At 40.2% G+C, this 72,089-nt stretch overlaps 1 long non-coding RNA gene, 2 other non-coding genes and 2 pseudogenes across 3 annotated transcripts; 3 read left to right on the forward strand and 2 right to left on the reverse strand.

The window, feature by feature from the left end:
• Positions 1–13,855: 13,855 nt before the first annotated feature.
• Trnav-uac (transfer RNA valine (anticodon UAC)) lies at positions 13,856–13,928 on the reverse strand. The gene has a single exon. It is a non-coding gene; the product is annotated as a tRNA-Val (tRNA).
• A 1,835-nt stretch (positions 13,929–15,763) lies between these two features.
• On the forward strand, positions 15,764–16,582 carry LOC134222954 (uncharacterized; annotated as a pseudogene).
• Positions 16,580–17,214, reverse strand: LOC134223832 (uncharacterized). The gene is made up of 3 exons (XR_009982739.1): positions 17,083–17,214; positions 16,905–16,981; positions 16,580–16,712 (listed from the first exon to the last, which is right to left on the reverse strand). It is a non-coding gene; the product is annotated as an uncharacterized LOC134223832 (long non-coding RNA).
• A 1,979-nt stretch (positions 17,215–19,193) lies between these two features.
• LOC134222955 (uncharacterized) lies at positions 19,194–20,012 on the forward strand (annotated as a pseudogene).
• Positions 20,013–36,787: 16,775 nt separating this feature from the next.
• Positions 36,788–36,860, forward strand: Trnav-aac (transfer RNA valine (anticodon AAC)). The gene has a single exon. It is a non-coding gene; the product is annotated as a tRNA-Val (tRNA).
• The last annotated feature ends 35,229 nt before the right edge of the window (positions 36,861–72,089 follow it).

The raw sequence follows: 72,089 nt of genomic DNA on the forward strand, positions 1-72,089 counted from the left end.
ACACTTATCCTCAACCGATTTGCTCGCAACAAGTTGCATTCGACGCAGAATCCTGTCCCATTATTTCCTATTTGAAATTGGCCCGATCGGACTGTGGGATCAAAAGTTATGGCCAAAACACAAAATCATACGAAAAAATCGTGTAAAAAATGTCACTCATTTTCCGGCCACTTATCCTCAACCGATTTGCTCGCAACAAGTTGCATTCGACGCAGAATCCTGTCCCATTGTTTCCTATTTGAAATTGGCCAGATCGGACTATGGGATCGAGAGTTATGGCCAAAATACAAATTCATTTGAAAAAATCGCGTAAAAAATGTCACTCATTTTTCGGGCACTTATCCTCAACCGATTTGCTCGCAACAAGTTGCATTCGACGCAGAATCCTGTCCCATTGTTTTCTATTTGAAATTGGCCAGATCGGACTATGGGATCGAAAGTTATGGCCAAAATACAAAATCATACGAAAAAATCGCGTAAAAAATGTCACTCATTTTTCGGGCACTTATCCTCAACCGATTTGCTCGCAACAAGTTGCATTCGACGCAAAATCCTGTCCCATTGTTTCCTATTTGAAATTGGCCAAATCGGACTGTGGGATCAAAAGTTATGGCCAAAACACAAAATCATACGAAAAAATCGTGTAAAAAATGTCACTCATTTTCCGGGCACTTATCCTCAACCGATTTGCTCGCAACAAGTTGCATTCGACGCAGAATCCTGTCCCATTGTGTCCTATTTGAAATTGGCCAGATCGGACTATGGGATCGAAAGTTATGGCCAAAATACAAATTCATTTGAAAAAATCGCGTAAAAAATGTCACTCATTTTTCGGGCACTTATCCTCAACCGATTTGCTCGCAACAAGTTGCATTCGACGCAGAATCCTGTCCCATTGTTTCCTATTTGAAATTGGCCAGATCTGACTATGGGATCGAAAGTTATGGCCAAAATACAAAATCATACGAAAAAATCGCGTAAAAAATGTCACTCATTTTTCGGGCACTTATCCTCAACCGATTTGCTCGCAACAAGTTGCATTCGACGCAGAATCCTGTCCCATTGTTTCCTATTTGAAATTGGCCAGATCGGACTATGGGATCAAAAGTTATGGCCAAAACTCAAAATCATACGAAAAAATCGTGTAAAAAATGTCACTCATTTTTCGGGCACTTATCCTCAACCGATTTGCTCGTAACAAGTTGCATTCGACGCAGAATCCTGTCCCATTGTTTCCTATTTGAAATTGGCCAGATCGGACTATGGGATCGAGAGTTATGGCCAAAATACAAATTCATTTGAAAAAATCGCGTAAAAAATGTCACTCATTTTTCGGACACTTATCCTCAACCGATTTGCTCGCAACAAGTTGCATTCGACGCAGAATCCTGTCCCATTATTTCCTATTTGAAATTGGCCAGATCGGACTATGGGATCAAAAGTTATGGCCAAAACTCAAAATCATACGAAAAAATCGTGTAAAAAATGTCACTCATTTTTCGGGCACTTATCCTCAACCGATTTGCTCGCAACAAGTTGCATTCGACGCAGAATCCTGTCCCATTGTTTCCTATTTGAAATTGGCTAGATCGGACTATGGGATCGAAAGTTATGGCCAAAATACAAAATCATACGAAAAAATCGCGTGAAAAATGTCACTCATTTTTCGGGCACTTATCCTCAACCGATTTGCTCGCAACAAGTTGCATTCGACGCAGAATCCTGTCTCATTGTTTCCTATTTGAAATTGGCCAGATCGGACTATGGGATCAAGAGTTATGGCCAAAATACAAAATCATACGAAAAAATCGTGTAATAAATGTCACTCATTTTTTGGGCACTTATCCTCAACCAATTTGCCCGGAACAAGTTGCATTCGACGCAGAATCCTGTCCCATTGTTTCCTATTTGAAATTGGCCAGATCGGACTATGGGATCGAAAGTTATGGCCAAAATACAAAATCATACGAAAAATCGCGTAAAAAATGTCACTCATTTTTCGGGCACTTATCCTCAACCGATTTGCTCGCAACAAGGTGCATTCGACGCAAAATCCTGTCCCATTGTTTCCTATTTGAAATTGGCCAAATCGGACTGTGGGATCAAAAGTTATGGCCAAAACACAAAATCATACGAAAAAATCGTGTAAAAAATGTCACTCATTTTCCGGGCACTTATCCTCAACCGATTTGCTCGCAACAAGTTGCATTCGACGCAGAATCCTGTCTCATTGTGTCCTATTTGAAATTGGCCAGATCGGACTATGGGATCGAGAGTTATGGCCAAAATACAAATTCATTTGAAAAAATCGCGTAAAAAATGTCACTCATTTTTCGGGCACTTATCCTCAACCGATTTGCTCGCAACAAGTTGCATTCGACGCAGAATCCTGTCCCATTGTTTCCTATCTGAAATTGGCCAGATCGGACTATGGGATCGAAAGTTATGGCCAAAATACAAAATCATACGAAAAAATCGCGTAAAAAATGTCACTCATTTTTCGGGCACTTATCCTCAACCGATTTGCTCGCAACAAGTTGCATTCGACGCAGAATCCTGTCCCATTGTTTCCTATTTGAAATTGGCCAGATCGGACTATGGGATCGAATGTTATGGCCAAAATACAACTTCATACAAAAAAATCGCGTAAAAAATGTCACTCATTTTCGGACACTTATCCTCAACCGATTTGCTCGCAACAAGTTGCATTCGACGCAGAATCCTGTCCCATTATTTACTATTTGAAATTGGCCAGATCGGACTATGCCCTAGCAGCACACATGTGCCAGATAGGTTACTGCAACTTATAAGTGACCAGATTCAGTCACAGTAAAGTTGCTGCAACCATTTCCGTATGACTTGTGCTGCTAGGGTGGGATCGAGAGTTATGGCCAAAATACAAATTCATACGAAAATATTGCGTAAGAAATGTCACTCATTTTTCGGGCACTTATTCTCAACCGATTTGCTCGCAACAAATTGCATTCGACGCAGAATCCTGTCCCATTGTTTCCTATTTGAAATTGGCCAGATCGGACTATGGGATCAAAAGTTATGGCCAAAACTCAAAATCATACGAAAAAATCGTGTAAAAAATGTCACTCATTTTTCGGGCACTTATCCTCAACCGATTTGCTCGCAACAAGTTGCATTCGACGCAGAATCCTGTCCCATTGTTTCCTATTTGAAATTGGCCAGATCGGACTATGGGATCAAAAGTTATGGCCAAAACACAAAATCATACGAAAAAATCGTGTAAAAAATGTCACTCATTTTTCGGGCACTTATCCTCAACCGATTTGCTCGCAACAAGTTGCATTCGACGCAGAATCCTGTCCCATTGTTTCCTATTTGAAATTGGCCAGATCGGACTATGGGATCGAGAGTTATGGCCAAAATACAAATTCATTTGAAAAAATCGCGTAAAAAATGTCACTCATTTTTCGGACACTTATCCTCAACCGATTTGCTCGCAACAAGTTGCATTCGACGCAGAATCCTGTCCCATTATTTACTATTTGAAATTGGCCAGATCGGACTATGGGATCAAAAGTTATGGCCAAAACTCAAAATCATACGAAAAAATCGTGTAAAAAATGTCACTCATTTTTCGGGCACTTATCCTCAACCGATTTGCTCGCAACAAGTTGCATTCGACGCAGAATCCTGTCCCATTGTTTCCTATTTGAAATTGGCTAGATCGGACTATGGGATCGAAAGTTATGGCCAAAATACAAAATCATACGAAAAAATCGCGTAAAAAATGTCACTCATTTTTCGGGCACTTATCCTCAACCGATTTGCTCGCAACAAGTTGCATTCGACGCAGAATCCTGTCTCATTGTTTCCTATTTGAAATTGGCCAGATCGGACTATGGGATCAAAAGTTATGGCCAAAGCTCAAAATCATACGAAAAAATCGTGTAAAAAATGTCACTCATTTTTCGGGCACTTATCCTCAACCGATTTGCTCGCAACAAGTTGCATTCGACGCAGAATCCTGTCCCATTGTTTCCTATTTGAAATTGGCCAGATCGGACTATGGGATCGAAAGTTATGGCCAAAATACAAAATCATACGAAAAAATCGCGTAAAAAATGTCACTCATTTTTCGGGCACTTATCCTCAACCGATTTGCTCGCAACAAGGTGCATTCGACGCAAAATCCTGTCCCATTGTTTCCTATTTGAAATTGGCCAAATCGGACTGTGGGATCAAAAGTTATGGCCAAAACACAAAATCATACGAAAAAATCGTGTAAAAAATGTCACTCATTTTCCGGGCACTTATCCTCAACCGATTTGCTCGCAACAAGTTGCATTCGACGCAGAATCCTGTCCCATTGTTTCCTATCTGAAATTGGCCAGATCGGACTATGGGATCGAATGTTATGGCCAAAATACAACTTCATACAAAAAAATCGCGTAAAAAATGTCACTCATTTTCGGACACTTATCCTCAACCGATTTGCTCGCAACAAGTTGCATTCGACGCAGAATCCTGTCCCATTATTTACTATTTGAAATTGGCCAGATCGGACTATGCCCTAGCAGCACACATGTGCCAGATAGGTTACTGCAACTTATAAGTGACCAGATTCAGTCACAGTAAAGTTGCTGCAACCATTTCCGTATGACTTGTGCTGCTAGGGTGGGATCGAGAGTTATGGCCAAAATACAAATTCATACGAAAATATTGCGTAAGAAATGTCACTCATTTTTCGGGCACTTATTCTCAACCGATTTGCTCGCAACAAATTGCATTCGACGCAGAATCCTGTCCCATTGTTTCCTATTGGCTAGAACGGACTATGGGATCGGAAGTTATGGCCGAAACACCATTTTAGCCTTTTTATACGAAAAGGCTGTATGTTCGCTCCAAAAACCAAACTTTTACAGAAGGCCTGGAGACCCATAGTGTTATATACCAATCGATTCAGCTCGACGAACTGAGATGATGTCTCTGTCTCTCCCACTTCATACGGGAGTTTGGCAGAAATACGGTCATGAGATTTATATCATAACAAATATTGCCCTCCGCTCGCGTGATGGGAATGACATTTTCGTTTTCTTTTTGTGTAGTCGGAGCTTCAGTTCAACTAACATCCAAAAGTGATATCCTTAAAATATATGACTGGGTGAAATAAAACAGGGTTCGTCAAAAAGATTGGAAAAGGAACCAAAAATGTCGAAATTCTTATTAGCATATTGTAGATCATGCTGAAAACCGAACCTAGGTCCCGCGAAATCGCATTTTCTCGCATTTCCGGATGTTGCAACTGCATCGCGAGTAGTGCGCAACTGTGCCATAGTCGGGCACCACTCGCGATGCAGTTGCGACATCCGGAAATGGGACAAAATATGATTTTCGGTTTTCAACTGGATCTACAATATCTTTGCCATAAATAATCTGATTTTCATAGAACGGACAAAGAAATTTGTCTTTTTTACTCCTAGCCACTCATCTTTTTTCAAGCACACACATTTTACGAAGGTCGAGAAAGGCACCATCACCGCTAGGTGGATTAATCTGGGTTTTTGTGTGGAAAAATCGCTATTATTTTTCAGGCACTTTTCCTCAACCGATTTGCTCGCATTAAATTGCATTCGACGCAGAATGTCTCATTGTTTCCTATTGAAAATTGGACAGATCGGACTATGGGCTTAGAAGTTATGGCCAAATTACTATTTATTGTGAAAAAGAGTTTAAAAAAGTCTAGCTCACTTTTTTAGCACTTAAACTTCATCTATTCAGTTCAATCAAAGTTAATTGCCTATTTCCGGGGATTAAACCACCCGACTTGGACGTTAATTTACAATGTTATGGAAACTCATATGTGAATATGTACGTTATGTGGAAGATATTGATTTGAAAAATGTATTGGAGGTAACCACTTTCCCTTCGATGGGACTCGAACCCATGACCCTACAGTACGCTAGACTGGTGCTTTAACCAACTAAGCTACGAAGGACCTCCGTCGGCCTTCGCAACCTAGCGGCTACTGAACGAGCTCGAGATTCCCAAATTGGACGCATAGTCAAATCACTCGCAATCCATTTCTCAAGCCAATACTTCCACATGTGTATTGTACACGTCCACATTAGAGGAGCGTGAGTATTTAGAATGTCTGGCGGCTATACACATTCTTCATCAGCAACGGTACTGATCAAGTGAGGTTGTGTAAGCAAATCAATATCTTCCACATAACGTACATATTCACATATGAGTTTCCATAACATTGTAAATTAACGTCCAAGTCGGGTGGTTTAATCCCCGGAAATAGGCAATTAACTTTGATTGAACTGAACCTGAGTTGCGTGCTCTTGCCTACGCAATGCGGTCGGGTCTGAGCTTGACGACCGACTGGCAAATGCTTACACAACCTCACTTGATCAGTACCGTTGCTGATGAAGAATGTGTATAGCCGCCAGACATTCTAAATACTCACGCTCCTCTAATGTGGACGTGTACAATACACATGTGGAAGTATTGGCTTGAGAAATGGATTGCGAGTGATTTGACTATGCGTCCAATTTGGGAATCTCGAGCTCGTTCAGTAGCCGCTAGGTTGCGAAGGCCGACGGAGGTCCTTCGTAGCTTAGTTGGTTAAAGCACCAGTCTAGCGTACTGTAGGGTCATGGGTTCGAGTCCCATCGAAGGGAAAGTGGTTACCTCCAATACATTTTTCAAATCAATATCTTCCACATAACGTACATATTCACATATGAGTTTCCATAACTTCATCTATTCCCCAAGCAACACAAGTTGAACAAATCTGGTTTCAGTAACCATATTGTGAATGAATCCGGTCATATATAAGTTACTGTGATTGATGTGCAATATGTGTGCTTCTCAGGTCGCTCGCAACAGAGTGCATTCGACGCAGAATCTTGTCCCATTGTTTCCTATAGAAACTTGCAGAGGCGCCTCGTCTATACGTTCTACCTGTTCATGGAACTGGTAACCATTTTTAGTTCAGAAGTAGGAAATTAATTTCTTGGCAATTAGTTATTAGGACATATAATTTACTCAGTAAAATTATTTAAACAAAGTTTCACGTAATATTTCCAATGGCGGTTTAACATCTAACGAAACAAAATATTGCGTAGGCAGATCAAGTCAACGCCACATGCTTGGCGTGCAGTCAAATTGCAGCTAAATATGTGTTTCTCCGACACACGACACCAGATCACATAGAAAGCTTTTCCCAGTTGTACGATTTATAATGAAGAACCATCAGCAGCGCTGCCAGAAGTCAAATTTAATGTTTTGCGCCATGACAAATGGTTTGAAATGATTTCCTCCTTGGTATATTGCGCTGTTCACACTAAATCGAACAGCACAGTTTGAAAGTGTGACGGTGTCGATTACAATGGATTTTGACATCGATAAATGGGAGACGAAAGCAAACGGTGTGAGAACCACGTGCTTTTGTTTTAAACATTTTCTTCTGACATTTTCCCATTTTGCAACTTTTTCCATTTTCTCCTTCTAAATGATGGCCAAGGTTGCCAGTTGTACAGTTTTCATAATTATTTCCTTCAGAAAGTAATATGATTTAGAAGGATTTGCGAAAAAGAATTCGGCAACTGTGTACACGCAATAAAAAAGTGTGATTATCGAAGTGCATCGATAATCCATGTTTCAAGGCAAACTGCAATACTCACTCGTTCTCCGCGCCCAGAGAGAGAGAACCAGCGTGAGCGTTGCCAGCTTTCTCCGTTTTTTCACATCATCCTCTTTCGCATGCGAAGCAAGCACGTTTAGATGCAAGATCTGCTATGCTGCGCAGGAGTCCAACCCGTTCGACGCGCTGCGAGAACAATCAACGACGCGACGTACTTTCGGTTAGACTCGGTCGAAGTGTCGGACTGTGCTTTGCCGAAAGGCGCGCGCATGCTTTCGTTCTCATATCATATCATACTCCGTTGATTGGGAACAGTTTGTTTTTCTTTTTTCTCCTGATGAATATGCATCAAAAACAATATTAAATTAATGTTTGATTTTTCAAAAGAGACATCAAATAATGCTTTTTTACGAATACTCAGAATCAATCAATATAGAGAAAACTAAATTAACTAAATTTGAAAAATTAAATAACTGGAAAACAACATATGTAAGAATTTAAATATTAGCGGCGATAAGTCCCGTGTACCCCGAGTGGCGGAAAAGCCGATTTGAAAGATCTCTTAAATTTCGGACGACTTGCGAGAGTTTAAAATTTTAAGTGCATCCTAACTTAAAAGATTTTTGGAACAAAAGAGATTAATAAGTTGTTTATTGTTTTGTAAATCCTTTCTACATGATTTTTTCTCTTCTCTAATATTTGGTTGAGTTGTACAAAAAAAGATTGTAATATTAGATTAAACGCACAACTTTCATTCGAAACCACTCAGCTTGATACATTTTTTTAGCAGGGTGGTAGAACAGGTGTACCAAAAGTCCACCAGACGCCCCTGGAAACTTGGCTGGATCGTACAATTGGGTCAGAAGTTATGGCGAAAGTACTATTTTTAAAACTACAAAATAAAATGCCATTTTTGCACTTATGCTCATTCGTTTTGTTTGAAACAAGTTGCGTTTGGCGAGAAATTTTGTTATGTCTATAAACAAATATGAAAAATAAGACCAAACCACATATTGGTCACTTGTCATAAGACGAGTTTGTACAATCCTAATGGTGGAATTGAATGGGATTGTACAATCTCGTCTTATGGCAAGTGAAGACATTCCACTAAAAAGCTCAAAATAATTTTCTTAACACATATTGGCGTTATTTTAAATTTTTCCAAACCTTTTGAACGAACGAGAAAGGCACCATCACCGCTAGGTGGATAAATCTGGGTTTTTAATTTCATTTTGCAAATCTCGCCAAATAACTTTCAACGCGGGATCGCGAGTTCTTTGGTATTGCCTTCGCCTCACATTTTTAAGACGGATCAGTAGCTGAAGATCGTCGTCAATAATAATGGAGTTGAATTTAGTTTCACATTTAGGAATTGCAATGCCTCTGGCTTCGACAATTAAATTTGTCAAAGATACGAGAGCATTATCAATATCACTTTTGGTATCGAGAGGAATATCAACATCAAAATTCCTATCGATATACGTTTTATATAAATCCCAATCAGCTCTATGATAATTAAAAGTGGAGCTGATTGGATTATAAATGGCTTCTTGTGAGATTTCAAATGTCACAGGAAGATGATCAGAGTCAAAGTCAGCATGAGTTACCAATTGGCCACACAGCTGACTTGAATCCGTTAAAACTAAATCAATTGTAGAAGGATTTCGACTGGAAGAAAAACAAGTTGGTCTATTGGGATATTGAATAGTATAATATCCCGCAGAACAATCTTCAAATAAAATTTTACCATTGGAATTGCTTTGAGCATTATTCCATGAACGGTGTTTGGCATTGAAGTCACCAATTACGAAGAATTTTGATTTGTTGCGAGTCAGAATTTGAAGATCAGCTTTCAACAAATTCTTTTGCTGCCCATTGCATTGAAAAGGCAAGTAGGCTGCAATGAAGGAAAAATGTCCAAAATTTGTTTCAACAGAAACTCCCAAGGTTTCAAAAACTTTGGTTTCAAACGAAGAAAATAATTTATGTTTGATACGTCTATTAATGACAATGGCGACCCCACCACAGGCGCTGTCAAGACGATCATTTCTGTAGATAAAATAGTTTGGATCTCTTTTAATGGAGAGTCCTGGTTTTAAATACGTTTCAGTTATAATGGCAATATGCACATTATGAACTGAAAGGAAGTTGAATAATTCATCTTCCTTACCCTTTAGAGAGCGGGCATTCCAATTTAGAACTTTCACACAATTATTTGGATCCATTGAAACGGAGTCCGATAACAATTTTTTGTGTGTATTTTATACCAACCTGAACAGCTTCAGGAATGGTATTTGCTTTGAACATTGCATCAATCATGTGATGCAATTGTTCAGTAAAAAAATCAAAATCGGAAGCAGTCATGTTACCTGAATCGGCAACATGACCGTTATTTTCCGTTGGGACATGGGTATAAACCTCATTTTGAGAAGAGAAGTTTTGTCTACCAGCAGCGATGTTTGCATACGTAGGTACATTGGAAAAATTGGAATTTACCGAAGTGCTTGCTACCCGTTGACGAGCGGCAAAATTTGTTTGTGAATTGTGGTGGATATGAATTGCTCGACCGGTAACCGGTTTCGAAATTTGAGCGTTTGAAAAATTTCTACCCGTCGAATCTGGGATCCGATTGGAATTTCCCGTCATCAATTTTGCACGGGAATTCAAAACTTTTTGCGTGAAGGGCATTCCCAGAAATTGGATTTATGATTGCCCCCACAATTTGCGCATTTAAATTTATTGGAATCTTCTCTCACAGGACATGCTTCCTTGGCGTTAGAGGTTCCACCACAAATCATGCATTTAGCATCCATGTGACAATGTTTGGTTCCATGACCCCACTTTTGGCACTTACGGCACTGGGTGGGGTTTTGGAAATTTCCCCCAGGCCTGCGGAAATGTTCCCATGTAACACGGACATGAGACATAATACAGGCCTTTTCCAAACTTTTCATATTATTTAGTTCACTTTTGTTAAAATGAACTAAATAAAATTCTTGAGAAATGCCCCTCTGGGAAGTACCAGAATGGGATTTCTTTTTCATCTTAATTACTTGGACTGGTGAAAATCCAAGTAATTGAGAAATTTCAATTTTAATCTCATCCAGTGATTTGTCATCACTTTCAAGACGACTTTGAACAATCGCTCAGTTTTGTCGTCGTATGTGAAGAATTTATGGCGCTTCTCAGTTAAATACTGAAGAAGACGTTTGCGATCGTCAAAGGATCCCGGCAAAACGCGGCAGTCACCCTTCCTAGCAATCTGAAATGAAACCTTGATCCCCTGAAGGTTACTCAAAATCTCATTCCTAAAGCCAGAAAACTCGGCAACAGATACCACAATCGGCGGAATCCTTTGCTTCTTCGCATGGATCAAATCACCTGTGCTAGAGGTAGATTCGATTTGCTCAGTTTCGTCATGAATCAATTCGAACTGATTGCTCAGTTCGATAGAAGAAAAATTATTTCCAATATCAGAGTTAGGACGACTATCTGAAGTCTCCATATTCCTTCTATTTTTTCCGCGCTTTGGCAGGACAGTCTTGAAACCTTGTTTCTTAGAAGGAAGTGGAGAATTCAAAGACTCCCCTTCCTCTTGTTTTTATTAATGCTCATTGCTGAGCGTGGAGACGTGACCTTCTAAGAGTTTTTTTTTTTCAGATTACCACCACTTGTCGGAATTTTACTTCCGCAAACGGGTCCAACGTAAAACGAAGGCACGGGCCTTGCAAAGATCGTAACGGGATCAGTGGGTACAAATAGCGCTAAGAAGCACCGTTGAAATTAAAATAGCTTCGGGTAGTATTAAAAACTTCCTTCCGCAAAGAGAGAAAGAACCGCACAGCACGAAAGCACGATGCGGTCTGATGCCAGAAAAGCTATTGTTTTTGTTTAGATAAGCTGATCGAGGGAGTGCCAAACCATGTTAAGCCTGTACCAAAACAATTTCATCATAGCCGTCGGAGCTAGCAATGGTGATGGCAAATGCTTTCAGATTGTTTTAATTTTATTTGTCTTTATAATGCATGGGAAGGGCATCATCAACATTAAATTTTGGATTTTTCATTTTCACAAATCAAACAATGTCGAGAAACACCGATAGTACATGGCAAAAAGTATCACTGTGGGGTCAAGTTGATTATCGTAGGGAGTTGGATCAATCTAGACCCGTTGAACCTCATTGAATTTCACCCCGGTAAGAAGACGGTTTATTTCAACAATTACTCCGTATAGATTATGAAAGAAACAACAACACTTCCCTCAAGTGTAAACCCCTGATCCGAAGAAACGATGGACAACAAAATTTTCTCTCCAACATAAGAACCAGGTCAACACCCAACGCGTAGCAATAACAACCCATCGGAGAGCGAATGCCAGAGTCCACTTTTCCGCCTGTCCGTCCACCTGTCATGGTCGGAAGTCTCGGATCGCACACTAAACTACATTACCTTCCATTCCGTATACGTCGATTGGGTAAGAAAGGAGATAACATGTTGTTTGTTTTAAATTCTTCAACCCATCTCGCTTTCGGTTCGCCGAATGACGTCAATGCTTTCGGATTGATTGAAATGCTTTCCGCTTTTCTTCGCCTAAAATCTCCTCTCGAAGTTCTGTTTACCTTACGCGAGTTGCAACCGAAACATTCCGGACCGGGGCGGGACCACCTCCTTCGATATTTCGAAATACTCTTTCGTCCGTTTCCCAGCGCATTTTCAGCGTTCTTTCGTCGATAATCCTCTGATCGAACCGTTTCCTCCACTCTTTAACGGCTTTGTTTGGAGAAGTTTTCGTTTTATGATTGTTTTTAATGGTCACCACCGTGCACAAACACGCGAGCGAAACGTTTGGCGATATTGGAAAGGGGTCGTTTCGGTCGGGGTGGGAAATGTTTTCCTCTTGATGGTGGGTCGTCGAGTGCTGAACGAGCTGAAGGCGGACGGCTATTGAAGTGGATGTGGGATTTGATTTTCCATTTGTGTTTTTTTTTATTCCTTCGAGTGGGGTGGCTGGCAAGTGAAGATTTTATTGCTTACATCACACCCGATCGACGAAAGGCGAAAATGAACATACAAATATGCGCGAGTTTTATGACTTTATTATGAGGTTGAGAAAAATAACCGAATTATGCTTTATAGGGGTTTGATTGGATCCTCTTGTCGAATGAAGTTTTATTCTCCAGTAAAGATATATTAAAACATAGTTATGATTTTCATTCAAAGCTGTCATTCATGCGTAAGTGAAATTAATTTACACCGTTTGGGTAGGTCGGATTTTATATCAATGAAATATTTCCAATTTAGGTGAGAATTGGCTACCAGTGCCATATTGCCACAAAGAGAAACTCACAATAACCGGTTCTGTAGAGTTCAAGGATGTGCACTGAAAACAAAAATTTAAGCCATCATTTCATTGCATTAAGCGGATTGTATCACACCTTGCACGCAAACCAATCAAGGAGTGCTATATTTGTTCAGTCAGCTAATTGCATTAAGTCGGTTTATTTAGCTTTGCTCAATACATCTTACGACGATACCTCCAGGAACAAGTATATGATTCGTGTACAGCAATGTAACTTTGACTCACACAATCTTCCCGATTCAGTTCAGCTTGATGACAGAAAAGGACACAATAAACATGGTGCTAATGCTATACTAACATCACCCATTGCTATTCCTTTTTCTCTTCATCAGGGTGATTTTTTAATACTAATTTTTAGTTCAAATCACCATTGCTATCCCTGTTAAACATCTAGTCCTTGTTAAACATCTACTTTTGATTATTTGATAAGTATCACATTGACATAACATTATATCGTAGGTCATGATTGTGTTAGGTCACCGTAGTGGAGGGTTCAACACTCGTCTCAGGATAGTTTTTTTGTAAGCAAGTTCAGGTTGACAAGTATACAGCGATTTATTTCTTGGTAGGAGTATAAAATAAATTCAATCTAGACACAAACACATAACCAGTTTCTATTTTCTCGTTCCCGGGGATCTAATGCAATAGTTTGCGGTTTTAATTTTTTGCAATCTCTGCATATGGCCAAAAATATGGCAAAAGCTATGCTTGGAATTAATGCAATATTGCATTAAAATCTTGCACTCTCTGGTTGGGTGTGAGAATAGCGCATTGATTTACACCAAGCATAGAGTATATATTATCTCTTCTATAAAATAACATTAATTTATTACCTGCCTGATTGTAGAGCTATTGTCTTAAAAAAGTTAATGTTTCCGCCCGGGATCGAACCGGGGGCCTTCCGCGTGTAAAGCGGATGTGATAACCACTACACCACGGAAACTCTTAATGTTAGTGACAACATACCTTGAACTGAAAGCTTTACAGTGCTTATTTAGTAACAATCTTTTGTTTTCATCAATTTTCGATGAGGTTACGTGATTCAGATAGTACCTAATAATGCCAAATCAGCAAATGTAACACGGACTGTTTGTTTCAGGAACTGCATACAGACCAGAGCGTTAACGAATAAAGCTTGCAATGAATGATTAAAATTAAATTTGTGATGATTGGTGAATAAAGATTATGATTAATAATAAATCTATTTTTGACAAAGGTTAATGAATTATTGGCAGTGGCTGATTTTCTACTCGCCGCTTCCACATCCAGGCGCTATCGTATATGCGCAAATAGCCAGCATAAGTAACCCGCCAGAAATTTGTATGGCGAAAGACATCTAACGCGAGTTTTCTCAAAATTAGGAACTTTTCATGAAAAACTATTTGGTACCGGTTATGTAGGAAGGTGTCCGCTACTACGCCTACCAAATATTTTTTCGATGAAGGTGCTTAATTTTGAGAAATCGAACCTTAGATGCTTTTCGCCATACTGATTTCAGAAAGATAACTCCTAGTGTGCCGCTGTAATTACGCTCAAAGCAGGCGATTCATTATTACGATTAACGATTAGCTTGGTTTTTGACAATGATTAACGATTATGATTAATGAATAAAACGATTGGAGTATGATCGACGATTACCGATCGTGATTAAGAATTGACACAATATGTGATCGATATGATTTTTTTTTCGAGGGTTAACCAATTGTTGTCCTAATAGACTGTTATCAAGGCTGGGCTCTCCATGCGATACGTACACAATACTACCAAACGACTCAACCAATGTTGCTCACTAGGCCACAGCGGCCTGGGTTCGTATTGTGATCAAACCGATACAATTGCCTTCCCGCAGTCTTGTAGCCGTTTGGTTACAAATTGTGGATTTTTGTTTTGTCATTATGTTGTTGTTTCGGAACCTTCACGTTTCTCGTGCAATAACAGTAGATGCTACCACAGAAACGTTAGGAATTGTACCGCTCTAATTACATGAGGAAGCTACCAAAATCCAACATGGCATCATGATGTGCAAATGTCATGTTGGATGAAACAGAAATGAAAATAGCGGGAAAATATGGAGGGAATTTCTTTTAAAAGAGGAGCCATTGCCCAAATTCGGCCTCTTTAATATCAGGCGTCCGTGTGCTGAAGAAGTGTTTTTTAAAAAGTGCAGTTGATACAGTGTGTGACAACCCCCCCAAGTAATGTGAAAGTTCCCGTGTTGTTAGTTTTTGTTTACCGCGAAAAACCCTTGATTACCCAGTAGTTAGCCGACCCTGGGATTGCCGGAGAGTCTCTTGCATCTTGGTTGTGCTCGCTACTGCATATAGGCGATCTAGTTTCAATTGGCTCCCAGCCAAAAGTCCGCGAACGGTAATCAAGGGTCCGTCGTAGTATACAAAAATCTAACGATTTTGCCGACGGGAGGTGGCAGGGATCCGTGCTTGCACGAATGACATCCACCTTTAATCACTATTCATTTCTTGATGTGGAAAAAGTGTTAACACGAGGTGCTTTCAAAAGAGGTCCTGAACACATCACGGACACATTTGCGATCGATTGTCGTTTTTCCCGATCAAAAATTCGTTGATGTTGGCAAATTTTGTGTTTCGTGAACCGTTTATTGACATTCATTACATATATCATAATTATGCTTTACTGTTTTATGTCCAATCATCAATGACAACATACGCGTACTATTTATTTTAATCTGTTTGTTTTGATTCGTCACTGTGTTTTTTTCGATTTTATTTCGCCCACTTAACCACCACTGATTCTCATACAATGACACGCAAGCGACGAGCAAAGGCTGAAATCAATTATATTGCAATAAATTGGCAGCCGCAGACATATGATGCGGACGAATCGGACCTGGAGGAATCTACTGAGATTCCCTGTCCATTACTATCGACGCATCCTAACTACCCGCTAGAGGAGTTAGAGCTGGACCTCGAAGAGACTCTGCATACCATTCGGGAGCAGAGGACTTCGGGGATAATGATGCCAGCGGATGTCGTAAAAATTAAAAGAATAATTAATTTATTTATGCGTGACATGGACATCATCACAAGCGATGCCAATTCTCGCTATTTACCCCCTAGCGCGACATGCGAATTCAGAGAACCGGAGTCGGAACCAGAAGAAAACTATGAATTGATAATTCCTAGTTCCGATTCCGATGAAAACAATATGTCCTTCAGCGAGTCCGAATCCAATTCGGAAGACCATCTTCAGGTCGATAAGGGAACGACAAGAAGCCCAGTGTCACGCTTTTCTTCTGGATATTTTTCTCCCGATTTCACCAGTAAGTCGATGCTTCCTTCATTCGGCTATCACCGAGACTTACCTGGTAGTGCTTTCCATTCTTCAAAATCGCAATCTTCGAACCCCGAATCCCTATGAAAGCAAACCCGGACATTTAAGATCCGACGGAAAAAGGCTAACAACAATCTTCGAGCGGAACCCACGGCCAAAGAACTGTGCACGAAAATAACTTCGATTTTGGAACCTGTGTCTTCAATGAAAATTGCCTGTTCCGGACGCACACCTGGAACCCACCAAAAAGTCTTTTCTTACAATAAAAAGAAAAACAAATTCAACTAAAAATTCAATAATTTATTTCTCAATCTTTTCTATTTTGTTACCTACGGCAGATTGTCCACTTCTCGGTGCTGTGCGGGATTACTTTTTGCCCCCAGTCACTTGGTGCAATCACCACCGAAAGGATGAACACCTGGAAAGAATTTGAGAAACCAATTTTAATCATTTTATAACACCCAAGGACAATGGAATTGTTAGTCGGTTGAGTTAGTTGTAAAGAGAATCAATTAGCTGTTAGTCTAGTCCTAATGTAGTTTGACCGACGGATGAAAGACTCCGATCAGTCGTTGAAAAAGGCTAGCATGCAATAAAATGATCCACTTACCTGATTTATTACGGGCAGGATCGGAGCGGGAGGCGAGGGGTCAAAACAATTTCCCTCATCTCGCTCCACCTGTGGAGCTGTTGGGAGGGGATCGCCCAATTTGTTTAATTGGCCAAACCAGAAAATTAAATTTCAATCATGACTATGATGGATTTTTAATTGTGTACACTTCACTTACCTGATTGCATCTTGCAGTGACAAGATGGTCATCATGGTTTCGTCCCGGGATCGTTATGGGTTTGCTATTGGCCAATCTTTCATCGGAAAGATTGTTGCCAAATAGCACAACAACCCTGGTTGAATGAAGTCATTCACCTAAAAAAAACACGAACACATACGAGGATCAGTCTTCGATATGTTTATATAAAACGTACGTACTACTTACCGATTAATTCACAAAAAAGGCACTTTTCACTTTAAACAATTTCTTTGTCACTGCACAGCATAACGTAAACATAAATAAACAATAGATATGCTGTGTCAGATTCAGTTGACAGATTTATGACGTTTTGGCAAATTGTCATTCACTGACAGTTTGCCCGCCGGCGAATCAATCCTGCCAGGGGGTTTGGCCGAGCACATCGAATGTGATCGAATGTGGTGTACACGGTTAGAAAAAAGTACCTAATTTTAGGTACTTTTTTTCTCTTGCATCTCCCTCCCTCTTCCCTTTGTTGTCATAAAATGAAGAGTAAAACCACTCAACAAGGGCATTAAAGTGTGGGAACCCAACGTTGCGTAATCTCATGTTTACAAAAGTTGAGTGAAATTTACCTAGCTTTTGGTTAGTTTCTATTTAAAATTAAGTATATTTTACTTAATATTAGGGGAATTTCACTTAATTTCAAGAGAAAATAACCTAATTTTGGGTTCCCACACTGAACCCCCGATTTGAGTGAAAAGTACCTAATATTAGATACTTTTTTCTAACCGTGTATATATTGTAAATAGGGTTGTAAAATTGTTTTTCGTTGCGCAACATGTGAATATTGTAAATAATGTTGTCTACCCATAATACGGGATATTTTAATGATTTTAATTTGTTTATTGTATATTTTGCATGTTTTAATTGATTTCATTTTTGTATTTTAATTTGTATATATTGGTGCACGTACGTTATTGTTATTTTATTATATTTATTATTTAAATTTTAATTTGTTGTAAAGCTGTATTATGATATCGCGCGATATATGTAGAGTACTCTAGTAAATTTTAAATTGTTGTTTTGTAAATATTGTAATAGTTTTTAATTGTTTTACATCCACGAACCGATGACGGCCGAAGATGACTTGAGAGAGTGAATCGAAAAAATGCAAAACCTCTTCGTGCTTTCGTATTTTTCATCAGGGTGGTGGATAGTGTAACCGTTTGGTTACAAATTGTGGGTTTATGTTTTGTCATTATGTTGTTGTTTCGGAACCTTCACGTTTCTTGTGCAATAACAGTAGATGCTACCACAGAAACGTTAGGAATTGTACCGCTGTAATTACATGAGGAAGCTACCAAAATCCAACATGGCATCATGATGTGCAAATGTCATGTTGGATGAAACAGAAATGAAAATAGCGGGAAAATATGGAGGGAATTTCTTTTAAAAGAGGAGCCATTGCCCAAATTCGGCCTCTTTAATATCAGGCGTCCGTGTGCTGAAGAAGTGTTTTTTAAAAAGTGCAGTTGATACAGTGTGTGACAACCCCCCCAAGTAATGTGAAAGTTCCCGTGTTGTTAGTTTTTGTTTACCGCGAAAAACCCTTGATTACCCAGTAGTTAGCCGACCCTGGGATTGCCGGAGAGTCTCTTGCATCTTGGTTGTGCTCGCTACTGCATATAGGCGATCTAGTTTCAATTGGCTCCCAGCCAAAAGTCCGCGAACGGTAATCAAGGGTCCGTCGTAGTATACAAAAATCTAACGATTTTGCCGACGGGAGGTGGCAGGGATCCGTGCTTGCACGAATGACATCCACCTTTAATCACTATTCATTCCTTGATGTGGAAAAAGTGTTAACACGAGGCTTTTGCCTTCAAAAGAGGTCCTGAACACATCACGGACACATTTGCGATCGATTGTCGTTTTTCCCGATCAAAAATTCGTTGATGTTGGCAAATTTTGTGTTTCGTGAACCGTTTATTGACATTCATTACATATATCATAATTATGCTTTACTGTTTTATGTCCAATCATCAATGACAACATACGCGTACTATTTATTTTAATCTGTTTGTTTTGATTCGTCACTGTGTTTTTTTCGATTTTATTTCGCCCACTTAACCACCACTGATTCTCATACAATGACACGCAAGCGACGAGCAAAGGCTGAAATCAATTATATTGCAATAAATTGGCAGCCGCAGACATATGATGCGGACGAATCGGACCTGGAGGAATCTACTGAGATTCCCTGTCCATTACTATCGACGCATCCTAACTACCCGCTAGAGGAGTTAGAGCTGGACCTCGAAGAGACTCTGCATACCATTCGGGAGCAGAGGACTTCGGGGATAATGATGCCAGCGGATGTCGTAAAAATTAAAAGAATAATTAATTTATTTATGCGTGACATGGACATCATCACAAGCGATGCCAATTCTCGCTATTTACCCCCTAGCGCGACATGCGAATTCAGAGAACCGGAGTCGGAACCAGAAGAAAACTATGAATTGATAATTCCTAGTTCCGATTCCGATGAAAACAATATGTCCTTCAGCGAGTCCGAATCCAATTCGGAAGACCATCTTCAGGTCGATAAGGGAACGACAAGAAGCCCAGTGTCACGCTTTTCTTCTGGATATTTTTCTCCCGATTTCACCAGTAAGTCGATGCTTCCTTCATTCGGCTATCACCGAGACTTACCTGGTAGTGCTTTCCATTCTTCAAAATCGCAATCTTCGAACCCCGAATCCCTATGAAAGCAAACCCGGACATTTAAGATCCGACGGAAAAAGGCTAACAACAATCTTCGAGCGGAACCCACGGCCAAAGAACTGTGCACGAAAATAACTTCGATTTTGGAACCTGTGTCTTCAATGAAAATTGCCTGTTCCGGACGCACACCTGGAACCCACCAAAAAGTCTTTTCTTACAATAAAAAGAAAAACAAATTCAACTAAAAATTCAATAATTTATTTCTCAATCTTTTCTATTTTGTTACCTACGGCAGATTGTCCACTTCTCGGTGCTGTGCGGGATTACTTTTTGCCCCCAGTCACTTGGTGCAATCACCACCGAAAGGATGAACACCTGGAAAGAATTTGAGAAACCAATTTTAATCATTTTATAACACCCAAGGACAATGGAATTGTTAGTCGGTTGAGTTAGTTGTAAAGAGAATCAATTAGCTGTTAGTCTAGTCCTAATGTAGTTTGACCGACGGATGAAAGACTCCGATCAGTCGTTGACAAAGGCTAGCATGAAATAAACTGATCCACTTACCTAAACTATTACGGGCAGGATCGGAGCGGGAGGCGAGGGGTCAAAACAATTTCCCTCATCTCGCTCCACCTGTGGAGCTGTTGGGAGGGGATCGCCCAATTTGTTTAATTGGCCAAACTAGAAAATTAAATTTCAATCATGACTATGATGGATTTTTAATTGTGTACACTTCACTTACCTGATTGCATCTTGCAGTGACAAGATGGTCATCATGGTTTCGTCCCGGGATCGTTATGGGTTTGCTATTGGCCAATCTTTCATCGGAAAGATTGTTGCCAAATAGCACAACAACCCTGGTTGAATGAAGTCATTCACCTAAAAAAAACACGAACACATACGAGGATCAGTCTTCGATATGTTTATATAAAACGTACGTACTACTTACCGATTAATTCACAAAAAAGGCACTTTTCACTTTAAACAATTTCTTTGTCACTGCACAGCATAACGTAAACATAAATAAACAATAGATATGCTGTGTCAGATTCAGTTGACAGATTTATGACGTTTTGGCAAATTGTCATTCACTGACAGTTTGCCCGCCGGCGAATCAATCCTGCCAGGGGGTTTGGCCGAGCACATCGAATGTGATCGAATGTGGTGTACACGGTTAGAAAAAAGTACCTAATTTTAGGTACTTTTTTTCTCTTGCATCTCCCTCCCTCTTCCCTTTGTTGTCACAAAATGAAGAGTAAAACCAATCAACAAGGGCATTAAAGTGTGGGAACCCAACGTTGGGTAATCTCATATTTACAAAAGTTGAGTGAAATTTACCTAGCTTTTGGTTAGTTTCTATTGAAATTTAAGTATATTTTACTTAATATTAGGTGAATTTTACTTAATTTCAAGCAAAATTACCTAATTTTGGGTTCCCACACTGAACCCCCGATTTGAGTGAAAAGTACCTAATATTAGATACTTTTTCTAACCGTGTATATATTGTAAATAGGGTTGTAAAATTGTTTTTCGTTGCGCAACATGTGAATATTGTAAATAATGTTGTCTACCCATAATACGGGATATTTTAATGATTTTAATTTGTTTATTGTATATTTTGCATGTTTTAATTGATTTCATTTTTGTATTTTAATTTGTATATATTGGTGCACGTACGTTATTGTTATTTTATTATATTTATTATTTAAATTTTAATTTGTTGTAAAGCTGTATTATGATATCGCGCGATATATGTAGAGTACTCTAGTAAATTTTAAATTGTTGTTTTGTAAATATTGTAATAGTTTTTAATTGTTTTACATCCACGAACCGATGACGGCCGAAGATGACTTGAGAGAGTGAATCGAAAAAAAAATGCAAAACCTCTTCGTGCTTTCGTATTTTTTCATCGGGGTGGTGGATAGTGTAACCGTTTGGTTACAAATTGTGGATTTTTGTTTTGTCATTATGTTGTTGTTTCGGAACCTTCACGTTTCTTGTGCAATAACAGTAGATGCTACCACAGAAACGTTAGGAATTGTACCGCTGTAATTACATGAGGAAGCTACCAAAATCCAACATGGCATCATGATGTGCAAATGTCATGTTGGATGAAACAGAAATGAAAATAGCGGGAAAATATGGAGGGAATTTCTTTTAAAAGAGGAGCCATTGCCCAAATTCGGCCTCTTTAATATCAGGCGTCCGTGTGCTGAAGAAGTGTTTTTTAAAAAGTGCAGTTGATACAGTGTGTGACAACCCCCCCCCCCTTCCTAGCAGGAGCTAGATTTTATTATTGGGGAAACCTGTTCAAGTAATTCGACGCTGTGCACTGGAAAACCCGGTTTTAATACCAATTGGTTCTTTAGGACCTCTTTTGTTTCTTCCTCTACCTTTCGTGGTAGATACCGTTCAGCACACGGCTCGGCCCGCGAAGCCGTCAGGCTTCCGCGCCTAAACAGCAAAGGATTTTATCGTCCATCATCGGACGAATCCTCAGGCCGTGGGCCTTAATCGTAAAGGAGGATTTCCCCTCTCGGCCGTCCAAGGTGGCTAAGCCACGGTCGGCCGATCGCGCCTACGAGGGAAGACGCCTGCCCACCATCGTCCAGCAACGCCCGCTGGTCCCGTCGGACGACGATCGTCCGCATAGCCGCTCGCATCACTATTCCGGCGAGATTTCTGGCTGCACAGCTGGACAGGAGTCGCTGTGCCGGCTATTCCGGCCCCAACAACCGAAGCAGCAGCGGTATGTACCGGTACCAACATTAGAATAGGTCACACTATTACACAGAACAACACGCACACGCCACAATTAGGAAAAATAAAATATGTGCAAGTAATGTGAAAGTTCCCGTGTTGTTAGTTCTTGTTTACCGCGAAAAACCCTTGATTACCCAGTAGTTAGCCGACCCTGGGATTGCCGGAGAGTCTCTTGCATCTTGGTTGTGCTCGCTACTGCATATAGGCGATCTAGTTTCAGTCTGTCAGCTATAAACCGGACAAAAAATGGAAGCTCTGGACGTAAATACGTAGATATGCTTTCCGAATAGTTAACATGTAAAGTTTAATGATCAGATCCTTGGATATTTGCCACAAGCGGGAAAACAGGCAATAACAAAAATAAATAAAAGATTGTAAACTATTAAGTTTTACGTAAAACAAATTAAAACAAGGCACGTTACATTTTTTAGTGAAGTGTCCTAATCGGAAAACGCATACAAGTGAAAAAAATGGCCCTTTTGTCCCCAGGGGGGTCTTGAAAAAAAAAAGGAAATTTCGTTCGCTAATCACGCCACAAAACTAACACAGGAGATTCAAAATAGTTTATACCAATGGGTATATATATATCTTTGTCTCAACGAATTATAACTGAAAATCCCTCTTCCACTCGAAACTTATGATCTGTTCGTAAAAAAACTGTTCTCAAATTGACATTTCATTTTTTTATTAGTCAAACTCATCTGGGGTGTTACTAGGTGGCAAATATAACCACTGCATGGGAAATAACTGGAAATAATAAGTAGAGCTCTTGTTCATAAACAGAAAAACATATAAGGGGAAGTACACAAATTACGTAAGCATTTTTTCGGGAAAAATATATTAAGCTCGTTTAGTGGAATGTATTAAACCGTCTAAGACGAATTAAGTACTGTCCATTTAATTCCACCAGTTAATTTTCGTTATCTTTGCAGATACGTATTTCGACCACAACTGTGTGGTCGTCTTCAGTGTCTTGTACTTGTCTTGTACGAGTCAAGTACAAGACACTGAAGACGACCACACAGTTGTGGTCGAAATACGTATCTGCAAAGATAACGAAAATTAACTGGTGGAATTAAATGGACAGTACTTAATTCGTCTTAGACGGTTTATTTTTTCGGGGTTTTTCAACCCCCCCTCCCCATCATGTAAGATTTCTCCCATACAAATTATTTTTTATTTATATGAAGCGTAAGAAACTGGCAGAGCCCCCCTCCCCCCCTAAGTGCTTACGTAATTAGTGTACGACCCCTAATTTGTTGGTGGCAACATAGTTGCCACTGCCTTATGAAGAATTAAAAGTTTAGATAAGTACCGTTCCGATTGCATCGTGGACATGACAACCAAGCAGCCATCATATGTCATCTGCGGAAACGCGCACACCTCGACCAATCGACCGAGCCCCAAGCGGACCGAATTCATTGCTCGTCGAAAAAATGCCAGCCAGTTAAAGCAGCAAAAGACGGGATAGTACGACCTTCAGGCGCGGCACTACATGGTGCTGCATTCGGACTCGCCTACCTTCTACTCATCACGTGGTACTGGATCCACTCTCAACATCGTTCTCACCAACATGTCAGACGATTGCTCCATACTCCGTGCTATCACAGAGTTATCCTCCGATCACCTGCCGGTGGTGTTTGAAATAGACCGAACCATTGAGCAGAAGCATCTATCTCGACGTCGTAACTATCACCGCGCAAACGGGCCGCTCTTTCAGCGGTTCGTGGAAGATCGAGTGGACGAGAATTCTGCACTTGAGTCTACGGAAGACATCGACCGAGTGCTCCATGCCCTCTCTGAGAATATCGGCGAAGCAGAACAACGTTTCATTCCCACAACCTTAACAACATTCAAGTTTACTAAGCGAATAATTTCCCTTAGAAATAATACTGTCGCTTGAAAAATCCTTTATAAAAAGCTCAACAAAATCATTGCCATTCGTATAACCAAAATTAGAAAAAGGCAATTTGGCAAAGACCTTAGGAACCTTCTTAATTACTCTAGGCCCTGGCGTTTGACAAAGATACTCAAAAACGAGCTAAAACCCACCCATTATATTTCCTCATTCAACAAAGCATTTCCCATTTCCCAATACCTTATAGCGACTCATAATTTGGGTCGCGATATTATCAATCCGATGGAAGCATCAGTGTTCGAAAGTGTCTTCCAACTTTCTACTACGCCTAGTGAGCTACCAGATGAACACAGAATCACTCTGCATGATCTGGTGAACTCAATCCAGTCCACCAAAAACATGAAAGCCCCGAGATTCGACGGCGTCTTCAACACCCTCCTGATAAACGTTTTCAACCGCTGGCTGGAGCTCGGCTACTTTCCAACTGCCTGGAAGCGTTCCAAAGTAGTGCCTTTAATGTAGCCGGGAAAAGATCCGACTTTTCCGTCAAGCTATCGACCGATCAGTCTGCTCTCTTCGATCAGGAAGCTGTATGAGAAATTGATCTATGCCAGACTCCTTGAACGCACAAACTTGAACAAAATCCTTCTGAAAGAGCAATTCGGCTTCCGCAGAGGGCATTCGACGGTGGATCAACTAAAACGGGTATCAAAAATGGTCAACCTGGCAAAGTGGGTCTCGAAAACTACGGTCATAGCGCTACTGGACATTGAAAAGGCGTTTGATAACTCATCCATTTTGGATTTCCTTCTTACCTGTTGAAAGCAATCTCAAATTATCTCGACAGTAGGACCTCACATGTCTGCATTGGCAATACACTTTCGGATCCGTATGCGGTTAACGCAGGAGTCCCCCAGGGTAGCATCCTGGGACCACTATTATACAACTTGTATACTTCCGACATTCCACCTCTTCCAGAAGGTGGTTCTCTATCGCTATTTGCTGACGACTCGGCAATCAGCTACAAAGGACGTCTAATTCGCACGTTTGTATCAAAGCTCCAGAAGGGTTTGGATACCTACATAAAGTACCTCAGCGATTGGAAAATCTGTGTGAATGCGGCCAAAACGCAAACCATTGTTTTCCCACACCGTAACACTGACCGATTCAAACCTGCGTCGAAGATAAGGATCTCAAACACAGAAATTGACTGGTCATCCGAAGCACGTTACCTCGGCCTGGGCCCTGTAGGATAATCAGACTAATAATATTAGCTACAAGTTACAAGTCAAAAAATTACAAGTAGGGGAAGAGGCCCCAAAACGCCTTCCGCAACGAGGCAAAATGACTTTAGACTTTCGGGTATTCACTTATATTTACTATGTTTGAGAAAGCCTTAACAAAACTAGACCTAAAATGATGTAGGTTGGGCAAAAAAAGTGTTAAAATAATAGATAGGAATGTAGGAAAAACTGAAATTCTATAAGAAAATTATTTTGAGCTTTTTAGTGGAATGTCTTCACTTGTCATAAGACGAGTTTATACAATCCCATTGAATTCCACCACTTAATTGTATCTTGACAGATACGTATTTCGACCTCAACAGTGAGGCCGTCTTCAGTGTCTCGTACTTGACTCGACTCGAAGCAAATCGGATGAGGGCAAGTACAAAAAAGTGTGTCTCACATATCGTCTCTAAGGGCCGATGCCCACATATCGTCTTTTCAACTCAGCGTTAAAAAGACGTAGGTGTGCATCGAGAAAAATCGATAACGCAGCGTCGGTCGCAACGCCGCTGCATATCTGCATTATTTGACCATCTTAGCCTAAGATCCTATATCCATACATAAATAAACGAAAAAACAGCTTGCGATTCAGTCTCAATTTCCACAAAAAATAAATTGGATAGGAAAAATGGAAAAATATTTTTAAAAAATCCGCCGCAGATGGTTTTTGGCATCACGCCGCCGACACTTTTTCATCAGCGGACTGCAGCTACAATTTAGAAAAATGTTTTCTGAATTTCTTGTGGATATTCAGAAAAAATCAAGCAAAGAAATTTCCTGTAAAAACTTTGACATTACTTCATCCCAAGCAACACAATTTGTTCCATATGATATAATATGGCGTTTGTACGACAAACGCACAAGTATTGTGTCTTAATGTTCGAGACTTTCATTCGTACTTCTGTACGACTGAAAAAGCGCAGAAGGTGGAGCGTATGAAACATAAATTTAATTCAGTCTCAAAATATGTTTCAAGAAACAAACTGAAACATGTATGTAGTGCAAAAAAAAATCATTTATGGCTATTAGGAGATTCGAACTCAAATCCACGAAGTTTTGGCCGCGAACATGTTGCACTATACCAAATTTGCTTACACAAATGTCGTTATTAAAAACTAATAACTATTCGAGGATATAAATGTTAAAATTCAAAAGTAAATAACTCCAATAGTATCTGTTTGCCTCTATGTCTTTACTGTAGAAGAATCTGAGATTTGTCGTACACAGATAACTAAGCTTTGCTATTCTTCAGTTACACCTATCCATAGTTAACATTGTAACGACGAAACTAATAATTAAATTTGTACCGAAATGTTTCAAAATAGGTAGCGCAAGCCATCTGATGTAAACAGTTATGTTTTAAAATGGTTTTCAAAATGCATTACAAAAACATTTTGTCACAGCTCCCTAATACAAGTTCATTTTAATAAAAATGCTACAGAACTTGTTTGTGCATACCGGGGAAAGACTAACATATTACTTAAAACAAACTTCTTGTGGCTCAATTACAACAAGTCTGGAAAAGATCTAGTTCGCTACAAATAAGTAATGTTAAATTGACTGTCCAGACAACTTTGTGACATATTTGTTTTGTCATACACTTTTACGACTAGTTTTAGACTAATATCATATACGCTTAATCAAAGTTATGTTTTCGGTGCTACTTGGGATACAATCCTGATAAAGTGCTGGCATTTAGAATTTTTTTTGAACAATTCTCTCTGAAAAATGTTGCTTGGAAATTTTGCTACAAATTGATAATGAAAAAAAAAACAAAACATCTCCAGTGTTAATTCTGAAATTTTTTCCTTAAAACTCCATGTGAATTCTGTCTGAAAATTTAAAACAGTCCCGTGGGAAAAACATATAATTTTCGGTGGAAAAACATTCTAATGAATTTCTTCCATAAGTTCTTCTGAATCTTCACCAGAAATTCTTCTTCATTTACAAAAGAAGTTTTTCGAACATTTTAAGGAGTGCACTTCAAAATGTTCAGTCTCCAGTTAGCCTTGCGAGCAAAGGCGAGCCGGAGATGACGAGTTCGATTCTCGTTCCTGTCTAGGATGTTTTCGGGTGGGAAACATTCTCGACACCCTATAGGTATAGTGTATCCATCGTACTTGCTACACAAGATATATAATCGTGCAATGGTTGGCATATAAAAGCTTTCAATTTATAACTGAGGAAATGCTAAAAGAATATACTAAGTTGAAAAGCAGACCAACTTTCAGTTGGAATATGAAGCCAATGCCACGTGAAACACTTTGATATTTCCGTTGATTTATTTTTTCAATTTTGGAATTTTGAAATGAAAAATTTTCGGAATACTTTTTTACGCTCTTTGTGAGTTCTATCACATTTTTTTAATTTTCCAAGTATTTTTTATTCGAGCCGTTATTTAGAATTTCCATGGAAGAGTCTATGGATTATCTTCAAAAAATTCTTTGGATTTTCAAAGAATAAATCTTTAGAATTCTCAAGGTTCATGTTTTTTGAATTTGAACCAGAAATCGTTTCAAAATTTCATCGGGAATTCATTCTTCTCCGGGATGTCATTTTGATTTGTTTGTAGGTTCAGCTAAACATTGCTTTAAATCTTTACCATGCAAAGATGCACAGGAAATGATTAAGAAGGTTTAAGGAATTTTCACATCAGAAAATCTTTAAAATTTTGATTCATTTTTTTAAGGAATTCCTACTGGAAATGCTTCAAAAGTACAACCTTTACAAGTACTACAAAAGTACAATTTTTTCGTTATTTCGACTTGTAAAAACATCGGAATTTCCTCGGGAAATTCATTATTAGTGATTCAGATGAACTTTTTTCGATTTTCTACTGGAAAATCTTAGGAATTTCCATCGGAAATATTTTGGCATATTCCGAATAATTTCTTTTGGAAATTAATTAAAAACTGCTGAAAATTTCTAAGAATTTCTTTTGGAAAACGAAAAAAAAATCCATTGGAAGTTTCCTTTGAAGTTGCATTAAAGTTGTCCAGGATTTAAAAAAAAATCTTTAGAGATCCTGTAAAGAAGTGAGCTGGATTTTTTTTTATAATTTATACTGGAAATTCTTCGGAATTTGATGTGTATTGGAATTTTCATTGTAAATATGCATTTCGGATCCTTCTACGGATTCTTCTAGTTCTTCAAAATTTCTACCTAACATTTTTCGGAACTCTTCCACAGAATTTCGGAAAAAAAATGTCGTTGAAATTCTAAAGATTTTCCAGGGAGACTCCGAAGAATTTCTTATCAATATTCCGAAGGGTTTCCCTTGCAACTCCAGAATAATTATTCTTGAAAATTAAGATCTTGGAATTTAAAATTAATCCAAGCAATAAATGTAGGCAATAATTTAGGCTTAAGAAGCCTAGTTTTTATGATATTGAATAATTATCTTAATTGATCGAAAAAATTAATAATGCACCTAAATGAAATGAAGCTTGCATTTAAAAAATCAATATGAAATTCTAAATAAAATGCTTTTAAAATTTAAAAAAGGGTCTTAAAACTAATGAGATTCCTGCGATATGAAAAAAAAGTGGCAGTGTTCCAGAAAAAACTCTCCAATTCCTAAAACAATCCAGGTTAAAAAATAGTGTTATAATAACGATTGAAATTGAATTCCAAAACAAATCTCAACCCTTTCAGGAATGATGGGTCATATATGCTAGGCCACCATTTTCTTTAGTAAAATTGTTCATCTAGATATTGGCTTTACAGAAAAATATGGGAGCTCAAATTTGACTGACCATGAAAACTCAGATATCCGAAACCTTGGGAAGATTTCGATTCTAAGAGCGTGTAAATAAAGTTTAAATGTTTGAATCATTCTGAACAGATGGGTGGTCAGATAAGATGGGTCATCCTGAACGTTAAGCCAGTGATTAATATTCATGAATACGAGATGCTCAAGGTACTTCAAAATGCTCTCAAGTTCAGCCCACGAATCTACCAGATCAATCAAGACATTTGCAATGTTCTCATCATTGGTATATACCCAATCCGATGAAATAAGCATGATCCTAATTTAACATGAGATCCAAGAGACAAGGTACCCTAAATTATCTTAAGTCAACAGCAAGTTGCACAATGACTATGAGGTTTGTTCGCAAACTGTTTTTGTAGGGCCTTAGAAGCACTGGGTTCACGGACTTGAGTAGTTCAAACATGACTTCCAGGACGTTTTGTATAACCTAAAAAGGCTGTAGTAGCTTGTATAAATAATAATTGAAGTCATATCAACCCAATGGACCTACTGGGATATTATATCATACATCATTCATAAGCTCCAACTCCGAACTCCAAAATAATAATTGGTCTACAATACATCCATTCCTCTATGAGTCGCTTATGAAAGGACCATTGATTGAAGCATATTCGAGATGTGGATTAGAAGTACCTTGGAAAATTATTCCATCACCATCAGAGTGACCGAGAAAATATTTTTAGTATGGCATCATTGGCTTCCACGAGTCGACAATAAATTAAAATTTCAATGAAGAATTAGAAATTTTGAGAGATGAGCCAGCTCTGGATTGAAAATCTCTTTAGTAGAGAAAAAATAGAAATTTTCCATAATAAAATAGGAAATTGCCAATAAAGAACAATAATACACACAACAATAATAAATTAGCACTTGTAAAAGCAAAAATTGCAATTATGAAATAAGAATTTTCCATAAACAAATCAAAATGTTCAACGAAAAAATACAAAATTTTCATGAATAAATCAATATTAGCAATGAACAATTTAAAAAAAATAATTTTATAATTATTTATTTCTAATATTGATGATTCTGAAAACAATACTGAAATTTCTACAGGAATGCTACTCAAAAGAAACAACAGTAGGAGGTTTTATTTGCATCTCTAAGATTACATATTAACTTTGTGATTCTCTGATAAACTTTTTGTTGTAGAAGTTCAGTTCAGATGCTTCGCTGAGGTTAATATCTTAAGAATTTCCAGTAGCTCCAGAGCTATGAAAGGTCCCAAATACTCTAAGGAATCTATAGGGATATTCAGTGATGAACTTTATAGTAATTAAAAAAAAACACTAATAAAACAATTTAAAAAAAATTAAGAAATATAGGGATATTTTGGAAAATGTCTAAACCATTATAAATTTTTCCCGAAATTTTTATAAGATATTCGCGAGTCCACATTTTTTTGTATCCTCCTGATGCATTGAAGGTGTGCGAGTTCTAGATATCCCAATACCTGATACACATTACAACATGATAACATAATCAAAATTTTCGACTTCATGAAAATTTATAATTTCCATGCTGGGTTTAGTTTAATTTTGAATCAATTGAAATTGTCCATCTTCAAAATTGATCGGATTAACCATATGTTTTAGTTACATAAGGTTTTTTTAAATTTTTGTACTTGGAAAAACCACGTGGTCATAGGGGGGGGGGAGGGGGGTCTGCCAAATGACCACGATAAGCCACATGGGGGGAGGGGGGGTTGAAAATCTTCAAAAATATGACCACGTGGTTTCTGGATGGCCCCTTACTCAAGACAATCAAATTCTGTTATATTTGACTTGCTGCAACCAAATTTGTCGGCCTTGTGCTGCTAAAAGTCGACCATTTGATATACCACGCGCCTCCACCCGCTGTCCATTTATACGAACATACGTGAAGCTGTAGGACCTAAGTCGTTCATTTGTCAATAATTGGCAGCTAGCCGGCGTTTTGCCCCTAGAAGTTTTCCGACAACAAATTTTTATATAATTAAATGTTATCGAATTTATCGGAACGTTCTGCAATTTTAAAATCAGCTTGTTATGTTCATTAACTGTTGCATGACGTAAGAATGTCTATGATACCGTTACAGTTGAGTTGAGCTCGGCATTTTTTCTTAGTTTTAAAAAGTGGACTTGTTTAGCCCCAAACAGCCGCATGGCTAAAATAGTCGTGGAGGTTTTTGTGTTACCGCCGCCATCGGACAAACACGAGCTGCACTCCAATTGTCCGCAAACGAGTCAATTACAACAATGGTTACAACAGATTGCAGCGTCGCGTCGTCGCAACGTCTCGTGTGCCGTGTACTCGAACAGCCGTTCTGTTCTGTTTGGTTTCCTCACCCTTGAGAATGTGGGCAAATATTGGGTTATTTGCGAAAGATTATGCCACGGGATGGCGGTAATTTTCATCTGTGTTAAATGTGCAATTTCAAACCTATATCACGCGAGTGTCAACAGTTCAGCGCGTGCGGCTAGTTCCAAGGTTGGTAGGGTGTACTTTTGTAGCTAGTGTTCAGACAGTTCAATTATATCAACAATTATCGTCTCGTCTCAAATCAACGAGATTGGCTTCCTGATTGTATGATGTATTGCACTAAACTGAGAGAAGTGATGGTCAAAAACCACACCTAATAAATATAATGAAGATAAAAAATCAACGAGATTGGCCTACTAACCTAAGAGTAGCAAGTTTAAAGTTTTTGAAACCCGTAATTTTAATTTTTGACAATATCAACATATTGTAAATGTTAGATGCTTATGTAGCTTCATTTCATACACAACACTTCTAAGTTGAACACAGTTGGTTTACGAAATGGAAAAAAATGCTTGTTTTCCTTTGGACAATGTTCACTCATTCAGTAAATTAATCTGCAATTTGGTAGATTGTTTTTACTACTGTCACTCTTTTCATTTTTTCTAAACCTCCATACCCCAAAATATGCCCTAGTTCCTCTCCCACTTCGACGGACAATGTCCAAACAAATTCGCTGGACAAACAAACGCTGCTTTCGGACGGACAGTGAAATGTAAACAAGTGGAGTAATAAAATATATTTTAGCTCGCTCGAATGAACCACATCAGAGCTGTAGTGAATTGTATACGCAAGTGTTTATATTTATATATGTACGTTAGATGCCATGTCGGTACATAAATAAAACGATCATCAACCGAGACCGTCGCATGCATCCCACGTCCCACCCGTTAAATAATCTGAAAGTTTGCCTTAGCTTTGGCAGACATGTTGACTCTGATGCTGAGTTGATTTGACTCTTGATGCAATTTTTAAATATAGCACAAATTGCAACTGCAAGCAATATTTTACTGCATCAAAGAACGGAAGGACAAACGTTTCCTCTTGGACTGCCCTCTCCCACCCCGTGCATCCGTGAACTGTCCCATAAAAGTCGAATTAACTGTTTTGTTTTTATTTGGATGCTTGTTGTTCTGTATGGCATTTCTGCGCTCGTGTAGCGCTGATGCAAGCAGATCAAATTATTTAAATTTCACACATTTGTTCTCGCAATAAAGCGAATGAAAACAGCCATCATCACGAAGCACGATACGCGTTTTCTCGGGGCAAGGGCCATATGCCAAAAAACTGTTTGGGGTAAATATTTACCCCAATCAAGGATGTGGAGCGTTTTACGATGAGGTCTGCCAGCTTGTAGTTAATCCGTGCCAAGTCGGCCGACCCAAGTATGCTGGTTTATATTTAGCCGGGATGATTTTGATGGCGAGGTCAATCACCAGGAACTCCTCTCTCATTATTGGCTGATGCATCGAAGGCAAATTGTAATCAACTTATACATACATGAAGTTTGAAAAACAAAACAAAAAATAATAATCTATTTCTCCGTTTACTACATTGGAACTACACAACTACATTATTTTGCCATCTGAAAGTGTTCACCTGCAAGCCGAGATGCCTCTTTACACCAAATTATCATTTCTTCATCCAGCAATTGAATTTGCTAAATCATTCTTTTGCTGATTCTGATTTTCTGTGAAGCAGCTAACAAGTTTACTGAACCCCAATCAACAATTATGTTTTTACTGTAAATCAGTAATCCGCGTGGCAGTTCATTGAGCGAACAATTCTTTCCCTAAAAAGTTGAAACCATGTAAAATCGATTACTGGATACTTAACAGCAATCCAGTATTTGATGATATGATACCCATCAAATAATTGAACGGGAACATCAACTTTGATACTAATGATGGCAGTCAATGGTCCTTTTGCCAGGAAAAAAATAGATCAGTATGTTTTGCATTGTTTACTAATGTGAAAAATGAGATAAAGATGGGAGATGTGAGAAGTGAGAAGTGTACCAGGCGAATTTGACGTCATTGCTTGGATTGCAATCGTGGCGTCATGCTCGTTTAGCTACACTAGTTGAGAGTTCGTTTGGCTACCCTCGTCTTCGCCTCAGCTCGTCTATAGAACCTACAGTGTCTATAATCTAGATTTGGGTACAATATTTAGACCACTACCCGGGATGTGGGTGGTCGTCGAGTAACTCGATAATATTATTGAGTTCGCAAGCGAAAGGCAGAACATCATTAATGAACTGAAACAGAACCTGCTGGTGTTCGAGTCATAATACAAGAACAGAACGCTTTTATCAGCCACCCGGGAGAAGCGAGAAGGCCGACAAAGGTGCCACAACTGAGGCCTTCTCCTTCCTTGGAACATCAACTATGGCATTGATTTCGCCCTGACGGCCAACGAGGAAAATGTTGCGCCTAACCAAAAACGGCTCAGGCAGTAAACCGGAGAAGGTGCTCAGAGCGAAGTCAAGTAGTAGGCGACAGTAGGCCAAACGTCGTCTTGACGGAGCAGATCGGGATGTAGTGATGCCTGAAGGGCGTTGACCCGAGAAGGCGACTTCTCGGCCAAAAGAAGCGAAAGGCACCAATCAAACGCTAGTCGCCGGGCCGCAAGAGGGTACCTGCCGGCCAGTGTCATCGGCACAAGGGACGAAAATCCCTGGCAGCTGGTCAGTAGCTCAAAGCGGAAGTCGAGCGCATCTCTATACCCGCAAAGAAAGTTAAGAACAGAGTAGAGGCCTTGCTGCTCAAAACCGATAAGTACAGGGGTTAGACAAAAAGGTTGAGATAGGCAAAATTTTGTCAAAGTTCAAGTCAGCATAACTTTGTGTAGAATCTTCCGATTTTGATAAAATTGGGACCATAAGACGCAGAAATTCTTCTAGTATACTATCCCCATGCAAAACCTCAGATAGGTCCTTGGCCACCGGAGATGTTCCGGGTTTTCTGAGGGTATGTTAAAAACGCATTTTTTCTTTTGCTTGTCATTTTATGTGACGTTTACTGCCATCATGTTTTATGCTTTCCCCAGAAACTAGAACTAATATGCTGATCAATGCTGGCTGCAGGTTTAAAATCCATTAGGTATACGCAGAGATACGGCCATTTTCGTGAAAACGGTGCGGAATTGGCCATACACCCTGAATAAATGTCACTTTCGCAGAACATCCGGAACCTGTTACAAATTGGCCAGAGAGTCTTACAGTCCTTAAAACGTATATTTAATAAAGAATCTATATGGTTCCAGATGGTGCAAAAACCGGCACAATGTTTGCTTAGTTCTTATTCATACAATTCTGAACTTCTTGTGCAGTATTTTATTTGAAAATAGCATTTCACTAAAGTTTTCAAATTATATTTGTATACGAATTTGACAAGCTGAGGTGTTGTCACACGAATATTCTCAAAAGTCGAGATACGGCTACTCAATAGCGTTGAACCGAAAAATATCTGCCTGACAGGGTGGAAACAAAGACGAAAAGACTCGACCGCAGAAAGAACGGAAGCAAAACCTCTGCAAGAGCTGCGAAAAGCGCACATTAGTTGAAAATATTGCATTAAGATAAGCGTGAAGGAAAATCACTGCCAGAACTGAACTAAATAAAAAGGAAAAAAACTTCCTGAACTAGAATCGCAAATGAAATAGTGACGACGACGAAACAACCACAACTGTCGAGGAAAAATCATCCCCATTGTATGCACGCTGGTGTGTTTGTGGAAATTCTATCGTTATCGCGATTTGTTATTTTCGAGAAGCTGCTTCTTCTGGTCTGGTCTCATCTTTTTGCCCCATTGACTGGCGATGAACGCTACCGACACGGGGTAGGGTAACCATATGAACAGTGTTGTGCTTAATCATTATCAGACGATCATGATTGCAATTTTCATGTGAAAACTTCTCACGTGAAAACAGTAGGCGAGTTGTCACCGGCGACAACTTCTCAAATTTTGTACTCAAACGATAATAAACACAGAATTTTCATTCAATCATTAATCTTCACTAATAATAGCTAATTGGTAACAGTCCCGTTATATCTTCTATTTGGCGTTATAGCTTCATGCTAGTGATGAAAAAGAATTCAAAATGTAACGGTAAATGCTTCAAATCAAGATACGATTTTCGAACGATTCCTAATCGCTGGCGAGTTTTAATCACTTGATAATTTAAAAGTAAAATCGCGGGTGAGTTTGATCATTCTCGATTTTTCGAAAATTTGATTTTTCCCAACCCTGCATATGAATAATTAGTTTTGCAAAGAACCTGAAAATAAAACAATAAAATTGATGAACGCATTCAAAACAATTCTTTTGCAATATTCCAAAAGATGAGTTGCGTTTAAGTCCACTACTCTAAAGTTCTTGAGATAGTTTAGGTACATACACACTAAAGAGGTGTCAGAATACAAATAAAGTTGTGGAGTCAAATTAAATAGATTTGCTAAGTTTGCAAACATTTTGCGCTATAATAATTTCAACAAGCTAGTTTACTGACAACTCTGGTCACTGTACTACTGGCTGCTACTGCCGCTTTATTCGTGCCACTTTTTTGTGGTTTTCCGTTCCCCTCTGCCCTCATCAATCCTCCGCAGCTCCGATAGCATAAATCATAATTTTATGAATGAATGAAAACATAATTCAAATTTATTGGGCTCCACTGAGGAGCAATCGCATCTCGCGCTCGCGAAAAGATGAGCAACCTGGCAGCTCAGCCAGCCCAGCCCTCCATAAATGGCAGAGGCGGGGGATTATGCTGACTTTACTGCAGCGCACCGTTCAAACACACTGACTGCTGCTGTGTAGTGAATTGTTCCCGCAGTGGTGTTTTGCAGCAGCGCACTGAATGTTATGTGCAATAAAAAGGATGCTGTATTCTTCTTTCGACGTCGGATACAAACGACTGTTATGAATTTTTCAAATGTCCCGGAAAACTGCTTGAATGTAACACAGGCGGTTGCTATTTGTTTAATTCAAAATTACTCAGCGGTTTTGAAGCTTTTAGTAGATAATGGCACCATATTTCAGCGTTTCCGTGGTGTAGTGGTTATCACATCCGCCTAACACGCGGAAGGCCCCCGGTTCGATCCCGGGCGGAAACAATAACTTTTTAGTCACGATGGTGAACAACGTTGTTATTTCCGAAAAATTATGACTTTTCTTGTATTTTGTAAACTTCAAAAACTAGTCAAAACAATCATCATAAATTGAGTTAGTTCGTGAATAAATCACGATGCATATGTACGTTGCTATGTTTATTCAACGCCGTAGTAGGTACGCAGTGATCCAAATGAAGTGATGCATTTGTGTGTAGCATTTGAGATTTCCATAGCGTACTGTCAGCAGACATTAAGACGGCATCTATGGTTAAGGTTAACTTGCATAAATAACATATGAAACGATAAAAGAGTATTATCGATCGGCTAATGTGAAAGATACTGCATTATTAAAATGATTATTGCAATAAAACTAGAGAAAGGTTTGCTGTAAGAAGCACTGAGATAGATATGTAAACTTGGTTCTCACAAGCCATGACAAACAATGATAAAAGATTATTATTAACTCTTATTATATGATCATTTTAAGTGATAAACTTCCCATAAAAAAAAATCGCTATAATAAAATATAAAAAAAAAACAAATTAATCCACCTAGCGTTGGTGGTGCCTTTCTCGCGCATTATAAAAATGAGGAGAACATATAAGAGTGGTCTAGTTTGCATTTTAGTGGGACATATTTTACTTACACACATTCAGACATCACCTCAGCGGCGAGCAGCTGGTAACAGTACTCTCGCGTGCATGCGATGCCACCATGCCTAGGAAAGTCCACCCTATGAATTTGAGACCACCGCCTTACTGGTGGACTCAAGCAATTGCGAACCTGCACCGCGTCTGCCTACGGGCAAGGAGGCGGATGCAGCGAGCACGCACAGAAGAAGAGCGTGTTGAACGACGGGTGGCGTTCGTGGCTGCTAGAGCCGCTCTGAAGACTGAGATTAGATCAAGCAAAAAAGCCTGATTCGAGGGGCTGTGTCAAAGTGCCAACGTGAATCCATGGGGTGACGCCTAAAGGGTCATAATGGCCAAGACACGTGCGGCGATGGCCCCTACAGAGCGGTCTTCAGAGATGCTGGAGAGGATCATCGTGGGGCTCTTCCCACGTCACAACCCAAGTCCCTGGCATCACTTTGTGGAGCTACCAGGGGCCAGAGTGGCCGACGAGGGAAGAGTAACTGTGGCGGAACTTGCGGGGATTGCACAGTCCCTTAGTGTAGGTAAGGCGCCAGGACCGGATGGTATTCCGAACCTGGCCATCAAAGCGGCCATTGCTGAGGCTCCCGAGATGTTCAGATCTGTCATGCAGAGATGCCTGGACGAGGTAGTCTTCCCTGAAGTATGGAAAAGGCAGAGCTTGGTCCTATTGCCAAAGGCGGGAAAACAACCGGGGGATCCGTCGGCATATAGACCAATATGCCTGCTTGATATGGCGGGGAAAGTGCTCGAGAAGATCATCCTCAACAGGTTGTTGATACGCATGGAGGGTGCGGATGGTCTATCGAATAACCAGATTGGTTTCCGAAAGCGTAAGTCGACCGTAGACGCTATCTTGTCGGTTACCAAATCCGCGGAAATAGCTATCCAGCGTAAGAGGAGGGGAGTTCGCTATTTGGCAGTAGTGACTCTCGACGTGAGGAATGCATTCAATAGTGCCAGCAGCTATTGCAGATGCGCTCCTGCGTCTTGGAATTCCCGAGTACCTGTACAAGATTCTCGGAAGCTACTTCCAGAATCGAGTACTGGTATACGACACGGAGGCGGGTCGGAAGTGCGTTGACATAACCTTAGGGGTTCCGCAAGGTTCCATACTGGGTCCAGTGTTATGGAACGTCATGTACGACGGTGTCTTGAGGTTGAAGTTCCCGGTGGGCGTGGTAATCGTCGGCTTAGCTAACGATATAACGCTGGAGGTCTACGGCGAATCGATCGAAGAGGTGGAGTTGACTGCAGCCCACACGATCGCAGTTGTGGAGGAGTGGATAAGTTCCAGGAAGTTAGAACTGGTTCATCACAAGACTGAGGTGGTTGTTGTAAACAACCGAAAGTCGGAGCAACAAGCGGTGATAAGGACAGGCAACTGCGCGGTCACCTCTGAACGCTCCATCAAACTCTTGGGAGTGATGATAGACGATAAGCTCACCTTTGGTAGCCACGTCAATTACGCCTGCAAGCGTGCCTCCACAGCTATAGTGGCATTGTCCCGGATGATGTCCAACAGCTCTGTGGCTTATGCCAGCAAGCGCAAGCTTCTGGCTAGTGTCGCTCTGTCCATACTGAGTTATGGGGGGCCATCTTAAGTTAAAAAGTGCGTATAGGCTCATGTGCCTAAGAGTTGCGAGCGCGTACCGTACCGTGTCACACGATGCACTTTGCGTCATCACCGGTATGATGCCTATTGACATCGTTATCGGTAGACATAGAGTGCTTCGAAATGCGCGGCACGAGAGGCATCCGTAGGACTGTCAGGTTGGCCTCAACAGTCATATGGCAGCGTGCGTGGGACAGTTCCATTAAGGGTAGATGGACACATAGGTACCGGAGCTAGGTACGTGGGTCAAGAGGCGCCATGGGGAAATCACTTTCCACCTGACCCAGGTCCTTACAGACCATGGTTGCTTCAGACAGTATCTACACCGGTTCGGACACTCGACCTCGCCCGAACAAAGAACAACATGGTATCGTCGCTTTCGCGGCGTCGGTCAACCGGGCGGGGTCCGAGCCCGAGGACGGAAAGGGGTCCTCGTCAAGGCTGGGGCAGGCATAGGCACCGCGTCGGCAAGTCCCTCTGTGTGTTGGCGAATAGGCCCTATCGCAGAGAAGTCAATTTGGGATGCACGCGGCATCATCATTCTTGATACCAGTCGTGCAGAGGGAAGCAGGCGCGAAATCGACACTTCCCACCTTCCAAGGACATAGGGCGTGGTAAGGCCACCTGGAAAGCCGGCAATGCGCTGGCACGATACCATGGTGTTCTTCTAAAAAAGCGAGTCACGATGTTCGGTGCTGCAAGGACACGCAGCTAACTTCGAGGATGCGTTGTGCACTGGCCCCCCTTTGAAGCATTACTTTCTGGTTGTACCGAAGGGACTATGGGCTTGGCGGCAATGGTAACGGTTTAGCGGGTCGGGGATGTAGTCCTGCCTCCATCGTTTGCTGTTGGAGGTGGTCCCTAACCCCGCACTTCCTGGAAAACCCAGGATGTCTGTTGAGCAGATTCCCCCTCCATTGAAGAAAAAAAACACACACACACACACACACACACACACTGGGCTGCGAAATGGTGAGTTGACAACTGGGAAGGAGCGACCTACACAGCTCTGGTCCTCACAAGTTCCAATCTCACGCTTCCACGGGTCTTCCGATGACAATCGACCGCCAGCTAAGGGTTTTGTAGCTTAGCTGGTAGTGCAGCCTGGGCACTGTTGTCCTTCTGACATCAGCTAGAGTGAGTGGGTGCGACCAAAGGGACCATCGTCCCTAACCCTTAATCCCAAGTCATTAAGCGACCCGTGCCGAGGGGATGCATGGCCAGGGGAGTGAAATAATGAGCTGGGCCTTTAACGGAGCCTGTGAGGTACCTGGGCACCCTCCACAGTAATTGTCCCTTACCGCGTCATGCTGGGCTCTGGCGTGGTGGACCTCCAGGCTACACCGGTAGAGGTTATAGACGGCCCATGGCTTGTGAAGGCGATGAACCGCAAACGCGATGAGCTTTCGGCCTTCGAGGTGGCGACGGAACAGCTGGACGCCATCATCGACTTTGCGTCATCGAAGCATAATATCAGTAAGGACCTCAAGAGGAGCTTGCTGAAACTTCGAAAGTCGATGTTGGACGCCAAGCTGGAGAGGGCGGTCGGGACGGCCAAGTGTAAACCCGTGAAATCCGTGGAGTTGAGGTCTACCCAGATTGAGGCCCAAGAATTCGCGAACTCGGGCAAGTTCGAATCGACCGAGGGCGTGCCAGCAGACACAAAAACGGGGGAGACAGTCTCCAGGGGATGAGCTCCCTGGGAGCCGCTCCAAAACGCGGAGGGTTACTACCCAGAACAAGGGTAGTGGGGCTGGGAAGCTGAACCCCGGCCAGGTACCTCCCAGACCGGGGGAGGAAGGACCTGGAAAGGTCCGTCCACCCAGGAAAGACGGTGGTAAGGGGTTACGGCAGGCTGAGAACTCTCAGCCGCCCCAGACCACGGAAATAGAGGAGGATGACGCCTCCTGGACCCTGGTCCAGCACAAGAGGAAACCGAAGACGTCAAGGGCCGAAAAGAAGGCCCAGGTGAACGAGGGTAGCAAGAAGTCTAGGGTAGGCGCCAATCGCTCCAGGGGCGATGCCCTAGTCATCAAGACGGACGAGGCTAAGTACTCGGAAGTCTTGAAGGCGAAGAGGAGTGACGTCAAGCTCGGTGAACTCGGTGACGACGTACGTCGAATAAGACGTACCCGGATGGGCGAGATGATCCTCGAGCTGAAGCGGGGCGTCTCGCAAAAGGGCGCCGCCTACAAGAAGTTGGCGGAGGAAGTCCTAGGCGAGACGGTCAAGGTGAGGGCACTCACGGCGGAGGTGAATCTAAGGGTTAAAGACCTGGACGAGATCACCGAAGTCGAAGAGCTCGTCACGGCACTGCGGCAACAGTGTGAAGTAGAGACGCCCACCGCAGCCGTTCGGCTACGGAAAGGTCCGTCAGGGACACAGGTAGCATTGGTTCGACTATCTGCAGCCTCCAAGCTAGTCAAGTTAGGGAGCGTCAAGGTGGATGGTCGGTGTGCCCTGTGGGCATATACGAGCAACCCGAAGTTTGCTTCAAGTGCCTGGAACCGGGGCACAAGCAATGGGACTGCAAAGGCCCTGACAGAAGCAAGCTCTGTCGACGCTGCGGATTGGAGGGACATACGGCACAATGCTGCACGAACCCTCCCAACAAAGCTGTGAACAGCAAGCACCCCATGGGGGGTTCGAAGTGCGTTTAAGCGTGCTGCAAATTCACAGTGCAGGTAACGCAGCTGGCTTGCTCGGCCTCGCCCGAGTGTTTGGTGTGCGCAGGTTTAGAGAAAACGTCGGAACACGTGTGATTCGTGTGCCCACGTTTTCGCGCAATGCGTGACCACATGCTTGCCACATGTGGTCTGGACAGGTCTGGGTCATTTGGCATAACGCCATTTGGCATAAGGTCATTTGGCATAAAGCCCATTTGGTATAATTGTCATTTGGCATAATTTAGAACTCATTTGGCATAATTTTGAACTGTGAAAGCGAAAGGGATATTTCATGTAATGTTTAGCGTAAATAAAGTAGGTTGAGGCTGTTTTCTGATAAATTTTGACTGATGGTAGACATTTTCCGGGAGAATAAAATAACAAAACGGCAGAATTGCTTCCGAAGGAGGAATCACATCCATCATTGACTTATTACGGCCACGTACCTACTTTTAAAGTAGGGATTACAGCCACCATTGCTTCAATCCGGGCATTCGCCTTAAGACCGGATCAAATCCATCATTGCTTTAATCCGGGTAAGCGCCTAACTTTAAAAACTCAAGCAATACACTTATCGTAGACGAGTTACTAAAACCCATCAAGTCACATATGAGTTACTGCAACCAAATCAATCTGAATTGTGCTACTCGGGGAAGAGGTCACATCTACCATTGATTTATTCCCGGCAAGCGCCTACTTATAAAGAAGGAGTCACATCCACCATTTGTCATAATCCGGGCAGGGCCTACTTTTAAAGAAGGGATCACATCTACCATCTACCAAACCCTCCATTGCCATAATATGTGCAAGCGCCTATTTTTAAAGAAGGGATCACATCCACCATTGCCTCAATCCAGGCATGCGCCTTCTTTTAAAGAAGGAATCACATCCACCATTTTGATAATCTGGGGAAGCGCCTACTTTTAAAGAAGGGATCACATCCACCATTGCCTCAATCCGGGCAAGCGCCTACTTTTAAAGAAGGGATCTCATCATCCATTGCCACAATCTATGCAAGCGCCTTCTTTTAAAGAAGGGATCGCATCCACCATGACCTTACTTCGGACAAGCGCCTACTTTTAAAGAAGAGATCATATCCTCCATTGCCATAATCCGGGCAAGCACCTACTTTTAAAGAAGGGATCACATCCCCCATTGCCATAATCCGGCCACACGCCTACTTCCAAAGAAGGGATTACATCCACCATTGCTCTAATCCGGGCATGCGGCTACTTTTCCTCTTCATTGCAAATGCATTCTTTCCACGAGAGGATTCTTATTGGCATAACATCCCCACACTGGGACAGAGCCGCCTCGCAGCTTAGTGTTCATTAAGCACTTCCACAGTTATTAACTGCGAGGTTTCTAAGCTAAGATACCATTTTTGCATTCGTATATCATGAGGCTAACACGATGATACTTTTATGCCCAGTGTAATATTTACTATTCCGGGGTGTTTCCCACACCACTTAGTCACCATTCAGCGAACGCAAAGAAAAGTTATGCCAAATGTCCGTTATGCCAAGAGACACTTACTTTTGACGCTGGTCATAATTATGCCAAATGTCCGATATGCCAAATGACCGTTATGCCATATGGCATTTATGACAAATGACGTTATGCCAAATGGCGTTATGCCAAATGACTTTATGCCAAATGGCCCGCTCCCGGTCTGGACACTACCCCGGACAACCTAGTTCGGAGGATGTGTAAAGATGAAGTTGGCTGGAACGCCGTTTTATCGGCTATCGTCCAAATCATCTCGAAGCTACACAGAAGGTGGCGCGTGGACTCAAGGATGGCTAGTTCAGGCGCAAGCAAGAGGTGGTCCAAGGGTTCGGAGTCGGCTTCATGGGTCATACCGGTGGTCATGTCCTGTGGTCGAACTCGATCCTTTTATCGAACAAGTGGCCGCACGAAGAACAACATAGTATCGTCGCTTTCGCGGCGTCGGTCAACCGGGCGGGTTCCGAGCCCGAGGACGGAAAGGGGTCCTCGTCAAGGCTGGGGTAGGCGTAGGCACCGCATACTTAGTATAGGCATACTACGTAGGCATACTTAATATACGAGAAAGGCAAAAAGGTATTTCGGACATAACTTCCGATTCCATAGTCCGACCTGGCCAATTTTCAATAGGAAACAATGGGACAGGATTCTGCGTCGAATACAACTTGCTGCGAGCAAATCGGTTGAAGATAAGCGCGATGCGTCGTTTCATCTGGGGAGCGCCGCGTGTACTTTTGGGCAAATGCGTTAATACATATGTAGTTTGTACAGCAGTCAATTTTGGCAGACGTTCGTTAACGTTGTTATCGTCAACTTGGCAAAAAGAATATTTCTGGGATAGCGCTGATTTTATTGGGAAAACTATTATTTCTATGGTACTCCCTGTAGAGCCATTTTGAGACTTGGTAATTTTGTACCAGTAAATAGAGATATTGTCTCCAGTGAACAAAAGATTAAACAAATCAACATATAGACTAAAGATATTGAAATCACCATGCTTGGGCCATTCTTCTTATTTCCTAGCATCATTAATAGCGAATATAACGCCATTTACTAATATTGTCGCAAATCCATATAGGTCAAATTTAATCTATTTTCTTTATTTTACTGCACAATATTATACATATCAAATCATGCCTCGTTAGACACGGTACCGTCAAAACAACCCGAAGTCATGATAAATCCTATACAGCACAGCGAAAACACTGCAAATTCACATGCTCACATGGCGAATCGCGCGCAATCGGATACTCTCGCAAAGTTGCGAAAAAATAGCACATTATAAACTACTGTTTACACAGTATGATTAGATAAAGTCGTGTGATGCGCAAAATGTTGACCCAGTTCTGGGGCGAGCGAAAAAAAAAATTTATATTTTTGCCCTCCTCATCAAAAGAGGCCTATAATGAATGAGTTTAGAAACTGCGTGGCATAGTAGCCGAACGCGGTATAATCGTGTTCAAACGACTTCAATCGTAATAAATATTTGTTTTTTTTTTGAAACTCAACTATCATTTATCATGATGCTTGAAATTCAGTATGCATTTCATATGTTTATGTTTGCTTTTATGTACGCTCACTGCTCCAGAATATGGAATCCAAGCTCTCATTTAAGAATAAAATTAAAATGAATAAAAGCAATGGTAGCGAGCTGGACCCGCCACCGTGTTTCGTAGCCATCATCACTCTCATCATCATCCGTATTCCGTACCATGTAGCGCACTTTATGTGTGATCAGTGGTGTGTCGTTTGCTCGCGATTTCGTTGTTTACATTTCTGAGCAGCGGGGATGATAATATTATAGTACCGACATAGAATGGCATTGGGCTGCGCTGCTGTGCGGATTGAATGGCCAAGGCAAGACGAGGCGGCAAAAATATGATCCTGGTTGGCCTCGTTCCGGACCCCTCCGCCTCCAAAACGGGGTGTGTGGGTGAGGAAGCGTGCGAAATAGATTACAGGACGATTGATGTTGCGTATCTCGGAGGAGCACGGTGCACCGCGGCGCGGTAAAGATGGAAGAGATGGTGGGGCAAGTCAGTGAACTGGATGGACGGGGCCTAGTCGTCAGTACTTACGTATTACTAATGGGGACTTGATACCGACTGTTGTTTGCATCGCCAGCGCACGTAGGCCGATGTTGTTCTCGACAATTCGTTCGAGGTCATTGCTATTTTTTGCAGAGAGAAAAGAAAAAACAACAACGACCATCTCGGATTAAAATAGAATTCGCAAAAATTAATTGATTAAAAACATCCATTATTTATTTAAAAAGCAAGTCACTTGCCTACTCTCGTTTCCCGCGGCGAGCAAGAATGTTCGCAATGCTTTATTCGTAACAGGTATTTTCATCCAGGTTTTAATTCTGGTTACATGCTCGAAAAGCAATGAAAGCATCGTTGTTTTGCTGTAATTACTCAAAGTAATTAATGTTGATGATATGAATTATATAAGATGTGGTATCATTATTTCATTCGTTTCATTATAGGTTTCGTTTCAGACCTTTTGAAACAAAATCTTTTTGCATGATAGGGACACGGCAGGTATTTCCGTCCATCGTCATAGGGGCTTAAATCAATGAAAGCAACGTCATTTTGCTAGATTTCCACTACAGCAGAACGTTTCGCCTAAGCTTACGATTGGGTACGGATGAATTTGGCAAAAAAGCTTCTATTTTATTGATATTTGAGACTATGACGATAAGACGAAAATGCTTGCCTTAACCCTATACGAACTTTCTCACGGAATGTTAAAAATTTCTAAATTCTAAATTTTGAAATATACAACACGAGGTAGTTTGATGACAATTATAACTCTGTTAAACAACTTTCGTTCGATCCAGACTACCAGTGGGGAGATTGCTATCAATTATTTGCTAAACAAATACCGACGATGCTATAATTAGTATCATGGTCTTTAAGATTGAACGAAAACAACTTTCGAATACAATCAAGCTCTAATCTGTAGTAATTCCTGATCGTTTTGTCTAGTTATAGTAGAATGTTCTACCGGATTAGAAGCATCTGATTCCACAGGGCAGAACACCCTATTGCCCTTGTTCTAGATTAAGATGTCTCTGTTGCATCATCACATCGAGTCGTTCCGAACAATGAGCCGAGGTACCGTGCGCTCCAAATGCATCACGTCTTTGATGTTTGTTTGGATTTGCATTGCCTTCCGTTGTTGGCCGAACCGCAGCCCAGAAGGGAGACCATGATTCCCCATGATATGACTGTATGAACTGTGTGTGTGACGAAAAATAAACACTGACCAAAGACCGGGCGACCAAGCCTGGCAAGCTGATCTCGGCTTGCATCTGAGCATCATCCTGGCCAAATCGTACACATACATAAGGTGGACTACAACAAAGTGAGATGTGCCGTATTACTGTAAACATGTTTGCCGTAGTGTGATGAACATGAGAAAGGGGGTATCAATAAGAACAACACAGATGGATGGTTTATCAGTTAATCCGAGCCACACCGGAACAGTCACGTATGCTCCAGTTACTCTACCGTTTCGGTTTATTCGAAGCGGTTCCGGTAAAGCAGTGACGCTTTTGCATTTAAGTATTGTTTTGCTGGGATTGATTTAAAACATTTTTGGAACCTGCATGTTACATGCATGATTGCACATTCATAAATACTACTTCTGAAATAGATGAAACAATAAATTGTGGCAAAATGGTCACTCTCAAAGTATCATAATTGAAAGTCGACTAAGACCTTTAGCGTCAATAAAACAATGAGTTGACCAGACGGTAGGGTACAGATGGCGGACGGTACGAGGCGAAACCACGAGTTGCAACATATGTTGGGTGGGCCGGACTCGTAGCCATCATGTCAGACAGAAGTCCGGTGAAAACGATTCTCGACAATTATCTGACGGGCACAAGAAGGCGAGGTGCGCAGCGAGCAAGGTGGATCAGGTAGAGGACGATTTGGGAACCCTTCGTGGTTGGTGACGTGCATCCATGGAATGGAGAAGATATTTATGTACTGCACAAGCCACTCCGACCTTAGTCTGAGCAAACAAATAAATAACCTGGATCCTCATTGGATGCAACGTAGTTACACCTATCTCGGGAGTATAGAAGAGCTGCATAATCGTGGGCTTGGACGACGCTCAAGGAGGTTGCATTCGTCGAATAGAGGTAATAAACTATAGAGGAAGATTGTCGCTGTCGTCACTGGCGAAACATCTTTTGCTGGCGAGGATAGGGCACTAAATGTTAGCAAAGGAAAAATCAGTACGTTTTGACAGATAGGTACCCAACATGTTTGGGGACGATAACAAAGGGAACCGCAGCGACAATCGTCCTCTATAGTTTATTCCCAAGTGAGAAATGTCACGAGTGGGAGTATTTTGAATGCGCGCAGTTGGATGAAAGCATACGAGAGCAGCGGTATGTAGGCGTAGAATGTATGGGAAGCACTTTGAATCAGCCAACGGGGAATGTGAAAACATCTAAAGGGCCGTCGAAGAAGTTTGATTCACGAAGCGTTATTTCCACGCCAAGCAAAGCAAAGTGTAACTGGTTCGCGGGTCTCTGAAAGGGTACCCGACCAGTAGATAGTAACAGATTTATATCAGACCTTGTTATTCTGTTACAGCAGTTTTTTATAACAGCAGTTGTTATAAAACATGTACCATTAGTAGTTAAAATAACAAAAATTGTAACAAAATCTCTTCTAGTTTTAACAAAATTATTACTAAATATGTTATTGATTGAACAAAAATATAACTCGTTGTGTTACATAAAAAGTGGTGAAAATAGCTTGTACTTTAGCAAATTATGTTCCTGAAAAGATAATGATTATCCATAATGTAGGCAATTAAGTTTGTCCAGCTGGTTCAACTTAGGTTGTAGATTCCAGTTATACTGTAGGTGGTACCTCACTTTTTTTCCAATTCCTTTCTACCAAAAATGTAGGCAATTTTTTTTCGGTAGAAATAAACATAACACATTATGTTATAATCATGTTATGACGATCATAAAATTTTATTTCCTCCATCTTTGGCAGAGAATTCATAACTAAATTATTGCAAGTTTTGTTATTTGTAACACATATTGATATAATTGTGATAAAATTTTGTTATGACTAACTAGTCGGGTAGTTGCATTGGAGGCAGAACTGAAAATAGTAGAAGAAGAGCAAGAGAAGAAGAAGTGAAAGAGAAGGGAATAATGAAGAGGAAAGAAATTGAAGAGAAACGAAGGCAAACAGAGGAGAAAAGACTGTTAGAAGAAGAAGCGCAGCTGCGACTGCTGCAATTAGAAAAAGAGAAGGTGTTACAGGAAGAGCAGAAGAAAACACGGCAAGATTCCTTGGCAAAGTGAAGCATACTGCTTCGACAAATTGCATAAAGCAACGCAGGAAGCAAAGGTGGGTCGGTCGTTGATGTTCAGGATAACGTTTCATTGTGGTTAGAGGAACAAAACTTCACTGGAGGACCATCGGAGGGTGGTAAGGGTCGAGATGAACAAAAGGAGGACATCATCGATCAACATCAGTCCACTTTTCCTACCGGCCCATTGAAAACGATCGCATACCATGAAGCCAAACTGAGCCATCCTGTGGTTACCCGGAGTTCAGTTGCTAGCTCCGTGCACGGATAAAACGCGCCGATTGAAGACCCACCTTGCAGACGACTTGCATATCAACACACATTGGAAGCAGATCAGAAGGTTCATGAACCGTTGAGGATAAGTAGCGTAGCACTCTGATGCGGAAAACTTAATTCGCCTGCAAAGATGTTTGAAAGGATCCGCTCTAGAAACCGTGCGAAGCCGCTTGCTGTTACCTTCTGGCGTCCCCTCAGTACTCGATACATTTCGCACCCTAGGGGTAATGTACTAGGTCATGTACCCTAGTACATGTACTAGGTATACAAAAAAGCGTGACAGAGGAGGAACGGGGGGTCTAGAAATCCCAAAAAGTAGTGGACGTCATATTTGAATCGCCTCCCTATACGGTCGTCCGGAGTTGCTCATTCGGTCATTATTGAGGAAACATGTAGCCGCTACTAAACACAACCCTTCTAGAATCGGTTATGGAGTTTGGATTGGCTGCACAGAAGTTGGTCGATCATCTGGAGGCAGCTTCTTATTTTGTTTTTAATGTTTTTATTTGTGTGTTTTTTGTGTTCTGGAGGCAGCACATCAAGAAGAAGACCATCTTGCGAATCCCGTCCTAATGCAGCAGTTACGGAAAAACTCCCGGGTCCTCTGAGGCTAGACTGGGCTTTGTTCAAAAAACATTATGAGAAGCCCACACTTTGAACATTTGGACTATTCATGTCGCAATTAGTTGTTGCGGCAAGTGAAGTGGCGTACGACTTTCCTACGTTGTACGGGACAGCCAAGGCTGAACAGTACAAAACGAAAGAAAAGGTACACATTCAAACCCATGCTGCAGAATCGGTGCCGATGCCGAGTATCTCGCCCGGCCAGTTTTCATCGAACCGTAAGGCTAACAAACCTTGCACAGTATGCGATCGTGAGGGTCATCGACTTAGTGACTGTTTTAAATTCAAGTCGCTGAAAGTTGATGAACGATGGAAAACCGTGCAACAAAAGGGGCTTTGTAGGACGTGTCTGAATAGCCACGGAAAGTGGCCTTGCAAATCATGGCAAGGATGCGGCGCGCCAGGTTGCCGAAATAAGCATCATACATTGCTCCACACTCCGTCTCCTGTAACTTATTCGATCAATGCTCCTTCAAATGTTTCCATATCAGCACAAAGTAGGGTAAGACGGTATAATGCGCCCCACCTGGCCAAAACGCCAAATGTGAATGTATTATTGTATTACCTACATAATGAAAATATTTGCAAAATACAAAAAGTTACAGTTTTGATGTAACTTTCAATGTGTGCAAACTTGCACTGAAACACTCAGTTGGGCAACAAAATAACTTTTCTCAGTGGTTAATATGATATAAAATTGCTTTAATCTTCAAAAATGTAACGTTTTTCAAAAATATGTTTAACTGGTCAAAACGCCCCAGTGTAGGCAGTTCAGTGGGGCATCATGGACATTTTTTCAAATCAATGGTTTTTCGAAACCATTCGAGGACCCAAACAACTGTGCAAAATTTGAGCCCGATTTGTTGCTTTCTTGCTTTCCGCATCGCGTTTGAAGTTTGGATGGAAATTAGTATGAGAAAACGTACATTATTTCATTTTTACTTCTAGAGGTTTCAATTCATCGTAAACCAGGTGGCACATTGTGTTAAAGTATAACCCGAAGGATGCCGAAAAACTTTGCTGAAGAAGGTACGTTGCTGGATTGCCCATAAAAAAAGTTATAACCCTTCGAACATTGCTTGTTCAAACCATATGCAAAAAATCGATTATTCTGCCAGCACTGCCGAACTACATGGACCAATAATTCAACTGACTGTTATTTCGAAATTATTGATCTAATAGGGTGTGGATGCTGATTGGAGTTATTCGGAATCATTTCTCAACGTTTAAGGCGGGTTAAGAATGAAGAAGGGTTTTGCTTACAAACAACCATGTATAGCCTGGTAGTGCTGGCAAAAACATTGATTTCTTCCATATGGTTTGAATAATTAATCTTCGAAGCGTAATATCATTTTTTTGTAGACGTTCCAGCAACATACATTCTTCAGCAAAGTGTTTCGGCATCTTTCACACTATATGCTAACGAAATGAGTCACGTGATTGACGATTGATCAAAAATGTAAAAAAATACGATTTCCCATACTAATCTCGTAACCAATTGAGCCCATATTTTGCACAGTTGATTGGAGTCCCAAAACGATTCAGAAAAACCTTGATCTCACTTGATTGGATGAAGTTTGCGTTTTCCCATACAACTGCGCTCCCCTCTAGTAGGCAGGACAGTATGCCCTTACCAACTGGACACAAGCGCGGCGAGCTTGCAGCAGTTGCTTCCAAATTATATGGAAACTATTGAAATGTAATTCAAACCCGCTTAACTGGACTTATGTTGGTTTTTCAATGTTAAGCACATTAGGATTTGTAACCTTTTTATTATGTGATTGACAAAATACTAATGAAGGGCTATGAACTGTCTTTGGTTAAGGTGGGGCGTATTACCCAGGCACTTTTTGAAATCCATTTTTTCGCGACTTTTCAAAAAAGCTTTATTACGTGTTATCTGTAATATGTTTATAATACTACTCGCGGGCAGTGCATTTGCGATTCCATGGGCTACCAAATAACACAAAGTTTGCATAAATTGCGTTGAAAAGTAAAAAGTTATTAAGTATTTGTCTTAGGGGGGCATAATATACCGTCCTACCCTACATACACTGTGTTCCGCATGCTACTTGTTGTTCTATACCACAAATAGCAGACCGTGTCGGTGCTTGCTTCCATCGACGAAGGATCGGATTTTTTTTCTCTTTATTAAAGTGTTTTTACGAAGGATCGGAGCTCACGTTTCTCGACGAGAGCATTGCACAGCAACTAGGCGTAACGGGAGTCGTCGAGCCGTTATCATTGAAATGGACCGGAAACGTAACTCGACAGGAATCCAAGTCACAAAAATACAGCTGGAGATAGCTAGGAAAGCTGGGAAGACAAAATAGCTTGTTGGGGCTCACACAGTGGGCAATTTGTTTCTACCTTCACAGTCTCTCAGGTACCAAGAGTTGGCGCAATTATTCCCACATTTGCGTGGTCTCCCATAACAAGATCATACGCTGATTCAACCTTTTGATTGGATTGGACAATTTGCAACTTGGCGTTCCCCTGAAGCTTCGTCAAGGTCGTGCGGGAGAACCTATCGCTGCGAAATGCCGAGTCGGTTGGGGCCATTCACATTGAGACTGTCGCAAATTTCCATGTGGCTGAAGTCACTGATTCGGACCAGTTGATGAATGACCAGCTGCGGATTTTTTAAGATAGAAAACATGAGATCGGAGGGCACTCAAGCGAAGCTAGAATCCGAAGAAGATAAGCGTGCAAACCGAATTCTTTCGGAAAAAATGCGGCGGACAGCAGTGGGTTTCGAAACGGGACTTCTGTGGAAGACGGACTATGTTGAATTACCTGATAGCTACCCAATGGCGTTGCGACCATTACAGTCGTTAGAGAAAAAAAAATTCAAGCAACCGGAGATAAAGATTCGCGTTCAGGATCAGATAGCGGTCATCGCAAGAAGAACTAAGCGGTTCGAGAACGTCAGAAATCAACAAGTTGGGGACTTAGTGATAGTTACAATCGGGGCTTCTAGAAATCTATGGGTTCGTGGACGATTTTTATTTTTCCAAGTTCGTTTATTTGGTAGGCTCAGGCGTGTATAACACTTTACGGAGCCATATTTCTTTGTGATATATACAATCAATGTCATTTTTTTCAGTTAGTAAGAGAGGGATAGGAGCCAGCGTACTCGTGGTGACTCGAGGTTAGTTTACAATATTAAAGGATGGACGAGGCTTAGGATTGGGAATCAAGGAATTTCGGCTGCTCATCCGGGCATTTGGCGTAAGGGACGATGTGGCGTGTCGTCGTGCTCGAGGATTGGTTCTACTGGGAGCGTCTTCCGGATGGCCTGAGTAACGGAGATCTACGGAACATAGAGACAGAGACAGTACAAAAAAAAATTTTGACAGAAGAAAAAAAAATTAGATTTTGATGTCAGAATCACAAATGAAACTATAAATGGCCTGCATATAGACCGCATCACGATCCCCCAAAACACCTCGAATTTCCCTGAAGGGTTGTTTACCTCGGGCCACTAGGGTATCCAATAGTCGCTCTCTAGAGGCGTCATTTTCCGAGCAGAACCAAACTACGTGATCGATGTCATCATAACCGGCTCCGCACCTACATAAGTTGCTATCGACAAGGTTTATTCTGTACAGATGCGCGTTTAGTGAATAGTGATTGGACATAAGTCTCGACATCACGCGAATGAAGCCTCGACTTAAGTCCTCACCTCTGAACCACGCTCGCCCAGAAACTTTTGGAACTATGGAAAATAGCCACCGTTCGTGGACGATTTGTGGCAGTTATCGCAAGAAAGGACGTTACCGTTCGCCAAGCAATGGTTAAGACATTGACAGGAGTCCAGCGACGAGCAACAGTTAACTTGGCGTTGTTGGACGTCTTAGATGAAGCTAAAGCTGGTCACGGATCTTCCGATACCCGGAATGGTCACCAAGGTTTACGGGAAGGAGAATGTGACGACAAACCCCTTGTTGCGGCGACGCTGTAGTACGCTAAGTCGAAGAAGAACATCCCTGTTCGCCGTTGACGTAGAATATCATGTGAGAGGAGTCAGCGTGTTGACGATAGAGGGAAAAATCACGTTGTACAAGGCTCTCAGTAGCATTTATTGGGAATTAAAAAGAATTTTAATTGAGAGAAGATTTCCCCAGTGATATTAGGAAAAACGTTCCGCGGAAGTTCAGAAAACAACCTAGAGGAGGATGATTACTTGATGACATTCAAAAAAATCCCGAGGGAACAAACACTTGGATAAAATAGACATGTCGCTGCCGTTGGCTCAAATTGGATTTGAAGACATCGAAGTCATTGCAACTGTAGAGCAAAATTGCGGGAAACGCTACCGTAGAATATTATTTGGCGACGCGCTCTTGTAGGAGTATCAAGGTTATAAAAGAGACTTCTGTCACCCGTAATTACACCAAAGTATAACATCTCAATTATTTCCGGATGTTATTAGGGATGGGAAACTGCACTCTTGACCTGAATTAAGCTTAGATATCGTTCGTTAATATGTTATTTTATAAAAAGCGTTATTTGTCTGAGCATTAAATTTTTAGGCTTGATTGTATTTGTCTCAGAATCAGTTACCTTATCAGAACCCAGCCGCCAACTGTCAAATGGTTGTTCGAACAACTTCACACACGTTCAAACAAAGCAGCAACCGAAGGATTTTCGTGGGGGCGGAGTTAATGTTCGTCAAACTGCTTGACTGGTGTGTACGTTGCATTACAGGCTCGCAAACAATGCTCAAACGCCCTTATTTTAAATCTTGACATACCGCTTTCTTTTGTGTTGTGACATCTTAAAAAAATAATAAAGAATCAGCAACGACATCGGTGATGGATGCCAGTGAAGATACTGCGTACCGTCAAGTTAATTGGCAAAGTTCAGAACATGTTAAGCTGATTTATTTCGATCTAATACCTTGCTGCATGTCTACTTTTCCCGAGAGAATTCCGAGCTTTTGCAGGTTAAAATCCAGTCAGCCTTTTTTTGTGTGCCAAATTTCAAATTTTAAGTATCCACACAGATATTGGGAAGGTGCCGCCCCGAGATGCGAACCCGATGAGAATTAATCCATGGAAACGGCGGCGATGTAAATTAATTGACGGTACGTTAGGCGAGCTGCTATCAGTCATTAATACCCTCCGCCCGGAAGCAATTTAGAGTAGAAATTTGAAGGATTTATCGGCACTTGAGCGGAAACGGGTGGCTGAAATTGGAGTGTCTCTAGCGCTTATCAGAGTTAATTAAGTATGAATCTCGGCGCAGCCAAGCGTAATAAACTGAAACTTTGAAGGACTTTCCCGAACACTATGATGGTCCCACAATGGCAGTCCGGGGTAATTTGTGTTCGAAGTAATAACGGTTCGAGGGGCCACTTCACTATTGATAGTTCCGCTATCAGCGGTCCACTGATAGCAATCGTCTGGCGTATTCTAATGTTGATTTAATTTCAGAAAAAAATACACGCGCAGCATCGTTTGGCTAGACTAAAAGCCCCCGGACTGTCTACCTGTGGCGGAAATGGTGTTTGTATATTTTATAGACGTCGTTATGACGGTACCTATGCTGATAAGCAGTCTAGTGGCTTGAGAGGTATGATGTGACTGTTACTCGGCGAGGTTGGATTGAATTCTGTACTAAATAAACAACTGAGTAAAATATCACTACAAAAATGAGCTTTTTAGATACGTACGCCCAATATTTTTTTACACGGTTGGTATTCATTTATTTCCTGGTTTACCTGAACTTTCACAGCTTTTTGAATACCACCTGAATTTTATTTGATTTTTGTGATTTTTTTCGTGGGGTGTACTTAAAGTTTCATTAACGCTGTTAAGGTCATAATCGACTTAAACCCAACCGTGTTTAAAAAAGAACTGGGTGTATATCTGAATAAACTTTTTCCTTTTACGAGACGAGTCAGCCTTGGGCTGAAAGTCTCGTTAATAAAGACAAAAAAAATCTTTTTCTTGATACTTCATAAGCACATACTGGGTGTCTGTAAATAGTCTGTAAAACTTTGTGACTCTTCGATCTACTTTTTATTAAATTAATGTTTGTTTATGATTTCGATTTTCTAAAAAAAAAATGAAATAAAATACCAAAAAGTAAAGTTGCCACCCCACTATAAACTAGACACACGAATTGTGATAATAAAAAAATGACGAAACGCTGTAAGATCCGCCAACACTTCCCCTTTTCTTGCGTATTCAGTTAAATGTCAAGATAAATCCTCAATTTGGAGGTCAGTGAAAATAAAGGAAAGAGGAGAGAAGGAGAATCAGTTTTAACGTAGGATTAGGCCCTTCGTGAAGGTAGGGAGGTCATTCTACATATTCAAATTTGAGACCGCCACGAGAAGTGGTCATGAAGTATGGGCTAATAACTCGACCGTCAGCCAACCGAACATGGAGTTTTTGGTGTCAATCGATCGACGAACTCTTTGAGACTTTACCCAACTATTAATTAAGAACAATGGATTAAAGGCGCTGAGCTATTACAAAATTCATTTTAGCTCAGTACTGTTAAAAATCAGTAAACTAACCAATCCCGTACGTCATTGAAAGTATAGATAGTGGAATATATAGATGAGCGAAGATAAATCCTCTGTCTCCAAACGAGCTGTCAAACGTGTCTCCAAACGAGCACGACGTCACGATTTCAATGAAAATGTTAAGGGCTGTGACGTCATATGCGCGCGTGCACGGTCAAAAAATCGAATCAGCCATGCTTTCGCTCATCTATAGATTCTACTATCTATAATTGAAAGCACATACATCAAAATCGTGCTTATCTTATGGATTGATCTCTTATCCTCAATTCAATGTGGGATGGAGTGGCAATATACCCTAGCTAAGCATAGACTGCTTTTATACCTCAGCTATAACGATTTTCATGGGTGTTTATACCTCATGCAATAGTTAAACAATATAGTTAGCTGATGCCATATTGAAATTAGAAGAAATCTCAATCATATTGATAATATCCACATTTAAAAAAATTGGTGATATTCGTTGTCGGAAAATGCATGAGGCAAAACGATTTTTGGCCGGCAGCTCTTAGAGAACAACGCGCCAGGCGTTGGCGAAACAGCATTCTAGTATAGACAGTGCGTGGAGGCGCGTAGTACATTGTAGGTTAGTTCCACTAGGGCGTTTTTCCCCGCCGAAATATTAGATGTTTCTTAAAAATGTGGAAAATCTCGCTTTTTCCTATATTCCTTTCTATTATTTTGACACTTTTTAGCCTAACCCACATAATTTTACATCTAGTTTTGTTAAGGCTATCTCAAACATGTTAAATAAAAGTGAATGCCCGAATGTCGTTTTGCCTGGGGAGGGCGTTTTGAGGCCTCTTCTTCTACTCCTCAGAGAGCGGACACGAGGGCCGTACAGCAGCTGTCGCAAGCTGGCGCCTCAGCGGAAAGAGAATCGTTGAGCTGGCAGTGGATTGGCCGTTGCCGACAGCAACACTCAGCAGATAGTTAATCATCGAGCAGCAACACTCTTGTAAAATTTCCATATAATGTTCGAACCAACGCATCGTTTAATTGCTGTTAGTGAGCATTGTGAAAAGAAAATAGATTTTTTCAGAACCAACACTTTATGAGAGAGAGGACCTTCCTTAGTAGACCTGTGCGCGGATCCACTTTGAACCGGCGGCGGCGTGAACACAATTTTATAACGGCGGCGCGGCATAGCCGGCACCACGCCGCGGTTGTGCTCGGCGGCGGCGACGGCGGCTCGGATCGGCGCGATTCAAATAAATCATTTTCACGGTGTTGACGAGCAATACTTTTTTTGAATATTATTTGCATATCTCTTTGCATTAATGGCAATAAGCATAATTTGTATTGAACGCTGTTAAATAATCCTTCAGGAATACAATGAGAAAATGCATCCAAGATTCCTTTGAACATTTCTTTACTTTCTCTCCAGGAATTCTTCTTGAAATTTCTTCATGAATTTCTTTAACAGTTCGTCCGGAAGGGTTCTTAATTCCTAGTGAAAATACTATCAAAAATCCTGAATTATGCCTTCCTTAGCCTGGCGGCCACAAAGCAAGGCCATGCAGAAGGTGACTGGATCCATTTCATGGTACGGTGTAAGTTTTTTTTTGGTTTTTCCCTATACCTATGAGCATCATCGTGTTAGTGTTATGGCACAAAAATGCAAAAATAGTGAATCTACTTAGAAACCTCGCAGATAAAAACTGTAGAAGTGCTTGATGAACACCAAGCTGTGATACGGCAATTTTCAAATGGGGGATGTAATGCCAACAAAACAGATCAGATGAGAAAATTCCTGAAGGTCAGAAAATCTTACAAAAAATTACAGGCACTGATGATGGAAAATTTCCAGGATTTTTCCTATACGGCAATTCTGGGACTCGTATTATTCATACCTCAGAGCTTCTGGACAAGGGAATCCCTAAAACTCATAGATAAAGAATTCTTGGAGTGAATTTAAAAAAACTTGGAGTTTAAACCTCCCTTTCCCTACAATTTCACTGGAATTCTAGTAGAAGGAACTTTTTAGAAGTCCTATTGAAGGAATTCCTCAGAATACAAGGAGCATAAATTTTCTATTATTCATAGGAGAAGATTTCCTCATAATTCGTGAGAGAGCAATTCCCCAGAGTTTTAGAGAGAGAATAATCTAGATTTTTTGGGATGAGATGTATAATTCGCCTGGATCCTCGGAGGATAAATTCCTCCAAATTCCTCAAGGCGGAATTCATCTTAATTTTTGGAAGAAGGATTCCACGAAATTCGTGCGGGAGAAATTGCCCTGATTTCACTTAAATAAAGATTAAAAAAAAATTGCCCTGACCTTTGGAGGGACAAAATTGTTAAATGAGTATTTAGCAGAGTTTATGAAGAAGGAGCTCTTGGAGGAGAAAAATTAAATTATTTTTGACGTAAACTACGTCTAAGGGGAAGACTCGGATACAGGGTGACAAATGAAAATTTCCAAATTCGAGACCGTCACGAAATCATGTAAGATTTTGAACTTGAATAGCGGCTTTATCTTCCGATGGATTTTTGAGATTTATATATCAATCGACTCGGAAATTCTCTACCAATTTGTGAATTATATTGAAAATTTGGTTTATGAACGTTAAAATAGGGTATCGGATCATTTTGGCAGCATCCTCTTTTCTTGTCCGCAAGAGTCTCGTTTCGGCCGTCGCCGTTCAGTGCGGTTGGCTTTTTGACTCTGCTTTTTGAGCGGTGTTTCGCACAAAAAGTAGAACAATGGAGCCGGACCAGTGACCGCGGTCGAAACAAAGGTAACAAAAATGCGTAAAGTAGTGCATGGTGCATAACAAGTGATGCAGATAGGGGCATGTTTGTGCAGGCATGAGACGATCAATTACTATCAATGCCAATGCTCTTGCTAGTAATGCAATCATTGCAATTTAATTTCACAAACATGTTTATATTAAAAAACGACTTTAGAAAAATGTTGAATTTTTTTTTTGCAAACTGAAAACTAATAAGGCCGTTATATTTATTAAAAACTATGGTCTCCGCAAAGTCAAGAGGGGGGGGGGGCAATCTTCTTCTTCTTCTATTGAATCGAGCGGCGTGAAAATTTGAATGCAGAGGTTTTTTGGCCGGGAAAGATTCTTAAGATGGTTCGAGACCCCTCTCTTCTTTGAAACCTGGCTCCTATACAAATGAAACATCAATTTCATCATAACTCGAGATCAAGCAAATGGAACCAAATTTGGCGTGTGGAGGTTTTGGAAGGGAAGATATGTTTCTGTGGTGGTTTGCAACGCCTCCCCCTTCTGGAAAGGGGGGCTCCCGTACAAATGAACCAAAAATTTCAGCATAACTCGAGAACTAATCAGAGAATGAATCAATTTTAGGCAAAACAAAGTTCGTCGGGTCTGCTAGTAAAAAATGAATATTAAAATGGAAAAAAAAAACCTTGGATTTGTTAAAGAATGTTTTGAAAGTTCGTGGGTGCAATCATGCGGTACTTATTGGACACGACAAAAGCTTCGGAACGCATACGTTCTTGAGACGGGCTATATGAGTTACAATAGAGCTATCACCTTCTTGCTCCCTGATTCAAAAGTCTTGCAATGATAATATTAAAATGGTTGCACGAATATTTTATCCATAGTGACACTCAGTGTTGGTAGAATCATACTCAAATCTGAATCATCGAGGTTTCATGCACGAGCTAACTCGCCTGCGATTCTGTAGGTGGAGCATCGCGCTTGAGTTTCTCGGCCAGAATCGCTTCGCTTACTCACCGAAAAATGATTTCGTTCTAAGAAGCGTCAAAATGCAATCGAGGCGTTGTTTTAGACGGAAAACAGATAATTCAATGCATTTAACAATGAAGAACACGTAAATATCATGCAATGATGCAAATTGCGATTCGAATCATGAGCAAATCTATGGGCCATGATTCTGATGGGATTTTACTCACGCATGGTTTGAATCGCCGATGAGATTTAAGATTTTAAGATTTTACCAACACTGGTGACACTGCCAGACAGTTGGAGTTAGTCCGCTACGTTTACTACTCGCGCGTATCACAACCACATAATTTGGGTTTTGGTACATGATTGACATTTTATGATTTCTAGTGATGCACCACGAAAAACAAGATATGCCTATGATTGGAATGTTTCTGAATAATAAATGTTGCAAACGGAAAAGAGGATTCTCCCCTAGGGCTTCTTCTATTGAAATATTTCATCAAATGCTTTAAAACCCAAATGTAGACAATTCGGATCCAAGAAAGGCATCATAAGCACTGAGGAATAAATTTGGATTTTCATAGTACATTTTTAAACAATTGTCGTATCCAATAATTTTCATATCTTAAGATACGCTGTTCGAAACCAGTGACATAAGTAATCAAATTAATTTTCTAAAAATATTCATGCATGATGGCACTACAATCCTCACTGAACAAAACTGCCTTACGTAGTTTACGTTGGGCGGTTGTGTCTTGTGCATAACCCTTCTGATTTTTTATTTTTATTTCTACTTTTCAATTTCTGATGTCTCAATGTATATAAGGATAAAATGTAATCTCAATCTAATTTTGTTTTCTTTGTTGGGTATTTTAATCACTGCGACCATTTGTTAGATCTATTGTGATAATCTCAATCTAATTATTACTTATATTTACGAACATGGATAAGATATGCTCATAATACAACAATGTATTCAGACATAAGAAACACACCAAGAACAATAAACAGGACCAATCGATCTTCAGTTTTTCTGTTAATTTGTGCCTCGAAAGTATGCTGCGAAAAGCTGTTGTAGAGTAGCTGGCGAGTATTCCACAATTCTTGTATAATGAATTCCAACAATTCCTGAAGGAGAATTTATCCAAAATATCTAGCGGAGGTTTCCAGTAACTTTTTAAAAAAGGATACCCTTGGAGGAGTCTTGAATCTCCAGAACTTCTGGAGAAAGAATCTCTGGTGGCGGAGTTCCCTGAATTTCATAATCCCAGAAATGAATTTTCCAGAGTTTCGGGAGAAAAACTTTTTCCTGTGCCAGGGGGATTTCCTGGTTTGATACCAGTTATGTAAAAAGATGCTCAAAAATATTGGTGTTGTCATTGCCATAAATGCTATGCTGAGAGATTTAATTAATCGATTATTTTTGTTGAAGCTCATCGACCTTCTTTGTCACTTCATTTCCAAACATATTCATATTCAGCTCTGCACTGTCAATTTTCAAATGAATATGGTTCTGTGAGTATTTATTTACATTTTCCCAATTATAAAATAACCGTAAAGCTGAACTTATTTTTGATGATTTAAATGAAAGCACACGTAGACATAATACCGACGATAAACTGGCACTGTTAGCGGAAAATGTCAATACCATCAAGGTTTATTATGTTTTTTGGCACGCAGTTACCATAGTCAGTGGTTATCAAATAAGTGAGTCTATGAAAAAGAAAACTTAGTATTTAGTCATTAGCACAAAGTTTCTTCTACCAACATAATTATTGCGTAAGGAATAGAGTGAAAACACGGATTTGGTGTATTTTTGTTCGTTGCAAACTTTAATTCAATATATACTTTCGACACCACTTTCTCTTGTAAAAACGGTAAACAATGCAAATTTTTACAAATACCACGATAATTCATGATAGTATATGAGCATTTTGACATTGGAGTATAAATGTATGCCCCAAATAAGAGAATACTGTCATACTTGCCAAACTCCATATTTAAAAAATGCGTTGTCGCCCCTCTGATGAATGTCAAATCTAGAATTGAATGAACCATTTGATGGTACATTACATCGTGTCTGTCATCAGTTACAAAATCATATTTCTTTAAAAACGATAGCACATCTGGCAAAAAATTGTTAGTGGAGAAGGGACGGACTTCTGTATTGAGTTCGATTAAGCAACTAAAAACCCAGATTAATCCACCTAGCGTTGGCTGTGCCTTTCTCGGATTTAGTTAAGACACCAACCTTATTTGGTGTTTATATGGTCCGATGTACCATTTTCTTCATAACTCTTAAACGCAATGACTGATCGTTATAAAATTCAATAATGATCAACAAGGCTTTGTCCTCTGTCGAATGTTCGGTGAAATCGGTTAAGGGTTACTATAGGAAAAGTTGTCTGATGTATTTTATAGCTTTTGTGCACACACATACACACATACATACACATACACACATACATACACAAGGACTGAGTTCATCGAGCTTAGTCGATTGGTATTAGAGATGGTCGGGTTTCACATTTTGTAAACCCGAACCCGACCCGAACCCGATTTAGAAATTCATTTCAAACCCGGACCCGACCCGAACCCGGGATGAAAAATCTTATCAAGCCCGAACCCGACCCGTACCCGACAATTTTTGCAGTCTTAAACCCGAGCTGGACCCGAATTAATTTTTTGGCGGAAAACTCAAACTAGATATTTTATATTTTTCTTTACACCCAAAAGGGTATAGGCCCAAACAACGAACAAGCCTTGAATTAATCAGAAACGAATAAAAAAAAAATTCAATACTTTATTTCTCAAACTCGTACCCGACCCAGACCCAACATTTTTTTGACATTTTGGTATATAATACTATGGGTCTCAGAGGCTTCTATAAAAAGTTCGTTTTCGGAATGAAATGATAGCCTTTCGGTACAACTTAGTTGTACGAGAAAGGCAAAAATATGTTTATGCTTGACTTTTTGTCCCACGTCGTTCAAATACAATGATCCAGAATCTTTTCATTTTCTAAGCTACTCTTGAGCAAGTAAACTAGGTAGCGCAACATTTTTTTATAATAATTAGAAAAGACTCATCCTTATATAGAACAAAATGCATCCCAGTCCATAAAAGAACTGCCTGAAGTATAGGCCTTGAGCTTCTTGAGAGCTGCTTGCTTTTTTTCATTCGTTTATGACTGTGGTCCATAGAATTGAATTAGATTTTCCACACAAAAAAAAAATCAAAATGAAATTCCATAAATTAAATAGAAAAAGTCTATTGCTTTGAGTAAATTTCACATAAACAAGTTCAGCAACTTTTCCATTACAGTTCATCCAAGAATTTCCTGGAGTTTAGACATGAGGGTCTGCACGCGTATCCAAACGGCTGTTAAATATCTCTTTTTCAAAATGGATAATGCGCTTTGTATTCAATAGAACCAAATTGGATAAGCCCTCAAACATTATTTTACTCCAAGTTTTCCGAGAATTTCATTGAGTATACGCCCTATTGGCTGTTAGATCTTAAATCTTGCAAGTATCACATGACCGTTGGACGGCGGCTATTTTCGGATGATGCTTCTAATCCTATTAATGAGTTGCTTCGTGTCTTTGGCCTTCCAATATCCGTGCAATACAATGGAGCTCGGTCTACTTAAAACCCTTTAACAGTTTGCGAAACATTTTCACGTTCAAAATAGTACTAGTAGTAACCGAGTACTTTTCCCATGATTTTTGTACGCTTGAAAAAAAATACACAATGCGCCGCGCATCCGTCTTGTTTTGATGGCATGTTTAAAATATCTTAACATGTTGGAGTAAAACTGTGTGGGCAACAATTTTCTGAACATTCTAAGGATTCATTTACATAAGGAAATATTTCTCTGAAAGCATTAATGTTCTCAGAAGGAAAAGTATTGAAGTATTCAAATTCCCGTTTTTTAGTGACCACTAAGCATATGCGGTATTTCGAAAAATTTCGTTTCAGGGTGTTCGAAACGAAATTCCGCGGAATTTCGCGGAATTTCAGCATGGCGAAATCTGATTTCTTGATTTCGTTTCGTTTCGTAAAATTACAAAAATTTCGCTAGAAAAAACTAGCTTCTAACGAAATTTAACGGAATTCCGCGGAATTTTGAAACGAATTTAAACTAATCCATACTTTATATTATAAAAAAATTTAGGCTGCGCCGCTGAACAAAATTGTTAAGTTGTTTTCAAAACTTAAGGTTATACAAATTTTTCGATTAACGCTTACTCACCCCATTCTTAGTCGACAAATACGTAAGTTTACTTTACTTTACCAGACAAATCGGAAATGCCTGAATTGGATAGATGCATATGAAATCAATACCAAATTTTCAAAACGACTTATCTGCTTTTGTAAACAAAGATTCAAACGACGATTTGGCGATTCTGATAGCACTCCCAAGCAAACCAACAGCAGTGCTACCAGAATCGCCAAATCGACGTTTGAATCTTTGTTTACAAATGCAGATAAGTCATTTTGAAAATTTGGTATTGAAATATTGTATCACATTTTTGATTCTGCACCTTATAGGTCTATTTTAGAAAGCATGAGATCATAATTGTTTTCCACAAAACTTCAAGAAAACTTGAAAATTTTTAAATATTGCTCATTTGCTGAGAAATTCGATTGATAAAATCAGGATTTGTTTGAAATTCTTCGGTCATCTAAGCATGCTAAAGTCTTCAAGCCAAATAGATCACCATACGTTCATATAATTTAAAAAGATTGCCAAATTGGCAAAGGCTTAGTTTTATGTTCTTGACAAATAATCATGTACAGACAAATACAAAAAATTCTGATGATGAACATAATCCTGAGCCCTATAACGTCCTGTTTTTTCAACTACACAGTAAACAATATATTATGTATCTGATTCTGTTATAAATTTCTAACGTAATATGTTATCTTTGTGATAAAACTGTAGCATAATTTGAAATCTTTTTGTTCAAAGTAGTGTCATATTTTATATAAATTTAGATCTTTTAACAACATCCTGCATCAAATTTGTAACAAATTTTGTTGAAGAATTTAAAAACATAATAACGTATGTTGATATAATTTTGATATGGTCTTTATCATGAGGCATAGCCCCCGAATCAGTTCATTATCGCAACAGATTCTGAAAAACGTCTCTCACGGTATGCCACCTATCTAGAGAGTATACAGACATAAAAGTGAAAGATTTTGTCTTTCTCCTTTGGATTCAAACCCTGTGGTTTTCAAAAACCAAAAAAAAAATTGTTTTTTGGTCCTGAATTATTCGAAGTTCAAAAACCTGAAACCAAAAACAGATTCAACAGATTTGAAAAGAGAGAAGATGGATAAAATTCATTATCTGTAGTTAAGCTCAGACAGCTAGATATGTGCAATACTTATGCGAAGTAGCAAAAATTCTAGGGGGACTATTTGGATCCTAGTTGGGCCTATAGCCCCCCTAGCCCTCCTGTAGTTACGCCAATGGATAAAACTAATGTCTGCATCAAAGAGCACAAAATTATTTAGTGCGGAATCGATCGTGTTGTAGAAAATTATTAAACGAAGCACATTGATCTTGCGTTGGATTGATTTGAAACACAGTTTTCATCTTTTTGTTTTCAAAATAACTTCGTTTACAATAAATATTTTGTCACTTACCAAGGGGTTTCACATGAATTACCTTCTCAACTAACCAACGATTCCTTTTCCGTAGCGCTCACGGAGATACAGAGTGTTACACTAATTTTCCTCTCCTAATAGTAAATAGACTATAAGCACCGTTATTGACCAGTATCGTTATTGTTCATGAATTGAAAACTCCGAAGCAAGTATACAATAAGAATAAATTCAAAAAAAAAAAATCAAAATTTCGTTTCGTTTCGAAAAATTTCGAATTAAATGAACCTCGATTTCGTATCGTTTCGAAGTCTCGAAAGAAATCTTAATTTCGTTTCGTTTCGATCCGAGTCAACATAGACATTTTAAATTTCGTTTCGTTTCGTTTCGTTAGGAAAAAGTGTGTTATCGCATACCCTTAGTGACCACCTGTTAGATGGCTATCCTTGGACAACAGTGTCGATGCTGAAACTTTATTCCGAATGGCGGCATCTTAGCGGAAAGTCATCGAGTGGTCGTCGGTTAGCAGCAGTAGCAGTCAAGTGAAATTGTTTTATGATTCAGACCACCGTTTAGTTGTTGTGAATGATTATAAGTAAAGGGGCATTGTGGATTTAAAATCGATTCTTTTCAGGACCACATTTTATTATATGGATGGATTCATTGCCAAAAATGGCTTCACTTAACGAAAAAGGCATCTTAATTATTTATTCCGATAATTAGTAGTCGATTTCAATCTACAGCGTAGTTTTCTGGAGCTTATTGCGTAACTGGCAACATTGCTTTTCTTGGCGAAAAAAAGCACGAACAAATTCAGGCCATTGTGTTGCGTAGAATGTTTATTTTTAGGATATTTTTTTTTATTTTTCGTGTTAGAAGCTGGATAACTATTTTAGAGTGTATCATGTATAGCCTTCTATTGAATGAGGTTAATTGTGGAAAAATACTAAACCACAAATATTTGACTCTTTAAAGATGTATGAGGAAAAAAACGGAAGAATACAAAAATACTCAATTTCCAAGTTTTTTTGTTGAATTTTGAAAATTAACTTGAAAATTGTGGTTCAAAATTAAACATGCATTGAAGTTTATATTATAGATCGACGTAAACATAATTTCAAAATCTGAACAATTGAAAATTACAAAAAAAAAGTCCACGTTTAAAGGTGGTCTTGGGCGTTAGAGGGTTGAAGTAAATCGATTTTTTTAACTACCCTAATCTGCCGCTAACCGCAAGTCGAGCACATCTGTATATGAACGCCATTTACAGATGTGCTCGACTTGCGTTTAGCGGCATTAATGCATATGTTTGTATATAACAATATCGATTGGGATATAGAACCAAAATCTAAATATTTTCCTAATTCCAATATTTTTTGTGTTTATTTTGTTATTTTTTGAAATTGTATAAACAAAATCTGAATCTTAACATACTTCCGCTAGTTAGCACCGTTATTGCATTACCTTAACGCCTCAGCAAATATTCATCGGAAGTAGCCCGAAAAAGTCCTCATCAACGAAGCCGAAGTACCTACCTAGTCACAAAAAAAGGAACCCAAAAAAACGCTATGGATATTGCAGCTGTCCCGGTGACACAGGAAAATTGAGCGAAATGAAAACTTGTTTTACTTGCTTCTCTTTATTGCTTCGTCCTTGACTATCTCGGACCTTAATCCTACTCGATTCCGCCCCCTCGCTCCCACCCAGCTCGACCGACCAACAACGATGGTTGATTTTGTCACATTCTGTAGTCCAGTCATCTGGTCTGGGTTCTGCCATGGTCCGATCCTTCCAACGAACGATAGAGCTGGTCAAATTTATACGGACGGAGAGGACGATGAAAAAAAAAGCATTCTGCTTGCCTAAGCAAATTGGTATGTTCGGTTGGACCGACCGACCGACCGACCGGTCTGGACCAGCCCGAACTAACTGAACCGACACCGCCCGCCGCCCGTACGGTGTGGAGTCTTCCGGATCCCAGTTCGCTTCGGTGGGAATTTGCACTCTAACGATAGGAGAAATGAAAGGAGAAGACGGGGGCACCATAATCAGCATCTGTGTGCGAAAGCTCGAGGATAATTCCATTTCGGTCCCAACGGCCTTAGTTCAGATTCCGGGAGTGGGTGGGAGGGGTGCCAAGTGGTAATGGACGCTTTGTCACATCCACTCATACAAAGTCACACATGACAATGGGTGGTGGGTCGAGCGTGAATACATTTCCTTTCATGGGGCAAGCTGACCTTTTGTGTTTTTGTGGCTTTGCATTTGTCTCTGCTTGGGTGACTTTTTTTTCGGTCAGAGCTGTTTATTGCACGTAATTGTGCCAGTTCATGTGTTTTTTTAGAACTCACCGAGGGACTATTCCGTTTCTGGAATGAGATGGGCATTTTACATAATTGAATGTCCTTTTAAGGATACGGTTGGTGTGTTGAATTCGAATTATTCAGAATAACATAATTACCGAACGAAAACAAAGCTGGCGGTCAGGTGTTATTGTAGCAGGTATTCGATTAGGTATTTCTGTATGTGAATGAAATTGGTTGTCTACTTCAATTACGTAGCGCTGAAATCGGCAATTTAAGAGTGCTTCTGGAGTGGCCTCGAAAACTAAAAGACCACTTTCAACAGGACACAAATTCTGCTCCGGAAAATAATCCTACATTATGACGGTCGACCGACAAGTGCACCCACCCAATAATTGAGCTGAGTAGCTTCATCGCATAGATCAGTAAGTTATACAAGTGCTGGTAAATACCTAAGTGTAATATATTTCTCCATAATATTTTTTTTTATCAGAAGTAGGAAAAATATGTTTTTTATTAAATATCTTGACTGTGCATATGCACAGCAAATGTTTCGAAATGGTCAAATTGATATGAAATTTGCTAAAAATAATTCACGTGTCTTGGAGGGACTCGAACCCTCTAACGATAGAAGGTTGAAGGTTCTAGTCCCTCCAAGACACGTGGGTTTTTTTTTCGCAAATTTCATATTAATTTGTCTACTTTGAAACATGTGCTTTACATACGCACAGCCAAGATATTTAATAAAAGAATGATTTTCGTACGACCGAGTTATCGAATAACATGCAATGAACTAGGAAACGTACATTCAAAGCTTTACCTTGGATTTGAACAGTATTTAGTTTTAAAATCATTGAACAATTACAATTTACGACAGACTAACTTCATGTACTGTAAGAACTTCAACTTAATGGTTGCCTATTTTATATTTTTCCGACATTCCAACTTACTTGAGTAGCTTCAACATTCCGCCTGGCATTATAATGAGACCATTATTCCATGCATTGTAACGTCGTAACGCAAACGCGACAAAAGCTTCTTTTTTTTTCTAAATTCGCGGGATGCAGTCATGTTTCATTCTAATGACCTCCGGTGTCAGACCAGAAATGACCATCCTTCCATCTTTTCTCTCTCACTACTGGGAGGAAACGCGATACGGTCCTTGGCGTTGCTGTTATAGCTTTTTTTATGCGTGCAACAACTCACCCCCGTGACGATCAAATCCCGGGAAGGTCGGTTAGTTGCCATAAACCAGTTCCCGAGATTTTCCTCTGCTGTGCAGGAGGCTCTTCGGGGCGTTAATCGCTCCGCTGGGAATGTGCCAGCGAACCGGTCCCGCTATCTTCCGGACATTTTCATCGCATTCGAAAGAATAAGTGCAAGCCGTTTATTTAATTAACTAAATTCATAAAAATGATTGATGAGAGGGAAGTTTTGGTTGACTTACAATCGAGACAACAAATTTTATGGGGTTGGATGGTGCCTTTTCGTTTGCCGGATGTGGCTGGATAAAGGGTTGCTCGCTGGCGATGGGAGGATGAGCCTTAAATTAACGGCTTTTCTTTGTAACCGACATAATCTGCACGGTTGGCGAGTGCCAGTGCAAGTGGTAGGTAGTGTGCTCGTAAAAGCTGAAATTAAAAAAAGGAACTAATTTAAATAACCAGCAGTTTGCAAGATGTGGATGCGGATGGAACGTTGACAGTCATAAATCAATAAAATAATTTGGAACGGAGCGACACGGAAGGTCAATATTTGCTTGTCGTCCAATTAATTCTTCCGAGCATTAATTTGTACAGTTGCAGTGATTAATATGGGGGAGAGCAATAAAAAGTTTCGAATGGTAAACAAGAATTATGAAGAACAAAGGAAAATTATATTCAGGAAAGTGTGTTGAACATTGTGAGTTTTTATATGTTTACGAATATAAAAATATATTATAAAGAAAGAGTACGTAAACAGAGGTGGTCCAATATTAGGTATCCAATATTACAAGTGTTACCTTTAGTTTAAATTATTATGGGAAAAATGTTCTATTCATGGCGTATTAGAGGCGGCCAGAAACGGAGTGGTGTAAATGATATTTTCTGCCAAATACAAGAAAAAGCTTTGGGTTCCATTTTGGGTTTCGGATCTATGATAATAAATTTATTTTGAAACCAAGTTTTTGTCACTCACACTTGGTATTCATTATAACAAATCTACTTATTTATTCTTTATTATTATTATTTCCATCTGACATCTTGGTCTTAATGAAATTATTACTTAAATATTATTAATTAATTAAATAATCGTGACATCCTCAAGCGTTGTTTAAAAGATTCAGTTGACGTATTAAAATCGAATAGATGATAAGCTTCACGGAATGTTCTGCACACTGAATTCATCGGGTCATTTTCTCCATAGCTTGTGTTCCTCGTTGATAATTGTATCATTTGTCGAGTCCGCAAAACACTCTCGGGAGCACTCTCGAATTATTTTTGCACAATATACAGCTTTGCGACGACCAGCAGAGGTTCGATTCTCAACAAAGCGCAGCGATGTTCGTAAGGGGGCAAATTTATTGGGTCACACCATGGCAACTCGTGTCGGTTTGGTTTTTCAGAACTTGCCTTACGAATCTTCGTTGAATAGCTTCAATCCTTGCAATCCAGCACTAGGCAACACTTATTTCCAGGAAGTTGATCATACACCAACGTTCAAACTGAGTCAATAATGATTGAAGTGCTTTGCAGTCTGCTGCACTCCGAATGACGAGAAAAATCTTCAAGTCATCAGCATAAATCGAAAGACCTCCATTACTACGCAGGATAGTAACATCGTTAAAAAATAACGCGAATAACAAAGGTCCTAGGTTGCTACCCTGTACCTGGTACTCCGGAAACTGGTGTGAAGGACGGTGATTGTATTGACCCGATCATTACGCAGAGACTCCTGTTTCCAAGGTAGGATTCCAGCCAATTACACATTCTAGACGATACTCCAAGACGATGTAACTTAGCTATTAGAATTTTGTGATTCACTGTGTCAAATGCTGCCTTTATATCGGTGTACACAGCATCTACCTGTGCTCCTCTGTCTATTTCACTAATGCAGGTTGAACGCATTTGGAAAAATCCATGTTGATTTTCACTGATGTAGGTGCGACACGAGTTGAACAGAACATTGTTAACTATCGTTTCTAAGCATTTGGATCCAACGGAAAGGGAAGATAATTAGCGATATTTGTCTTGCTCCCCTTTTTGAAAATAGGAAGCATGTGGGACGCTTTCCATTCGATCGGAAACTGTTGAAGCTGTAGCGATAGGTTAAAAATAAATGATGTTTACCGCGGGTTAATTGGCACTGATTTTAAAGACAATATCATTGGCTAGCCACTCCGGCCTTAGTCTGGTAATAAATAAATAAATTATTAACTAGCATGTAGAGGTGAACATGTTGCAAAAATAAGAATGAATTCAAATAAGTACACAGAACAAAATAATGAAAAGTAAACAGCGCGTAGAATTTTAAATACGAAGATTTACGCTATTCTACGTTTAAATGCCCTTCCTAACAAGTTTGCTTGAAACATGTATGGGATTTTAACGATTCCATCAAACATTGCGTAACATATCTGTAAAGTTACAGTCAAGTGGTGGAATTCAGTCGGATAGTACTGGCAAATATGAGTAAGTCAAACCACCTTCCTTTTGCCAATGGAGATATATCAGCTTCCACACTGATATTCTTCCCTCCCCCTTCATACGGGAGCTTGGCAGAAGGAAGGTCGTGTGATATGTGCCACCACAAATATTGCCCTCCGCTCGCTTTCAAATCGACTTCTATAAAACATTCTTCATGCCTACCGTATCCTAACGGAACTATCAATTCTATACTTTCGCCTCTAATTCTATCATGAACATGTACGTCTAAGTTTGGAAGATGATATTAGCATTTCCATATCATTGTAAATCGTTTAACTTCACGTAGAAGTAACACACATAAAATTATTAATTTAGTATACGTATTATGGTAACTGTTTTACCATAAAGTATGATCATTGTCGATTCATATAAACTATATATCTCGGGTACTTATTCAAAAGGACGTATGTGATTTTGTAAACAAAGATTCAAACGTCGATTCGTCCGATCGGATAGCCCTCCCACGAAAACCATCACCATAGAAAGATAGGGGGAGGCTTCGGCTACCTGTTGGTGGTGTTGGTTTGCGTGGGAGTGCCATCAGATTGGACAAATAAACGTTTGAATCTTTGTTTACAAAATCACATACGTCCTTTTGAATAAGTACCCGAGATATGAGCATTTAAACACGTTTTGCGACGATGTATTTTAATAATGAATTTTGGTGGAAATTTTCACCTTTCAGAAAAGCGTACCCTAGTACCGGACACTATTGCATCAAGTTCAAATATA

This window comes from Armigeres subalbatus, chromosome 3, assembly GCF_024139115.2.
Source record: "Armigeres subalbatus isolate Guangzhou_Male chromosome 3, GZ_Asu_2, whole genome shotgun sequence".
NCBI lineage: Eukaryota > Metazoa > Arthropoda > Insecta > Diptera > Culicidae > Armigeres > Armigeres subalbatus.